The 60,948-nt window shown below is 31.7% G+C and overlaps 3 protein-coding genes and 1 pseudogene across 3 annotated transcripts; 2 read left to right on the top strand and 2 right to left on the bottom strand.

Annotated features, from left to right (window-relative positions):
- The first annotated feature begins 15,996 nt into the window (after positions 1-15,996).
- Positions 15,997-19,910, top strand: LOC120577411 (uncharacterized). Its single transcript, XM_039828750.1, has 6 exons — positions 15,997-16,262; positions 16,774-16,905; positions 17,227-17,306; positions 17,433-17,601; positions 19,566-19,645; positions 19,770-19,910. Exons 1-6 carry the CDS (start codon positions 16,259-16,261, stop codon positions 19,908-19,910), a joined length of 606 nt encoding a protein of 201 aa, XP_039684684.1. The 5' UTR covers positions 15,997-16,258.
- An 8,111-nt stretch (positions 19,911-28,021) lies between these two features.
- Positions 28,022-33,446, bottom strand: LOC11419897 (NADP-dependent malic enzyme 4, chloroplastic). Its single transcript, XM_003626990.4, has 19 exons — positions 33,031-33,446; positions 32,481-32,601; positions 32,269-32,343; positions 31,982-32,133; positions 31,745-31,850; positions 31,578-31,643; positions 30,702-30,797; positions 30,526-30,597; positions 30,335-30,418; positions 30,152-30,250; positions 29,922-29,969; positions 29,772-29,825; positions 29,583-29,681; positions 29,392-29,481; positions 29,228-29,305; positions 29,024-29,098; positions 28,846-28,936; positions 28,617-28,745; positions 28,022-28,191 (listed from the first exon to the last, which is right to left on the bottom strand). The coding sequence occupies exons 1-19, from the start codon at positions 33,171-33,173 to the stop codon at positions 28,103-28,105; spliced, it is 1,767 nt and encodes a 588-aa protein (XP_003627038.2). The 5' UTR covers positions 33,174-33,446; the 3' UTR covers positions 28,022-28,102.
- Positions 33,447-35,169: 1,723 nt separating this feature from the next.
- On the top strand, positions 35,170-36,547 carry LOC11424325 (cytosolic sulfotransferase 15-like; annotated as a pseudogene).
- Positions 36,548-38,065: 1,518 nt separating this feature from the next.
- Positions 38,066-48,767, bottom strand: LOC11434035 (ABC transporter G family member 36). The gene is made up of 22 exons (XM_003626986.4): positions 48,526-48,767; positions 47,890-48,265; positions 46,777-46,986; positions 46,423-46,507; positions 46,100-46,259; positions 45,917-45,993; positions 45,786-45,839; positions 45,307-45,397; positions 44,142-44,443; positions 42,528-43,287; positions 42,295-42,404; positions 41,949-42,105; positions 41,694-41,843; positions 41,334-41,491; positions 40,907-41,239; positions 40,483-40,773; positions 40,130-40,213; positions 39,891-40,024; positions 39,533-39,760; positions 39,262-39,433; positions 38,905-39,159; positions 38,066-38,616 (listed from the first exon to the last, which is right to left on the bottom strand). The coding sequence occupies exons 2-22, from the start codon at positions 48,246-48,248 to the stop codon at positions 38,344-38,346; spliced, it is 4,443 nt and encodes a 1,480-aa protein (XP_003627034.2). The 5' UTR covers positions 48,249-48,265; positions 48,526-48,767; the 3' UTR covers positions 38,066-38,343.
- Positions 48,768-60,948: the final 12,181 nt, after the last annotated feature.

Raw genomic sequence — 60,948 nt, 5'->3', positions numbered from 1 at the left:
CATCTTAAAACATCATATATACATATAACACTTCATCAATCATGGACAATATCGTATTCACAACATATACATTCATATACTAATTCATCAATCATATACAATTATTCACTGCGACCTACGTGCAGTAATTTGACTATAACTCTAGTTCTATAAATCATTTTGAAGTCAAGCGAACGGCATTAGAAAGCTAACATTTATACCTACAACTTTCGTGTTTACACCTAAGACCAATTCTGTACCAATCAATACCAGTTTTCATTTCAAATTCGGACAAAGTTGTGCTGAAATTCATAAAAATTCACTAAGACCTCCTTGGAGTATTTTCATCATAACTCCTAAACCAAAACTCATTTTTACGCCACACCAAAGCCATTGGAAAGCTAACAAAATTATCTACAACTTTCATTTTTACACCAAAACCCAGTTCAAAACGGAAACGTGTGAAAAAGACGCAAGAACATGAAACAGGACATGCTGTCAGAGAGCAACTCGGGAAAAAAACACACTTTTCACCCCAAAATCCCAATTTTAACTTCCCTATGCCCAAATTTGATCCCAAAAGTTTGTCTAAACATTTATATACATCAAAAGAGACTCAAAACCATATAAAACTTGACCCAAAACATTATTTTAGAAAATCATCAAATAATAACTTTTAACCCTAAATCCCAAATTATCAAAAACTAAAACCTACAACATGTTAAATCCAATTTTCAGAATCAATGACTTAAGATTATTGAATATTAGTCCCACCCTTACCTTATAGATGAAAATCGTAGCACTCCTAGGTCTTCTCCCTCCTCTCGGCTTTTTCTCCCTTTTCTCCAAAATTGATCGTACGTTATGTTTTTTTCTAAACTAGGTTTCTCCTATTTATAACCCTTTTTCTATTTTATCTTATTTCTCTTTCTCCCCCAAAACTCTCTAAAATCTCATAACAAACTCTCAACTCAATCTTATTTCTATTTTCAAATCTTAATCTATTAAATAACAACATAAGCCACTTAATAAATCACATAATCAAATAAATATATTTTAAACTCTTCTTAATAAATTTTATACTCAATTAAATAATTAAATAAATCAAATAATTTAAAGAGGGCGTTACAACTCGTAGTCTTGAACTCTATCTCTGACATCAAACCACACACAACCTTTTCTTAGGTGTATTCTTAAAAGCCCGTGCATTAAAGGCCCTGCACGTTAATCCCAGTTTAGTGAACGCTCTAGGAATTTTTCCTATAGAATTCCATAGGAAGCGGCCCCCACTTCCACATTCACAAAGGTGAGTCTATCAAGAGTACTCTTGTAGCTAGGTACTCCACTCCACATAGAGTATAGATCTCATTAAGAGTTTATATTAACTCAACCTCTTTTATGATTTATTATAGCATGTTCACCTCATATCACTTCACAACTTGTTATTACCCATTGAACCTATTTCTTGGGATCTCCAGTCATTTAGGTCGGATTACCATCATGAGTGATTACATAGGCACTAGTCCCATCTTCATCGATGTGTTATGGACTTTCTTTCTAGCTAGTCCTTTCGTCAAAGGATCGGCTAAATTTTCATCAGTGTGTACGTGATCAACTCTTACAGCCCCTATGGAGAGTAACTTTATAACAATGCTGCTTCTTCTGACAATTTTGTCATCTCTTACCGTCACATTAACGGTTCTCAATTTTTGCAATAGTTGCGGTACTATCGCTATAGATCAACACAACTGGTAATTGTTTTCCCATAAGGGAATCTTTGCTAGCAAGCATATTTACCAACTTGCTTCTTCACTAGTTTTTGCCAGTGCTATCTTCTCGAACTTCATAGTAGACCGAGCTAATATATTATGTTTCTTATATTTCCGAGAAACACCTCATTTAATGGTATATAAATATATATCCACTGGTCCTTTTGGAATCATCTAATAAGGTGTTCCAATTTGCATCTATGTATCTTTCCAAGACAACAGAAAACCTTTGATAATGTAATCCAAGGTTCATGGTTCCTTTTTTTAGAGACCCTATCAATAGCTTGTCAATGCTCATTACTAGGTCTATCGACAAACCTGCACAACATTCCCATGACATAGACAATGTTGGTTCTAGTGCAATCAATGGCATACTTAAGGTTACCAATGATGCTCTCACACTTTCACCAGTGTTCCTAAATAGTTTTTCACATGGATCATATGGTGTGCAAGTAGGTTTGCAGTCAAAGTATTTATATTTCCTCAAGATCTTCTCAATATAGCGAGATTGATCCAAGGAAATTCTCTTTCTTAGCAACTAGTTCTTTCTTACCTCTTCGAGGTTCTGTTACATCTGATTCGATGTTCTTATCACTGCTTCTGATCGTTGTGATCAGTTGCAATGCCCCCACCAGTGCCCCCACTATTTTCTTAATTTAAAGGGGAATTTAATTTCATAGAAATCATCATCGTTTGATTCTATGATCACATCAACATTTAGGTCGTAAAACCTATATGCTTTCTTATTAAATTCATACTAAATGGAATGGACATTCACAGGCTCTACTCGTGAGTTTTCCACTCTTGAGTTCTCGAATCCAAAAATAGGCCAAACAATCCCAAGTTTAAAAATAAGACAAGATAGATTGTCTTTTTTTCAAAATTTCATGAGAAATTTTGTTCTTTATTTAGGCACTCTATTTAGCACATACCAAATAGTCAATAAAATATTCCCCCCACTAATGAGATGCAGCGCCAAAATTAAGCATGATAGCTACAACTGACCCGGTAAATATTTTATTCTGCTTTACCGTTCATTTTTATGAGAGTAAGATACAGTTGTTTCATGAATAATTTCGCGTTTTATTTATTCTGAGAACTTGACTTGCCAGTTTTATTGAATGAGTTTTTCCTTCCAAACATATTTTTTCCATCAAGAATGCTCAAACCGGAGACATTGTTAAAAGAATCGGACTTTGGTTATACTCAAACCAATGCACGGTAGGTGATGAAGTATCTAATTAAATAGTTATTACTAATTTTTTGGAATTCCTTTAAAATAAAAGTAAAATATTTTTAGTTAGGAATGGAGAAGGGAAAATATTTTTATTAAATAAATTGGTCTTAATAACCATTTTACAAGACTATTCTCTATGAGTTTTGACCTCATAGAGAAAAGTAGAATTCAAAGGAACAACTCTAAATGAAATAACTATGAAATAATCCAAAATTATTATCCCTTCTAAAATCACTACTAGTAATTTATTTTTCAAGATTTAAATATTTTGTGATAATTTGAAAAACTTGAGCACTTTGTCGAAGATTTTCAAGATATGTTGTGAGTAAAGGGCTAGTTTGATGTTTATTTAAACTATCAATACAATCAAGAATGTATTTCATAATATCAGCCGACTCTTTAGCCATGGCTGGATACCTTTTGTAATACAAATCTACCTGTGCATCCCCAACCTTAGTACTGACACTACCACCATTGCTCAAAAAATCATTATCACAACGATAATAATAGTTTGCTACCGTATCATTTTCAGCACTTTGTTCCAATTTACCGATTAGGTTATATGTGTCGCTCCAATTGTGTATCGCGCAAGGTCGACAAGATCTGCACCTTTTGCTCCTCCTGGCTTTGAGTTGAGAAGATTTGAACAATATGATTGATTGGAGGCTTCTTTGCAAATGACATCAACATCAATAACTTTGGAGAAAGTTACACAGAGAACAAAAAGCACCAACAAGAGAGAGGAGTCTTGACTCATTTTGTGTTGTTTTTCTTCTTTCTTGTCTTTTCCACTTTGATTTTATGTTTATGCTTTGTTTTATACTAGTTTTCATTGACTTAAAAGTATGTCAACGAATATATTGGTTAATATTTGATATGAATTCATTATTTTAATTGCATTCTGACCGGTCAATAATGATTAAGGCAAATAATTGTTTTTAAACAAGTCAAATGGTGTTGTTCAAACGGTTCTTAGTAATTAGTATTAAGGAAAATGATATGTGGTGCGAAATTGTCATTCGATGAGAAACGACGAAAGCTAAATTTCACAATATCACACACCACCCGCCAGTATGCCACCAATAGCAGAACTTTTCCTTTGACCTTCCAATACAAACTAAACAAATCATGCTTCGTCAATTTTCGTTAGTTTCCCTCTCGCTCCAAATTGCACTTCTCTTTGTTTAGTTTGTATTGGAAGGTCAAAGGAAAACTTCAGCTTTTGGTGGCATTCATGGGGTGGTGTGATATTTTGAAATTTAGCTCTCGTCGTGTCTCATCGAATGACAATTTCGCACCACATATCATTTTCCCTAAACACATCATGCTTCGTCAATTTTCGTTAGTTTCCCTCTCGCACCAAATAACACTTCTCTAGTATTAAACATGCGATTAATATCAAGCGGTCTCCCTTTAAACTAATTAAATTAAGGGAAATGCTAACCGGTGCCTCCGGGGCACTGGTTAAGGATATAAAATAGGAAATTATATAGTAGTTAATGCATTGAAATTATGTAATTAATTGATAATAAAGTCAAAAACAGTTTCCTTTTATGGTAATAATTCCCTTTTATGGTATGCTTAACCTGTGCCCCAGAGGCACCGGTTAGCAGGACCCTTAAATTAAAAGAAAAATACATAATTTCACATTTAAGGAAGGATAATAATAAAGTGAATTTAACAAGAGTTTTGAATTAGTTGTAAAAAATAAGTCTACTCAAGCTGTCCGTCTTAATTATCATTAATTTAAAGTACTTGAAATATTAATTTATTTTATCTATGTGTACATGTTAAACTATCCACTTTATGTAAATGGTGGATTTTATCCATGAATATTCATATAAATTTTTTAGCATCCCTAATTACTATTGTTACTATTTTTTTTTTCTTCATAAGTCTATTACTACTGTTATATTAATTTGATATTTTATTTATTTATATATTTTGTGTTCTTTTTTAACAACTAATAGCCAATATTTGTCATTTTAAAAATTCTTTATTTTAAAGGCAAGTCTTAGGTGCATTCTACACATAATTAAAATTCATTTTTTGTAGTTATGACAAACTTTGAAAAATTTGTGGATTTAAGAAATGATAGTTAGTTGTGAATGTTTGATGTGAAATAACACACAAAAAACATTTAAGAAAATGCACCTAAGTTTTATCTTTATTTATTCTAGCACAAAATCTTTGATGCATTTTCGTATGGTTCATAAATAAACCCTCATAAAAAGAGTATTTTTAGCTAAGAATCATATGAAAAACACATAAAGAAATTCACATGAATTTTGTCCTTATTTCAAACTATTAACTTGTTTCTCAGTTTTCTCATTCACTAAATAGATAAGTCATTCATTTTTTAAATATTAAATTGATAGAGGAAATTTTAGAAAATTATTTGATTAAATTATGCATTTTAATCAATTATATATATATATATATATATATATATATATATATATATATATATATATGCCTACATGTGCTCATTATTTTCATTTTAAACACAATTTTTCAACTTAGATAACTATGAATTATTTATTTATTTATTTTTGAAGGGGGGATTTACTTATTTTACATTTTAAGTAGTTTTTTTTTACGACTAATTTGAAGGGTCCAATTCATCTTTCCATTTGAGGGACCCATTTAAATTCATATTTTGGGTAGATATTAATAGTTTATGTAATAAGTTTGTTTTTTGAATTTCTTTAAAAAAAATAAATTGTTTTTTCAATAAGAGTTTATTTAATAAATTACGGGATTATGTCATCATCAAAAAATTACGTGTCATAATATGATCAATATTTTTTCTTTTATTACTTTTTTTTTTATAAGGCCAAGAGAAAGGTTAGGCATCAAGGGGTCTCTGAAACATCCCAACTAAATTTGCACCCAACAGAACTCCATCCTTTACCGCCTTTCCAATACATAATATTATTAAAAAACAATTTTTTTATTACTTTTGAATTATATGGATTTTCAACAGAAAACAAGAAAAAGAAAAGAAAAACTAAGGGAAACGGTAAGATGACAACCCATTTCTATCCCTAGTAAAATCAACTGCCAAAGGGGAAGGCAAGGTATTCTTTTATTACTTTTGAATTATATGGATTTTCAATAAATATTATACATACCAGTGAAAAGACATACACTCACGTGTTCGTCTTTCTGCTCTATCTATTGCGATGATATTTGAAAATTATGAACAATGTTTTTCCTATAAATTTTGATTTTGATTAAAAGGAAAAATTAAATCTTTTTGCTTTCAAATTATAACACATCAAACTAACTATGTTTATCTATTCAATGACACCAACAATATAACAAAAAATATATATATCTAAATTCTTATTTTTTTAATGACACCGACAACAATTTTTATCATAGAAAAAGTTGTTTAAGGGTATAATTGGGATAATAAAATTAAGTATATGTATACTCATTTATTTTGTTATACTTTTTAAAGGATAAAGGAAAAAAATCTAGACATATTATACATATATTGTGTTTGTTACACTTTTATTTTAATATTTGAATTTACTCTTATCTATTTATTATATGTGTTATTTTTTTTAAATAAAAAGATTGTCAAATTAGATTGTGTAAAATTCATTGTCATCCAAGACTAAAAACCATAAGTTGAACAAAAAATAAAATAAAAAAATTAGCTAGTAAAATTTGGTACATCCTATCATTGACTCATTATTCCTACCTAGTATTCTAGCCCTTCAAATCAAATATTCCTACTTAGATCAGATTTTTTGATGAGGAGTTAACCTTGAGGGATACTTGTTGTCAAGTTTGATTTTTAAAGTCCCCTTTCTCCCTCCGTGTTTGCAAAACAATTCTCACGACGAAAGAATTCATTATAAATATCCTCAATAGAGCGAGGATTATACTTATATGCTGAAGATGGAGATTTGCGGCGAAAAGAAAGAAGAATGTCGGGGAGGGGCGGCACGACCGTATTGAATGCCCTCTTCGCCGTATTGGTTGTATATTTTCCGTTTTACTAGATTACGGAGAATATCGTAAGCTTGTGAAACGAGAATGAATATGCGTTCAACATCCATTCTTTTTTCAAGGGGTGTTTGTTTGGATGATGTATTAAAGCTAATCTTTTGTAAAATGTTATGAACTCTTCTTCCGTTGTGTATTTGTTCACTTTTAGAACGTTGTAGTAATCCATGATTGGAAGTGTAATAAAAATTCGGCTTAATACATCTCCTGGTCCCTTAATTTATTTTAATTTCTCAGTTTGGTCACTTATTATTAAACGTTTCAATTTGGTCCTTATCTTTGTTTTCGTCATCAATTTGATCCTATTTTATTAATTTGAAATCCATAAAAAAGAAGACCGTTGGATAAAGGAAGTTCATCATATCTAACCGTGTATCACCAACACCTAAGTATCCAAAATTTAATTTTTAAAAATAATAAAAATTCTTCTATATTAATTTAGAAATAAAAAATTTGAAAATTAATTTTCAAAAATAAAAAAAAAAATCTAAAAAATTCAGGATTTTTTTTTGTAGATTTTTTTAAAATAAATCTGGAAAATGGCTTTTAATTTTAAAAGAAAAGTATGAACTTTTTCGAAATATATAATTAGCCAAAATCGTAAAATCTTCATAATTTCGTAGAAAAAATTATTTTAAAAATAATCGTAATTCTGAAATAAAATTATCTGAATTTTTTCTGAATTGGTATCCAGATTTTTAAAAGTTAAAATATTTTCCAATTTTTTTTTTGTAGAAAAAAAATTAAAAACTTTTTTTCGAAAAAAAATCTGACCTTTTTTTAAAAATTTTGAATTTTTTATTTTTGTGTATTTTGAAAATTAAATTTAAGAATTTTTTAAAATCTTTTTAATTTCGAAAAAAAATATGAATTATAATTATCAAAAATAAATTTTGGCTAATTGTTAGAAAATATATTCCGAAAAAGTTCAGATTTTTCTTTCGAAATTAAAAGTAATTTTTCAGATTTAAAAAAAAAAAAAAAATCCTGAATTTTTTTAGAATTTTTTTATTTTCGAAAATTAATTTTCAATTTTTTTAATTTAATTTATTTCTAAATTAATATAAATGAATTTATATTATATTTTGAATTTTTAAAAATTAAATTTCAGATACTTAAGTGTTGGTGATACACGGTAAGATATGATGAACTTCCTTTATCCAATGGTCTACTTTTTTAGGGATTTAAAATTAATAAAATAGGACCAAATTGATGACGAAAACAAAGATAAGGACCAAATTGAAACATTTAATATTTAAAGGACCAAACTGAGAAATTAAAATAAGTTAAGGGACTGAGGGATGTATTAAGCCTAAAAATTCAATTGCGATTTGGTTTTGAATGTTTTTTTGTTATATGTATTATTTGTATTGAAAGTTGAGGGTAATTTTGGAAAAAGAAAAAATTAGCCCAAAAGAAGTAAAATATATTATTTTCTTTATATACAATATGGATAACATTTTTTAAGGAAAGATAACTCATCTCATTTCATCTAAAATAATAGAGTCAATACAATAGGGAGGATGATTGAAAATACTGGGACTAGCATGTAATATAGACGCTCGAGCAAGATTATGAGCGACTCTATTAGCTTGTCTCTTAACATAAGCTAAAGCATAAGTAGCATTAGAAAAAAGCAATTTCCTACAATTAGAGAGTAAAATTCTTAGCTCATTAACATATGGGCTATTACTAAGAACATCATTCACAACAAGCTGCCACTCAGTTTCAAAAACAACGCGATTGAGATCAAGATCGAAAGCAATTTGGAGAGTTTGTTGTAGAGCAGTAGCTTCACCCTCAGCTGCGATTGAAATAGAGGGAAAAACCATTGAGTGAGCTTGGATAAGATGTCCAAGGCTGTCTCGAAAACAGATACCAACACCAAATTTTCCTTCGACTTTGAAAAAGGCACAATCAACATTACACTTTATCCAATCTGCCTGCGGTTTAGTCCATCCTGGAGTAGCTGACTGCATAATATCATTGGGACGGTTGCACCACATGAAATCTTGAACAGTATCCAATGCTAGAACACAAGATGCGTGTGCATTGACTGGTTTTTGTTCCCATAAGCAAGCAATACGCGCACGCCAAATACTCCATAATATAGCTACAAATTCAGCACGATTTTCCACTTCAAGCGATCTAAGGATGACAAACATAATAGAGGAAAAACTACTGTTTGACATCATGTACGATGCTATCTCACCCCAAAGATTCGATGCTTTCCAACAATCTGTAGCAAATATGCATAAACATGTGCATTTCATCTTCCAGGTCACGATTGCAAACCACGCAAGTTGACTGGCAATGAATTCCACGACCTTGCAAATTAGACCTTGTAGATAAACAACCGCGAAGCAATCTCCAGCAAAAATATTTGATTTTTGGCGGGACACACAATGACCATATCAACTTTCAATACCCTGAAACATGATAATTTGACTGCTAGTCTGAAATACTCACGCAGACAATATGGATAACATAAAAACTAATATTATTGATAACTTTTTCAATTTAGAGAACTACGGAGTATAATTTATTTATTTATTTTGTAAAAAAAACTAGAATTTATTTATTTTATATTTTATGTAGATTTTTTTTAAGGAATCTACATAAAATATAAAATAAATATATTCGAGTTTTTCAATATGGATAACAATAAAACTAATATTATTGACTTTTCTCATGTTTATGTAGATTTTTCTATGGGCTATAATTTATCTAATATTTGTTTATTTAATAGTTTATTTAATAAAATATTTGTTATAATATGAGTAATCCCCTTTCTCTTTTAACTCTGGGCTATATGAACTTTTAATAAATATTATGAAATATAAAATTTAATATTTTCTATATAACCTAAGCAAGGTCGAGAAAATACACTAATACTAATACTTACATTTATTTTCTTAAAAAAAACAAACTAATACTTACATTTACATTACTAAAAATATATTTGGACCAACTTATTTTCTTTTTTATCAGATTTGATCAACTTATTATATTTTAGATTTCGTCGACTTACAGGCTTACAGCAACATTTTTTTTAACGATTAATAACAATGATTATGAATTTGAAAAATAGGAAAAACAATGTGTATACTCTACATACTAGAAATTTATGCACGACATATCATAATATAGATATAATATTAAACACAACATAAAAATGAACATCCATCTTTTTGCTGGTGTATATATATATTGAGTGATGCTCTATATAAATTTGATCGAATTCAAGAATTCTTATTTTATTTATAATTTTAAAATAAAAATAGAACAATTTTCCGCAAGTATATATATTGAGTGATGCTATATGCGAACAAATTTGATTGAATTAAAGAATCCTGGTTTTATTTATAATTTTAAAATAAAAATAGAACAAACATTTAGTAATATTACCTCCACCCTCTCATGACGGTAGAATTACAATGGATAAAACTTAGATGACATTGTAGTTGGTGATATTGACCAACCACAATGTCACAAGTATACAAGAAAATAAAAAATCTTTATGAAAGAGAATGAAGAAAGTCACTTGTGACATTGTCACCAATGTCCCAACCACAATGTCACCTAAAGAAGAAGTTTGTCTTCTCCACCTATTGTATGAACTGATTTTCTCATGAAACCACAAATATTTTGTTTGTTATTCAAGTAAAAAAAATGAAAAAGAAAAAATCAGAACCATCATTCAATTTTATAGTTTGAGAAAAATCTCAAATCGATAAAAACAGTTTCAACAAAGTGTTTATTAGTAAACTCATTACTGATACAAAAATGAATCCTCTAAGGATTTGTGACAAAGTGCTTATATCGATATCCCAATAGCTTAATTCATACATCGGATAAAAAATGATATTTAAAAATGTTGGATTACAAAAAGAAACCTTTAAAAATTCTACATATACAAATAAAATTTGCATCCAAAAATAGTATAACTCCATCTACGCCTTCATCTAGTCCAACTCTCTCCATCTCCAATGTTCCTTCTATGTCATTCTATTGTAATTTTTTTTTGTCAAGATTATTTCAAAAGTTTTAATCACATACTTTGTCTCTTAATTTTAAGTTTAGGGATAAAGAAAATATAGTTCGAGTTTAACCGGTAGTGTGTTGATCATTCAAAAACAACTTTGCACACACATTCAATTAAAATATTTTGAATTGCCACGACCCACCACCATTAAAATCATATACTTTTTTATTAGAAAACACGTTTTATGTCTAGAAGTCCTAGCTCAATTGGCAAATGCCGAAATTGCAAGGCTGGACGTCATGACCCGGGTTCGAACCCGGGACCTCACAGCTGTGTGTGAGTTTAATTTCAGTGGTTTACCACTTCATCTAAGACCAAAAAAAAAAAGAAAACACGTTTTATTTGAGCAAATCCGTTTTTGAATTGGTCTTTTAGTGGAACCGGATTGCTTTTAGGAACTTATTTTTCTTTCTTTAAAATCTCTAAAACTCACGTATTTTAAAAAGTAGAGAATGCAATATGCGACCATTCTTCTTCACTATCACAACACAACCATTTTCTTAATTAAAGCAAAAATTACATTATATTTCTTACTTCGTGTTTTACGGAAAAAATTTCATGTTCATAAAGAGTATTAACACAAACTTCACCCATTGTATTTTGGGGAAGTTGCACAATCTTACGGACAGTCTTTATTAGTTTCCAGTCATCCACAATAACACATTCATCTTGTCAAACTTTTTCCATCTTCCATTTATGCAGCTCTTCTAAACCTAAAACAAGAAACAACTAATAAAAATTTAAGTCAGAAATATGAACACAAGGATGTCAAAATAAGTATAAACTACATTATGGAAGGTTGATTTATTTATTTATTTATTTTTACCGAAACTATGGAGTTTTTTTTAGGAAAGTTGCTTAACGTGATTACTTTTATCCTAAACCAACTACCAATACAAATTTTGTTTAAGTAGAAAAGATAAATAAATTGAATTTAAACCAATTGCCTGGGGTATTTGAAAACAAGTGTGTCCTTGTCCATGCAAATGAGAAATGAGAGCATAATATGAAAGCAAGAAAATTTATAAGCATATATTTTTCTTTTCTTTTTTCTTTTTGCTAATTATATATATGCATCTTTGATATATAGATCTTTGATACATGTATCTTTGACGCTTGCCCTTATCATATACGTGCATCTTTGATATATAGATCTTCTTCACTTGTAGGGCCCAACTTGCCTCGCCAACTACTCCATCCGTTTCAAAATGAGTGTCGTTTTAGCCAATTGCACACAGATTAAGAAATAGAATAATGTTGTCCAAAGATATAATACTTTTACTAAAATAGTCTCGTTAGTTATTGGTGCATTTGTCATCATTATAAATTAAAGTACAAAATGATACGTTGAAAGTTGTGTGGATAATAATAATTAAGGGTCCTATTGAAAAAAAGTAATTAATAGTACATTGAAAAGTGAGAATGACATTCATTTTAAAACAAATTATTTTTGCTAAACTCATTTTGAAACGGAGGGAGTACATACATAGAAGGAGAAAATAAGCTTGAATTGGATTTAAACATAATTCCCAAGATACCAACAAATTTGCAAAACATAATTAATTTTTAATATTTAATTATAAATAGAATAAATAATCATATTAATTGCAACAATAATGAGATGGAAATTATTTTTCCAATTCACTAATGCCACGTAGACTTTACATCATTAGTGTGTATGCCACATCATTAAAAGTAGAGGGGGAAAAAAAAATTGTTGACTTTCAAAATAGAGGGATAAAAATATGGTTTTGAAAAAAGGGGATCAAAAGTGTATCCAAGTTGTTGAAATGCAACAGGTTCCTCTCCTTGCATATGGTGTAAGCACAAAATATTGAATGAAGTTTGATGATATGGTACAATATCAAAAGAAATCATGAGAAATAGAAAGAATGGTGAAATCAATAATTACTTTCACGGTGCTCTATGCTTGGAGAATTGCTGTTGACACATATGTATTGATTGTGTCACACTAGTAATTTATTGAAATGTTCTTCGGTAGTTAACTGCCGAATTATGGAATTGGTTGCAGTTAACTACCGAAGAAAACTTCGGCAGTTAACTGTCGAGGAAACTTTAAACCTTTTTTTTTTTTTTTTTTTTTACAAAAACCATAAATTGTCATTAATAATATTTATTGATTTTGAATGTTTCAATTATTATTTTGTACGTTTCAAACAATCGTAGTATTATACTTATGTGTGTGTGTGTGTGTATATATATATATATATCTTAATAAGAATATAATTTAAATCTTGACAAAAAAAATAAGGTTTAAATGTGTCATTGGTCCCTGCACTTTCATCAGATTTTGACATTGGTCCCTGCACTTTTTTTTTGTTTGACATTGGTCCCTGCACTTTGTAAAAATATTAGTATTGGTCCCTCTGTTAACTTTCTGTTAAAAAAAAAAACACAAAACCAACGGAGTGCCACGTGGCCCAATCATTTCACGCCACGTGGCACCAATATCAATATTTTTACTAAGTGCAGGGACCAATACCAATAGTTTTGTGTATTTTTTTTAACAGAAAGTTAATAGAGGGACCAATACCAATATTTTTACAAAGGGCAGAGACCAATTCCAAACAAAAAAAAGTGTAGGGACCAATGCCAAAATCTGATGAAAGTGCAAGGACTAAAGACATATTTAAACCAAAAAATAAAGAGCATTTAAGTCCTCAAAAAATATTTCAATAAGTGTAAAAATTAAGCATTTGAATATTGTTTTGCAAATTACTTAAATAAAAAAAAATATTTGCACAATTATTTTAATGTAGAAAATACAACAACATGTTATACCTTAAAAAAATCGTTGTGCACAATTATTTTAACGATTTTTTATTATTATTTGTATTTAAGTAATGTGCAAAACAATATTCAAATACTTAATTTTTACATTGATTTAAATGCTATTCTTATTAAGATATATACGCATAAGTATAATACTGCAATTGTTTGATACGTACCAAAATAATAATTGAAACATTCAAAATCAATAAATATTATTAATTCGACAGTTAACTGCCGAAGGACATTTTGATAAATTACTAGTGTGACACAACTTTATGCAATGTGTCAAGAACAATTCCTATGCTTGAGATAAAGCGTAATGAATCACGGCAGTAAAGAGTGACCATTTTCTCAACAAAAATTAGGACAGGCATCATCCTATTACAATTCATGCATTAATTTATAAGCATTCATGCTAAGTCTCTATTTACAGTTCAAATTTGGTGGATAAAATCATAGCCAACAATCATCCCATCCACTACGGTGGCACCCACTTGCCAAACATGAATAAAAAACTCACAACATTAACCGGAATCTTAATAGTAGCAAAAATCTTCATAAAACCATCATCAACATCTTCTTCAACTTTCATATCCCATACATTAATTAAACACCAACTTTCCAGCAACTAGAAAAAACGACAAGATGTAAGCCTCAACATCTTGATAGCCATAATTGTGTTATTTCAAAATGTCACAGTTACTTGCACCCCATCATTCTTAGGTCGGACGGCTAATGGTGGAGGAACAAATAATTATGGCGTTTAAAAATAATACATAGATGGTTATGAAAACGTTGAAATCTAAATCTTATCGTTGTCGTTTGACATTTGGGATTTAAGAGCCGAAGAAGATGTTAGCGGTGGTTTTACAAGAATTTATGCCGATATGAGGGAGTAGAAAAATAATAAAAATATTGCAAATAAATATGAAAGTAACAAATGACATAAAAAACCTTCCTTTATATATATATATATATATATATATATATATATATATATACACAGTGATGCTATATGGTGCGAGAACAAACCCCACGAATTGCACGAACACTCTCTTTGTGCCCCACCCAATTTCCTTTTTTAATTTTTATAGGTTTTTAATATTAAAACTAAAATAAATAAATAACATACGTGGAAGAGAAAATCACGCTTGCCGACAACGAACATCTCACCACCGTTTTCAACAGTAAAGCTCATTGCAGCCGTCCACTTGTTTTTTGATTGTCACTGTTGTTGTCTCCGTTGTAGCATTCGTCATCGTTGTTCCTCGTTGTGTTCCCGTTGTGGTTCTCCAACACAACTACCACTACAAATCAACGCTGCTATCACAGTACTACTACCTCCCGCAAAACAATAAATTCTTCACTCCAAATCTAGCAAATGATTATTATTCTTCATCCTACATTAAGTGCTTCAGTACAACTTAACAAAAGTTGAGCAAGTTATAAAAAGGAAAACAATTTTCACAAAACAAAACCAAACAGAGAGAGGGAGAAAGCTGCTCAGCATAGTAATGGTGTGGGACTGTGACAAGAGAAACCAGATAAATAGGGTGTGTCGAATTCATCATCGAAAAATAAAAAATTGATTGGTTAGGATGACCGGACACGGCGGCGTAATTGCAATAAGGGAGGAAGGTGGTTCGGTGATAGTGTGTTTGCTCACGCATTGTACTGAGTCGAGTTCCTTCACAGTTGTGGTAACTGGTAAGAGTAAGATAAAAAAGTCTAAAGTTAATTTTGGCATTTTGTATCACTGATATATAGCATCACTGATATATACTATTGATTGATTGCAACTTCTCCTATTTTTGGGTTCACAAGGGTTGCCGTTTTTTCACTCACCCATCCCTTTGTTGTAGTCTTGTTTTCATTCGTTCTTCAGGTTTTGCAATCTCTATCTACTTTGCTCAAGGTATTTTCATTCCTTTTCAATCCTACTTCATTCATAATAATTTTCTTGCTTTAACCACTCTCTTCTGTGAATTGGGGTTTAGGGTTTACAACAACTTAGGTTTTCTTTTTATAGATATTTATAGAAATTGAGCGTGTTTTTATGAATGTAAATCCTCAATCATAATAATTTGTAGTTTATAAGCGCTTGTGTATAGGCTTACATAAACTATTTCTATAGCAAAATAAAATAAAGTTAAATTGTTTTTTATACTATGTTGTAAGCTGCTTTCACAAGTTTATTCAAACAATCTCCCAAAACTTATGTTAGTAGATATGCTCAATTGCAAGTCAATCCAATCGGATATTAAATCAAATTATAGTTAAATTAAATTTGTCTTTTATCGGTTTTAAGAATTTGTTATTTCTTATAGTTGTGCTCTCTGTTGGAACTTAAAGGAAGTTGCCAACAACAGTCGATTGTCTCTCCTTAATAGTCATAATCCCACAATCACAACTTAAATGGGTAAACTCAAACACCTCCTTTTCATTTCATCAATCTATTTTGCGTTTTTTTATTTATTTATTTATTTTGGATTGGGAAAGTTAAAGTTATTGCTCAATGTTGTAATGTTGAATTACTATATTTTTTGCAAGATACAATTTGTTTTTCCTTTCATGTTATGAAAATGCATGCTCTTGATTGAGTGTAAGATGCATATAAGTTTGTCATGTTTATCTTGCTATTGTTGCCAAACTTGGTTAATTGAGCCATTTCATTCTCTATTATTTTCAATGTTGTTTTGTCTGTCTTTTTTTTTTTTTTGGTAAGGTTTTGTCTGTCTTCTATTTTGGTCGTCGCAGCGAATTGGTAAGTTTGTTGATCAATGTTGTAATCTTGTATTAATATGTTCTTTAAAAAAAAAGGGTCGGTCTTCTATTTGGCTGTTTTGCCTTTTCTTTTTCTTTATTTAACTTGCAGCCATATTAAAACAACCTCACCCTTTCATTTCTTATTTGATAAAAACATTAAACAGAATTAGCTCAGAAGCGCCGTCCAAAAAACAAAAATAACAAAGTTGCTAAGAAGCAAAAAGTAGGGAACACAGAGGGAGATCCTCATGCGACGATCAAAAAACCGTTTCTTCCTAAGAAGCAAAAAGTACAAAGTAAGTTTTACTCAATGCTTTAATGTTGTAGTATTAAAATGCACTTCATCCATCTGTTATGATCTAGGTTTTGACTTTAAAACCATGTGAAGACAATTCTTTTTGCTTTCTTGTTTTATGAAAAATCAAGCTCTTGATTGAGTGTTAATATGCACATAAGCTAGTTATGTTTATCTCACTATTGTTGCCAAACTTGATTAATTGAGCCATTTCGTTTTGTCAGTCTTCTATTTTGGCTGTCGTGCTTTGTCTTTTTCAGCTTTCATCCTTATTAAAATAATCTCACTCTTTTGTTTCTTATCTGATCAAAAAATTAAGCAGAAACTGCTGAGAAGTGCCGATCAAAAAAAAGAAAAGTGAAGTTCTATCCCATTAAGTTTTATGACAAACCATTCCCTAAGGTGAGTTTTTCTATAAGTCTCAACAAAGTTTATCGTGCTTTTAGCAAATGCCCTAATCACAAGTTTCACAAATTTAGTTTCTTTATGCATATATGAATTATTTAATATCATTCTCTAAACCAACAGGAGCCTCTCAGGATAGATTGGGATGCTGCCTCTGAAGCAAGACGCAAAGGGATTAATTTGTTAGGGGAAATTATATCGAAATTTAAGATTCAGAGGGCCCGAGAGTTAGAGGAATGGAAAGAAAAGAAGAGGGCCCGAGAGGAAGAGGAAAAGAAAGAAAAGAAGAGCCGTAAGCATTGTTATTAATATATATAGGAGCAGTTACTGAAGTACTTTCAATTATAGGTTGGAATCATGTGTGTTAGTGAGTTGTTATATTTTGCGTAGTTTATGTTGCTGGCCAGAGAAATGCATTGTCGCTTTTTTAGGAGCTTGACTTTATGCCGCAGAAAGACAATACTTTCTGCATATGTTTTGTAATATGAACTAGATTATGATTTGCATCTCCAATTATTCTGATCTTCTTGAACCCATTGGTGTCGGTCTGCAATCAACAATATCAAGACAGTCATTTTTACACAATGAGCCTCTAGTAGAAGCTTGAGAGATATTTTGGCTTGATGATCTTTCAAAACTTGAAATATATCTGGATGTTGAGATAAAAAATTAAGTGTTCATTTTTTTTTAATTGCTCTTTAGGCTTTTAATATTTCTCAAAGCCACCCAAAATTTACCTAAATACTCTCAATGATAGTTAACTGTTGTTTATACTGATTTGAAACTTGATTAAACCGCTCTAAAAAAATACCGAATGACACATATGTGCCGTTGGAGAGTTGAACGGTACTTAAGTGCTGCTCGGGAAAGTTTTTAAGAAATTTGAGAAGCCTAAAGACAAATTTCCATTTTGGAAAAAACATTTACATTGATTATCATTATTTTTGACCAAATTATTATTATTATTATTGTTCAAAGTGTCGAGATCAGAAATTAAGTGTTGTTTATTTATTTTTGGAAAGAAACATTTACATTGAATATTAATTATTTTATTATTATTTTTTACAAGAAAACTTATATTCATACATCTGGTGTTGAATTAAATCGAAGGCTACAAGTGCATCAAATACAAAAAGGTGTTTATTCAATCCAAACAACAACAAAAAAATAAAAATTGCATATTTTGCAAAATAGTGAGCAGCTTGATTAGCTTCTCTTCTAACATGAAAAAAATAATAAAATTGTTCATAATATTTTGGCACTCAGCAACAATTGCACCTAAGTAACTAACTATTGTCCAAAGTATCCCCCTTTTTTTAAGAAACTTGTTAACGTGGTCAATGATATTGCTATTTCAAAAATTCTTTTGAAAACCTATAATGGATCTGAAAGTGGCCTAAAATTTGTAATTTTTTTTCCAAAAGAAATTGTACTTAAATGTTATTGATTTCAGTACAAATGTTTTGAAACTCATTAGGCTGCATATATTAAGAAGTAGTAAATAATTTATCATTCAGTTTTATGTTTATACTCCATCCGTCCCAAATTATATGACGTTTTGGACATTTCACATGTATGAGAAATAAATATTTTGAGTTGATTTACAAAATTATTCTTAATAAATGGTATGAATAAGACAAATTAAAAAAATTTAAAGAAAAGAGAGTAATAAATAATTTTTCTTTTCTAAAGCGCACTTATACTTTGGGACAAGGGGAGTATTTAAATGTGCTTGTAGCACGTATTGCTAGATTTAGTTGGTATATTTTTTGGTTCACAAGGGTTTGCCTTTGCCGTTATTCACTCAATTTCGTTCTGCTTGTTCTTCTGTCTCTCGTGGTTGAGAAATTGAGTCTGTAACTCAAATAACCTTTTCATTTTATCAAACAATTCTATGTGTCTTTTTTACTCAATGCGACGATAAAAAACCCGCTTCTTCCTAAGAAGCGAAAAGTGCAAAGTAAGTTTTACTCAATGCTTTAATGTTGTAGCATTAATATGTTCTTTGCTGTTCATTCATCTGTTATGATTTAGATTTTGACTTTAAAACCATGTGAAGACACAATTCTTTTTGCTTTCCTGTTTTATGAAAATTCAAGCTCTTGATTGAGTGTTAAAATGCACATAAGCTGGTTATGTTTATCTTGCTATTGTTGCCAAAACTTGGTTAATTCGAGTTTTTTTTTCTTTTCAACTTTCATCCATATTAAAATGATCTCACCCTTTTGTTTCTTATTTGATCAAAATATTAAACAGAATTTGCCAAGACGTGCCTTTCAAAAGACAAAAAAATAGTGTTGGAGTACGTTCCGATGGATTACAATAGATGTAAAAAGGCAAGTATTTCCAGAAGTCTCAACAAAGTTTAGTGGCTTTTAGCATTGCTTTTTATACAGGTTTCACAAATTTAATTTTTTTATGCATGTATGAATTCTTTTATATCAATCTCTAAACTTGCAGTTGAGTAGTTTTGATATGGATCATTATCTAGCTGTCATTGAAGAACGTCGCAAGGCTATTGAGAAGGCTTTACAGGAGGACAAGGAAAAGTTGGAGGTTGATATTGATAGGGCCAATGCTACTGATATGGAAGAAGAATGAGAGGGCCGAGAGGAAGAGAAAGAAGACCAGTAAGCCTAGTTATTAATATTGGAGCAGTTTTTAAGTACTTCTAAATTCTAATTATAGGTTGCATTCATGTGTTAGTGGGTTGTTATGTTAGCTTATGTTGCTGGCCAGAGAAATGCATTGTCTCTATGGTATGGTTTGTAAAGACCGATTTTCTTTAACATATATATATCAAGAATATAAAGACAATACAAATACCTCTTTAGCCTTGCTTATATATTTGGTGATCCCATTGATATTTTCCTTATCTGTGCCTTTCAACGACAAAAGTACATGTCTCGGCAGAACATATTTCCGCTCATCTGCACTTAGATCATACCTCACAAATGTGTGACCAAATTATTTTTCAAGGGGTTAGGCCATATAATGTAAGGGCTCAAAGTCCTGTGTTCAAAGTCAACTATACCAATCTCTCAAACAACTTCCTTCCTTTTCATTTTCCTGTCATTATTTTGAGTCTGTTTGGATTGACTTTGAGCTTATCTACTGGTATGATAACTTATGAGACTTTGAAATAACTTATGACATGTGTATAAGCAATTTTTAATGTATTTCTATACGCTCTATAGGATAGCTTACGATAACTTATTGTACATGAAGACAATTTGACATTTTTTAATCCTTTGTTTACAACATAGCTTATACATAAGCAATTGCATGATAAGCACTTACTCAAATTGTGTATTTAAATAGGGTCAAATTATCTTATTTGAGGGTGGGCGCTATACATGTGGATATGTTGGGAGATAAAACCTGCAATTCAAATTTCAGTACTTTTTTTAAAACAAAAGTAAGAAACCGTATGTAACACCCCGTTACCCATAAGCAGTAAAATAACATAAATACATCAGAGTAATTTCACAACGGGCATGCTACACGTCATTTTAAAATTCTTAAATAGAAAATAAAACTATTTAATCAAACCACTTGATAAAATATGAAAACATAGTAGCGGAATAGTTTTCAAAATCCAACAACATCCTACGGCATTAAAGGCCTTAGCATAATTCATCAACATTGTTCAAAAGACAATAAAAGGCTCCACACCACAAGTTCCAAAATTTGATACATGGAAAGGAAAAGCAACAATAACAAAAATGATAATTCCCATCCCACGTATCAGAGCCCTAGACACGACTTTGAGCCACCACCTACTACTCAGGATCACCTGCAAGTTACCCATAGGAAGGGCAACGTTTTCAAGCAGAAGGGGTGAGATTCACAACAGTAAATATAGATATTAAAATCATCAAATGAATCTAACACCCTATTACTTCAAACATATTAATCTTGTAATTATCAATATTTAATTCACAAGCCACAACAACATCACCATAATAATCCATTTAGCAAGTATGTATACAATGTACATATTATCAATAACATCAACAACACATCAAGATCACAATGAATATATATGAATAAATGTATATTCAACATCAACATCAACATAAGATAAAACCGAACAACAACCAAGACTCATGCAGATGACATGACCACTGCTAAGACACCATCTTAGACTTCTTAATGAAATGCATTATGCATGTGGTACCAATCAGGACCGGAGCCCTCACCGCTTTTGAATGGTTAAAGCATTCATCAGGACCGAAGCCCTCACCGCTGTTGAGCAACTAGTACTCCAGGACCGAAGCCCTCACCGCTGTTTTTATGCATATGCAATGGACCTACTTGTGTATATCTACATACAACTGACCATGCAATGCAACTCCATGTGACTCCAATTAATACAACATGTATGATCAATAGTTAAAACATACAATGCATTCCTCATCAACAATCAACATCCAACAGAAATTCAACCATTCAGAATGATGCACAATTAAATAAAATTATGCTTAAACAACAACACTTAAACCTTATCAATCAAGCAAGCAAAACTGCACTCAAAACTGCGCTAGCTCGCCTCGCGAGCACATCAGCTCGCCATGGTGAGTTCACAAAAACACTAGCTCGCCATGGCGAGTTCAAGGCGAACTCGAGGCGAGTGAAAATCAGGTACTCTCGGGAAAAAGTGACATTTCCTCACTCAAACTCCAATTCTAAGTTCCCTATTCATCTTTTTAACCTAAGACTTCCACCATTCATCATTAAAATCATCTAGGTACCTTAAACCATCCCCAAAACATCTTATAACAACTTTTCAAAAATCAAGTTTTAATCTGGGCTACTCGCCATGGCGAGTTGGATTGCTCGCGAGGCGAGCTATGAAGTTGCTCACTCGCCATGGCGAGCACAGCTACTCGCGAGGCGAGCGATGAACTTCTGTACGGGCAGAAACCTGGTTTTTCCCAAAAATCCCATTTTTCTTCCAATCACTCCCCAAATCAGTTTACAGATGCAAATTAACTTTCTGTATGCACTTAGAACCTATTTCTAACATCAAATTCATGCTTACAACTTCAAAACTACAATTTCATCATAAAACCCAATTTCCCAAATTCTCACCAAAACTCTGTTAAACACAAAATCAGAAATCAATAACTATATTACTGAAGAAAACCTCACCCTTACCTTAATTTTGCAGAAGAAATGCAGCACAAATTCACTCTTGGCTCTAACTTGGTCTTCTCCTCTTTTTCTCCCAACTTGTCAGTTTTACGTACAAAGCTTTTTAACCTCTCTTTTCCTAACTTCCCATTACTTGTAACTCCCTTCTATTTTCATTAACTCCCCATAACTTCTAATAACTCCTATTATTTCCCCAAACACCAAAATAATTACCATCTCATTCTTATTTTAATTATTATTAACTAAACCATATAATAAAATAATACACTACATAAATCACCCAAAAATCACATATACACAAATATATGCATATACTCCACATAAATCACCCAACATCATATATAATAATATATATATATACTCCACATAATAAAATAATTAAATAAATAACTAGGGCGTTACACCGTAAATGTGCAACTCTAAGTTTGTGACAGATGTAATAGGCGAAAAGTACTTATGGAAGAAGGGCGAACTCCACCGAGTACAAGTGTATAAAGAAAGTTTTCCTACCGGCAACACATAACAAACTAAAAGCATTACAATCTAATCGCAAAAGTTTGCAAATCAAATCATGAAGAAACATACCTTAATACTTTTGCTTATGATAAAGAAGTACATTGACATGTACTTTTGCAATTGAACTTGATACTGTTTTAGGTTTTAGATTATTTTCTTCACCTATACTAGTAGGTAGTAATAAAAAGGCTAAACTTCACTTTTCGTCCTCTAAGTTTCAAAATGTTGCGATTTTGGCTCCCTATTAAAAAAAATGGCAAAAGTGACCCCCTATGTTTAGGGAAATATGCTCTTTTGATCTCCTAACATAAGGGAAATATGTTTTTTGACCCCTTATCTTTACAAAAAGTTGCGATTATGGCCCCTTTTTTGGGACACGTGGCGTCTTCTCAACAATTTTGAGATGAAGGGGCCAAAATTGCCATTTTTTTAATAGGGGGCCAAAATCGCAATATTTTAAAATATAGGGGGCGAAAAGTGCACTTTAGCCTAATAAAAACTACAACTTGATATAGTGTGGCTCATAATCATACACAATCAAAAGAGGTGCGTTGAGTTGAGGGGAATCAAAAGTGTAAGTTGATTTCGAAAACATAGTAAGGATGACGAATATTGCAAAAACCCTATCCGTGATCCCACTCATGCCAACTTCTTGCTCAGCGGACTTCAAACATATCGCGTCCAAAACAATCTCTTAGATATAAGCCTAGAGGTTTTGCAAACAATGATCTTTTTATATTATCAATACTACTCCATCTTTTTGTATCATGACCCCACGTGGATGAGATAAATTGAAATTGAACATGCTTCAATTTCTGCAAGAATCTAGCATCATTGTGAATGAGCATTCAACGTGAACCTTTTCCATAAGTGTCTAAGATTTGAATGTGCAATACAATTGGATATATCATAATAGACAGCGGGACTAGCTAAAGACGTGGTCTCTCGTGCAAGAGCATGAGCCACCGCGTTAGCTTGTCGCCTAACAAACTCCACCCTATAATTGGAAAATAAATTACGATAAAAAGAACGACAAGAAGAAATAATAGAACCAAATTCAGATAGGTCGTTTCGTGTAGAAAGGAAGGCATCAACTGTGACTTTGGAATCTGTCACAAAATCCACATTATCAAGCTGCATATCACCCAACCATTGCAAAGCAGAGTGCAACCCTAACGCTTCTCCAACATCCACCGAAACCAGACAAGGGTAAGTACCGGTCTTAGCCAGAACAAAACTACCCTCCCAGTCGCGAATACAAATACCAATACCTGTGCGATTATGATGAGATGAGAACGCTGCGTCGATATTGCATTTATATCTACCTGATGTGGGGGGTTGCCACAATACTTGATTGTGGTGATGTGAGGAGGAAACCCCCATATGCGCAGGCATGGCATGCAGAGGAGACGAAGTGGATGCAAGAACATCCGGAGAATTCGCCAATTGCCAATCCGTAACCATATTTCGAGCTCGATCTACAACCACCGCACTTGTTTCTGTAACATCGTCCCAAACTTGAAGATTGCGATGTTTCCATAAACTCGAAGACTAGAGCATTCTTCTTTAACATAAATTTAGAGCATTTGGTTAAATAATACATTTGAATTCAGAACATTTGGTTGAACAATAGAATTGAATAAATACGGTATTCAGTGAAATTCCTTTCATATGAATATAATAATACATTGAAGGGTTAATTAAGTTTTTGGTCCCTATAAATATCTGCAATTTTGTTTTTAGTCCCTAAAAAATTTTTTGTTAGTGGTTTTAGTCCCTGTTAAATTAAAATTTGTTTAATTATGCTTAAACTTCTAAATTTTTGAAAGATTTTTTACATACATGTTCATAACATCATAAGACGCTCTTTTGTAAATTTTTTTTATTTTTTTTAACATGTAATGAATTAAATATGAATTTTTCTAAAAGCTAAATTTTCAAGATTATATTAATGAAAATTTGGACCTAATAATAAAATTTTAAGTTACTTTTTTGCAGAGGAACTTTGTATAATATTCTAAGTAAGTATGTGAAAAATATGTTACAAATTTAAAAGTTTAAGCACAATTAAGAAAATTTTAATCTTATAAGGACTAAAAGTATGTGTTGATCCCTGTTAAATTGAAATTTGTTTAATTATACTTAAACTTTTATATTTTTAAATGATTTTTAACAGACATGCTAAGAACATTATAATAATCTCTTTTATAAAAAATTAGAATTTTTTAACATGTAATGAATTAAATATAATTTTTTTAAAACGCTAAAAATTTAAGATAAAACTAACGAAAATTTGGACTTAAAAATAAAATTTTGAGCTAATTTATTGTGGCGGAACCTTTTATAATGTTTTAAACAAGTATGTAAAATATCATTAAAAAATTTAAAATTTTAAGTATAATTAAACAAATTTTAATTTAACAGGGACTAAAAACACTAACGGAAAATTTTGTAGGGACTAAAAAGTGTGATTTATTTTTATAGGGACTAAAAACAAAACTGCAGATATTTATAGGGACCAAAAACTTAATTAACCCTACATTGAATAAAAATAAGGATAAAAAAAACAACGTTAAATGGTTTTAATAACCATAACTTAAAGGTTAACCCATTCACACAAGATCATGAATATAAAAATATATTAGATTACTTATTTGGATCATATACCACATGTAACTCCATGATTCTTATACAACGTTTTATTTGGATCCCTTTAAAAGATATATTAGATTACTTATTTAAACTCGTTAATATGAAATAAATTGCTGGTATGTCAATAGACAAATATTTCTTATTTTCCTTCAATATAATTTTGTATGTAACTGGATTAAAAATTTTATTTTGTAGGTAATGAAAATTTTCTAGTAGAAAACTGAAACATGCATATGCATGTATAATATATAATATGATTTAATATAAAGGAATGAAGAAAATACAAAATAGTATATAGAAACAATGAGTGAATAAATAGACAATTAATGTTATAGATGTTACTCGTCTATTATTAAAATAGTAAATGATGTAATTCATAATTTGTTCATAAAATTATAGACCGTTCCAACATTTTATGCAGCTATTTATAAAAACAAATAATTTTCTTGATAGATAAAATATACATAAAACATAAATTTAATAGAGGTTAAACTTTACAATCACTTCCAATTTTTAACATATATGTTATTTATTCTCACATAGGATTCATGATTCAAAGAGACATATTTAATACGTGAAAAATGAGGGAGATGTGTATTCTTTGCAGGATAATCAATGATTCATGTATGTTATTGGTGTTGCTGTTTGAAATTGAAATGCATGATTCAAGAGTAATGTTTAATACATGAAGAATGAGTAAGATATAAATTCTATAAAAGATATAATGGTGATTTATGTATGTAGTTGGTGTTGTTGTTTGTTTGTGATCGAAACACACGATTAAAAACTTATGTTTAATTCATGTGAATGTGAGAAATTTAATTATGTGTGATTCATATAATATTTTAAAAAATAATATTTTTAAAAGGTTAACTTTTGAAAATACACATTTGCAAATAAAAAATTACGGTAAAATATAAATTTTAATTCCATTTATAGGGATAGACATAAAACATATAGAGTAAGTCCCACCACTAAGTGAAAAAGAGGTTTTGAAAATCCAAAGTTTGACAAGAGGGCAGTAAAGTCTACCAACACCCGGGAATAAATAAGTAATTCTCTAAACAATATCACAACTGTTTGTGACGTATGACAAGATATTTATAAGCGATTAACATTAATTATTTTATAATTTTTAATTTTTTTTTATTTATATCTTTAAATGGAATAACGTATGGTCCTATTAGTTTCACGAGATTAATTTATATCGTCGCAGTTGTGTGGCATGTTCAATTTACGCCAAAATGAATTTTACGCCTTATGACGATAAAAAAACTAAACTTAAATAAATAGGTTATGGAAATTGACATAATACAATAAAAGTTGAAATAAATGTCATAATTTTTTTTTAAAACTAGAATAGAAGCAACGATGAACTTTGGACATGATGCTGCTAATTGTAACGCTAGTTACGATGATGATCATAGATCGGTCTGATAGAGTTATGCGACACATTATGCAATAAATACACACACATCAAGATTAACTGATATAATTTTATTTTATGTAAAAGTTATTATTAATTTCTTAACTTTGATAGGATCAATAGATTTTCGGATACATATCTAACTCATATCCGATATTGCAATAGTTTTACACACAATTCAAACTAATTTCAATCTTTCTGATGGATTTCAAAATCCATTATCACCATAAGGTAACTTTGATTTTGATTTCCTTTTTTCTCCTCCTTTGATGGTACATTTATCCAGGAGAGTTGCATCGTTTCAAAACTTTCATCAGACAAATTTGTAAGGATACATTTATTAGTCTTTTTCAAATAAAAAAATCATTTTCAAAAATAGTTTTAATATACATAATAATATAGATCATTGAAACTAGTCAGATTTATAATTATATTATAACAAATCATATGTTAAATATTCTCATACATCAGTTAATATTACAATATTCAGAGTTGTTTAAAAACTTAAAACTTTGTTCACATAGAACATAATATCATAAAGTCTTTTCCAATCTCTATTTTTTCTCCTAAGAATGTCTAGTGAATAACTTTCTCAAGATATCATAAAAAAATTATTTAAGAAGAAGTAATGTTTTTGAAAAACAAACAAAAGTTTGTTGGAACCAAATATTATTTTGATTAAGCCAATCCATGTTTTTAAAGAAAAGTAAACAATCTTGACATATAAATCAATAAAGGGAAGAAAAAAAGGAAACTAGAAATACATAATACATACATTATTTTTTTTTTCTTTCAAATGTACAAGCATTATTTATGCTTGCAGAAGCTTTCAACTGCTTCATTTTCTATTTTATTTGCTGTAACCTATTATTTATCACAGAATAAAAATATATTTCAAACTATACTAAGTCCAGTTACCACTCTCCTAATTCCACCAAATGGAATAGAAAAACTTACAGGAGCAGAAAAGGTACATTAAAAAGGAGATAATCCTCATGATAAAATCCTAAAAATTTGAAAGAAAAAAAGGACTAATGTTATTTCACCGGTAGCTTCTGTAATTTGGGCTATACATACAGCTCTCAGCAAATTTCACCAAATCTTTTGGTTGAGGAAGGCGAGTGGCTAAGCCTGAACAATTTGTTAGATAAATTTATTAAATAATCTAAAATTCGAGAAGGAAAACCATTAAGGTTTAAATATGATTCGTCATCCAAATCCAAAATATGATAATTTTCTCTTTTGGTCGTTATTTATGGATTTGGATATGCTGCACTCACAAATTCCATGCAATCTAGTGGTCACTGATGTGCTGACTCTACGAATGCGTGAATTTGTTATTGCAGCAAATCCAAATCTGTTGTCTCATAGGTTGTCTGACCAGCAGAAATAATTGTAAAGAGAAATGTCGATGCATTTTAAGAAATGAAGTGACAAGACGAGTAAAAAAAATGGGGGGCCAAAAGCAAAAATTACCACAGTTTAAGGACTAAAAACATATTTAGCCAAACATAAAAAAAATGAAATTTTTAACCAAAACGAAAACTAACGCTCACCAAGCTCATAAGCCTTAGTTGCCACTTTGGCGGCAATGTGTGCCGAAATCTTTCTGATGTTAGTGAAAGGCGGGTATATGAGTCCCCTGTCATAATGCTCTTGAGTAACCTGTGAAGCCAAAGCTTCAGCTGTTCCATTGAATGGAAATTTAAGTCAGAGCTCAGAGGTAGTTATATGTCAATCAAGCATCATTATTGAAGTGAATGTTTGAATCTCTGAAGCACTTACAAGCTGCCAGAAGCAAGCCATCGTGCATTCGGATTGTACCAGACATTATTAAACCGAGACCAAATCCAGGAAAAATGTATGCGTTATTGGCCTGATTAACAAAAAAAATTAAATTAGAATTCATTTGATACGGATTTTTTTTCTTCTGACATTTATAAACTTTCCATTGAGTTCAGACCTGGCCAGGTACAAACACTTTTCCTTCATATTCAACTGGGGAAAATGGACTACCGCTAGCAAAAATGGCATGTCCCTGACAGAAACACAAACGGACAATGAATAAAAAACGAATGAGAAGAGTCATTCTTCGTTATCATCCATATGAAGTGATAAGGAAGCCGAAATTTTCAACATAAAGCTACTAGCCGTGTTTTCACATTACCTGAGTCCACGTATAAGCTTCTTCTGCAGTACATTCTGACTGAGATGTTGGGTTGGAAAGAGCAAGAATAATAGGTTTCTGCGAGCATTACCATATGGCACATGGATTCAGATAACATAAGCATCAAATTGCATATTGGGATGATGAATAGGTTGACAAAGTACCTTATTTAAAGAGGCCATCGCTTCAACAACATCCTGAGTAAAAGTTCTCCCTTGCCCTGATGTTCCAATCAACACTGTTGGCTTAATTTGCTGAAAAAGAAAACATTGAAATGTGAAAAATTTGAAACTTCTTTTCTCTCCGAGTGTGTGTGCTTGTGTGTGAGTGGACGAATAGGAGACAGAGATTGTACTTTAACAGCATCTACAAGTTTCTCAACAGGTTCGTGTTCATGAGCCCATGGCTTCTTGAAATGTTGAAGTGATTCTTTGCGAGAACTCACAATCAAACCCTGCAGAGATAGAAGAATTATAAGAGTAATCTAGACAGAAAATGAGAATTTAGTTTCTACATGTACGAGCTAAGTTGGATTATTTACTACCTTTGAGTCCACCAACCAAATGTTCTTGCTCACTTCATCCAGCGGGGAATTTGTCTGCACAGTAGTTTTCCGAATAAATATACACCGTTCATGAAATGCTCACATCATTAATCCCTATACATCACTCTGAAAGATAACAGAAAAAGGTACCCGTTTTGATATTTCGAGTGCAATGAGTTCCGCTATTCCAGTGCCTGCCTGCCAAAACAAACAATACAAGTCATTGATAAGGACATAGACAATTTACTAGTTTGTTGTTAGGGAACAATTCAAAGTGATATCATAATGTTCAATACTAAAAATTTCTGATTTATTCCTTGTTGTAAAACTATTAAACTCTCGAATGTAGGGGATATGATACTCAAATTGTAAGGACTTGCCTCTCCAGCACCAAGGAACAAGAACCGGTGGTCGCCCAAGCTTCCTCCAACCAAATTTAGAGCTGAAACTATTCCTGCAAGGACCACTGCTGCAGTTCCCTGAAACAAAGTCCATAGCATATAAGAGATAAATATTGGTCACAATAGTAACTAAATTCATATTTTAAGACATGAATTCCTTACCTGAATATCATCATTAAAAACAAGATGCGTTGACCTATATCTTTCAAGTAGATCAAAAGCATTGTGGTTTGCAAAGTCTTCAAACTAAATAAAAGGGTAAAACTGATTCAGAAAACGGAAAACATGAAAACTAGTGTTTCATTTGTGAGCTAATAAACTAATAAATGATGTCTTTGCACACTTCTTAGTACCTGGATGAGGACTTTTTCTCCGTAATTTTGCTTGCATGCCGTCATGAATTCTTCGAGAAGTTCAGCATATTCCTGGAATCAAAGAGTTTAAACAAATTGAGTATTCTTTAGTTTAAAATGAGCTGGATGCCAAGAAATAAAAAGGATGTCCAGGAAAAAAAACAAAAAAAGAGAACCTTCCCAGTTGCTCGTCTATGTTTAAGCCCTATGTATAATTCTTCATTCAACAACTTCTCATTATTTGTACCGACATCAATGGTAATAGGCAAGCACTGAAACATATAATATCAGGGTTGTGCTAAGAAATTAAAGCCACATCAAATAAATTAGGGAAAGAAGTATTGAAATTAGGACCAGTCTAAACTAACTTACATAACTTGCATAAATAAACCTAACTTAGAAGTAAGAACACTATAAACACTATTTCAACAGTCTATAAAATATGAATTGAAAAGTGTTTTTACTTTTCTTTACATATAATCATAATTCACAACAACAATTACTGCAAATTGTATTTCTATGTCCATTGTCAAAAACCCATTTATTTTACAAGGGATTAGGCCATATAACATAAGAGCAACTATACGAATATCTCAAACAACTTCCTTATTTTTCATTTTCTTGTCATTATTTTGGGTCAGTTTGGACCGACTTGTTTTAGCTTATCTACTGGTATAAGCACTTGTGAGACTATTCGAAAGAACTTATGAAAACAACTTAAGACATGCCCGTAAGCTATTTTCATTTTATTTCCATAATCTTAGTAGGATCGCTTATGAAAACAGCTTATAACTTATATGAGAAAAATTTGACTTTTTTTAATCTTTTGTTTACAAAATAGCTTATAAATAAGCAATTGCATGATAAGCGCTTAATTAATTGTTTATTTAAACAGGGCCAAATTATCTTATTTGGGGGTGGACGCAATACTTGCGGATATGTTAGGGGACAAAATCTGCAGCATAAATTTCAATACTTTTTCAAAATAAAGTAAGAAATCATAAATCCGCAACTCAAGTTTGTGACAGACATGGTAGGCCAAAAACACTTACCGAAGAAGGACGAACTCCACCAAGTGCTGTATATAGAGAAAGTTTTCCTATTGGAATTCCCATCCCCTGAAAATACAACATGCATTATTACCAAAGGAGATATTACAGTGTCAGATCATATGAATATAATGATCATAATATTTGCAATCAAATATAAGAGAAATTACTTGACAACCAAGATCCCCAAGTCCCAAGATCCGCTCTCCGTCAGTTACAACAATGACTTGAATGTTCTTCTCAGGCCAATTCCTAAGTACTTCAAGAATCCTTCCTCTTTATACCTCAGCCAAGAGAAATCGAACAATTATTTTGCGATGAATAATAGACACGGTATATAAAAATTCAATCATAAGTGCATATCAAAAATTAAAAGAGGATAAAGGAACAATTGAAATGAAACTTACTTCTCTTTCAAGCTTATATAAAGTCCCTGAGGATGCATGAAGATGGACCCATATTTCTGGCAAGCTTCACCAACAGTCGGAGTATAAACAACCGGGAGTAACTCCTCAACATGATCAATAAGAAGCTTGTAAAACAGCCCTTCATTTCTCTCCTACAACAATATAACAAAATGGAAAACATTACATTCCAATCTCAATGTTTGCAAATCAATTGGGGCGAACGTTCATTAATATCCGACATTATTTAATAACTATCCTATAAAGCTAGGGATTTTTCACAAGGCTACCTGAAGATCCATCATTGCCATGTACTTCTGCAATGGAACTTGATACTGTCTTATGTTTTGGATCATTTTCTTTACCTATAAAAATGAAGAAAGATTTTTCATTGATCGTGGACTCATTCATGGTCATACACAATCCAACAACATGGAAACATTTTTCATATAAACGATAGAAAAAGATTACTATGAGAATTTAATACAATGAGATGATGAACCTGAATTTCTTGAGAAATAACTGTTGGGGGAAGAAGACCACGCAAGTAGTGTGCATCCCTCTCTTTCTCGGTGAAGGCCAGTCCTTTATTGAAATGTGGATCTCTCAACAAAGTATATCCACTAAAAAAACCAAACAATTCATCACAAAAAGAAATTACACAAAAATTGAATCATCACTTTAGTCTTTTGGAATGAGACAATTCGTTCCATGAAATTAACAAAATTTTAAAATAATCTACTCGAAACGAAATTAATAATCTCGAAAAGACTAATATGATCAACCACTACGAAACACTCACATAGACACTAGAGACGTAACTGGCACGTAGACACTTGAAATTTCTTCAATGTGAAGTATAGGGTTTCATAGGCCAATGATTTTCATTTTTCAGTTTCATGAATCATTTTTGAATTGAAATTTCGTTAATTACACAAACGAAAGAGAAAGCTACAATTTGAGGACTAATTAGTGATTCACTTTAAAGAGAAAGCTACGTTACAATATGAATATGATGATTATGATTACAAATTACAAGTCACATAACACACCTAGCAACAGTAACACTCCAAGGAGTAACAAACTGATCCTCAGTGGCTCTATCCTCACCATAAACATCCCGAACACCGCCGGCAATGGTGGGATTATCATCAATGTCAGCCACCGTGGAACTAGAAACATTACTTGTCTCCATGCAATGCTGATGGGTCTGTGATCACCTGATCTCCTGGTAGGAATTGAACAATGCAACCTCAAAAAACCAAAATGCTTTCTCTGGTTACTACAAGAAGACCACTCACCTATGCATTCATTGCACTTTGATCAAATTTACCACAAAAATGGAAATATGTGTTAAAACATTTTTTTTTTTGTTATTACCATGAAAGTGGATGTGTTTTAGGAGATCATGATTGTGAGACAAATGTATGAAGCAGAGAGAGTTGCGGTTGTCTACAAGAAATGATGATCAGAGGGAGAGTCTTTAGGAGAAGCTTTTCACTTTCCCATTTTATGTTTTCCTCTCTTTTGATTTTATTTATTATTTATTTTCTCTCTCTTGATCTTTTCTCTAAAATTTAAGACACAAAATAAAAAACGGGGGAAAGGAGATGATCTAAATCTCATTTCTTAATATATTTTGGTTGTATCATAAGTTGTTTTAAAAAAATAGTTGTTCAAATAACGAGTTTTATATTTAAAAGATAAATATTTAAGCTTTTAAGATATTGATTACACAATTTTTGAAAATATATTTTTATATTTAATTTTTTAAAATTTGTTGCAAATGTGATGCTATTTAACGCAAAAAAAATAAAATAAAAAACTCTCTTCTCTCTTAAGAGAAGCTTGAATTACATTTCTTATGGTAAGTGTAGATTTTAACATAAAAGAAGAGAGAAATGTAATCCAAACTTCTCTTAGACGAGAGAGTGTAATTTTTTCTGATATATGTTGCATGAGAGAGAAGAGAAGTGTATATTTTAACATAAGAGAGAGGATGTTTTAATTTAAGCATCTCTCGGTAGAGTGGAATCTAATTTACTCAAAGTGAATTCCATGTGCTACATTATCGATTAAACGGTTTGTTTATATTATTATTATTTTGGTGAAAAAATTAGGGTGAAGGGTTGGTGCCTCCAATTCAAGGTAGAGAAGACCTTAGGATTTAAAGAGCACTTACAACCCTTCAATGATATTAGTGAGACTTAAATCCAAGATATTTAAACATTTTCGAGTCTAACATCTATCTTTTTACTACTCGACCAAACATTTAATTTTTGTTGAAAGGAAACATTTGAAGTTATTTAATGATTAGTCTTGCTAACGAGTGTCCTAAGGGCACTCTTTAAGGATAGTCAATTAAGAAACTATTTATTGAAAAAACATCATATTTCAATTTCTGATGCATTAAATGCGTAAGTTTCCATAAAAACTTACCATCTAAAGTTCTTAAAAAGTGTCCTTAGGGCATTCATTAGCATTTTCTTTAAGGATTAATATAAAAAAATATAAGACTTTTTTTAGATTACCATGATATTAGCACCAAATTTCTAATAATGACTAATTTCTTTTGGAAAATATGTGGGCTACAAGGTGCGTTCTCCCCTTTTAATCGGATTTTTTCATATGTAAAGAGTCTGAAGTCGAATCTCTGATCATATTATTCTTAAGGGACTAAGAAGAGGTCTACAATGAAATAATATTATAAAATTGGTTTAGATCTGGAACGTTTGCAATGAATATTTTATCTTATTTTAAAGGTTCAGTTCTGCATAGACAAAATATTAACAAATTTACATATACAATATTCACACAAGGTCGTCGCGAAATACAAAACAAAAGGGTATTGTTTATTTCAAATTGTCTGCTACATATGAATTATTGTATAAAATATTAAATTAAATTAAAGTCAAACATGAAATTATTGAATGAATTTCGTGCTACAAAATTTGTTTGCAATGGATATTACAGAAAATGTTAACAAATGTTTTTAGGTATTGTTTAATGAGTCAAAAGAAATAACTTTTGTATAGAAGATTATGTGTTTGTGACTTAGACAAATGTTTGACCGGTATTTCTAAGACAATTTTTTTATATGGATTCTTTAAACAAAATCCTTAAGACACTTATTAACAGGACCCTATAAATATTATAGTTTGTTGTTAACAATTTTTTTACACAAATGACTACTATAGCAAGTTAGCATTTTTGTTTTCCTCCAATGGCTTCAAGCAATCTCACACATCTCATGAGAGACCAATCAAGGGATGGACAAGAAGCATGCCAACAAGACAAGGTAAACCATGAATTTAAGCAGTTAATCCTCTCACTTCCTAGAGTAAAAGGGTGGGGGGCATCCCAAATTTTTTATTTTTTTCAAGGTTTTTGGTGTCCATCAAATTTAATCCAACCTATAAACTCTTTTCAAAATCATTTTCAAGCCAAAGACAATGATATTGTTGTTGCTAGCTTACCAAAATCCGGCACAACTTGGTTGAAAGCACTCACATTTGCCATTGTTAATCGTCATCATTTCTCTTCCTTAGAAGATCATCCATTACTTAAATTCAATTCACATGAACTAGTGCCTTTCTTTGAATACAATGTTTATGGTGGTAGTGATAGCCAGAGTTTTCAAATTAACCTATCAAACATGAATGAACCAAGGCTTTTTGGACTCATGTTCCATTCTTTTCACTAGCCAAGTCAATTAAAGAGTCCAATTGTAAAATAATTTATATATGTAGAAATCCTTTTGACACTTTTGTGTCTGCTTGGTTTTATGCTAATAAAATAAGGTCAAATCAATCTTTACCAACTTTAAGCATAGATGAAATTTTTGAAAGTTATTGTGATGGGATAAGTCCATTTGGTTCATTTTGGGATCATAAGTTGGGTTACTTGAAGGAAAGCATGGCTAGATCACACAAAGTTCTATTCTTGAAATATGAAGATGTTAAAGAGAATGCAATTTTTCAAGTCAATAGAATTGCAAATTTTTTGGGCTACCCTTTTACTAGAGAAGAGGAGAGTAATAAGAGATAGAAAACATAATAGATTTATGTGGCTTTGAAAAGATGAAGGAATTGGAGGTAAATAAATCTGGATCTGTTGGACTAAACTTTGAGAACAAGTTCTTCTTTAGAAAGGCAGAAGTAGGAGATTGGATAAATTATCTTTCTCCTTGAATGGAAGAAAAACTATCCAAAATCATAGAAGAAAAGTTAAGTGGACCTATCAACAACATAAAGCGATCCTTTCACACTATTGTCAAATGGTCAGTGGATGTTTTATTACTACATGTAAGAAACATGCATGGCACAAATGTTTTTTCTTCTCTTGTGCTGAATAAAGAGGTACTACATGTTTAGTACACCATATGTGGTTGTCTCAATTGTTATGTGAGTGTATGTTTCAAAGGTTGATTAATGTTTTCTTTTGAGTTATTTGTTTTAGAGGCTCTTTTGAGTTATTATGTAAAATAAATTATTTACTTCTTATTGCAAAATTATGAGTCCGACCTCATCATTACCATTGAGGATACCTAAAGCCGTGTATATACTTCCTTCTTTAAGTTCCAAAATTTCTGATAAAAAATACCATTAGGTTTCATGTTTTTTATGTCTTGATTGATTTTTTCCTCTGGAAACTCCATCCCTAATAAATTCTTCAAATTATCAATGATTCTCCCTTGAACAACTTGAGTAGACTCCTTAGTATTATTTGGATTACTTGAAGTGAAGATGTCTTGAAAATGTCTGATCAGTATGTTCCTAATTTCCACAACATTAGTAGCAACACCATTAGCATCATTGTGAATCTTAATTTTACTTTTATTATGTCTTTGCATGACTTTGATGAGTATTTTTAACACCATTTTTAAGCCAAGATGATTTTGCTCTTTGACTCCATCAGTTTCGTGATCCAAAATATTATCCATACGGGTTTTGAAATCTTCGGCTCTATCAATTACCTCTTCAGTTTGGATTTTAGTGTGAAGATTACTAAGTTGCTTTGAGTCTTTCTGATTTTACTTGGGATGTTACCAAAAGTCCTGAGACCCCAATTGTGAAGAGTATCCATGCAGAATTAAGCTTTGAACTTGACAGAACCATAGTGCTTGTTGATAGAGTCATTAAGTACCTTTATACAATTCTCATTCTATTCCTTAGCTAAATTTGTTCAAATCTTTTAGGTCTCTTGTTGTAGATTGGACTATAAGTATGGTGATCAATGTCCAAGAGGATCGACATATGGTCAGAGGCGTATATATTAAGATGAAAGACTTTAGCTAAGGGGAACTGTGTTTGAGTGGAAATTAGGATTACACCAGCAGCTCACCATTGTTGGAGATTAGGATTATTACTGTAATTTAAATTCAAATCAATGTAGTTTGAGTTTACACCTTGGATGTTAATCGGAATATGTCACTGATCCATCAGCAAGCCAACCACCAGTACTGGAGTTATTCAGAGTATCACAACAGACAACTCTAAGTTTATCAAGCCTATCAATGTTTCTAAGGTTACACGTTTTGGACTCCAGCCTTTTGGTTTCCATATGGAATGTGACACGACGAGTTTCTTGGCGTGTATTTGTGATTATGTTTATGTGATATTGCTCCGGTTGAGATGTTTGAGCAAAGGGAATTAAGTATATAATCTTAGAATGTGATTCAAATCACATATGAGTGAGAAAACCAAGTTTAGCCACAAATTTTGTGATGTCTCAATGTGCGAGGACATCTGATCTCCGTGCAAGTTAGGTTGATAAATTCAACAATTCAAATATGTTTTGTCTCGCCTAGTGACGCTGAAGGATACATCTCGCCAGTGCGAAAAACAAGTCTAAAGTAAGTGAGAAACACATAAATTAATTGATATTTATGTATACAATATTTTTAAACTGATTATAATCTAGTATTTTACACCAACAACAAAATCACAACATGTCAGACATCAAAATATTGTATAACTGCTTTTTCAATTTTTTATTTTAAAAATGTATATCATGTTGTGGCAAATTGAAGAATAAGTGTATAATAACTTTACCTCGATTGTACATACCCTTTAATCTAAAAATATCTTAAGGCAAAAGAATAAGTTTTTTATTTATGATAATAAACATTTATACAAGAAAGTAGCAAACCAAACTAAGAAAGTAGCATGATCAATTTACACTTAATCAACACAATCCTCTAGTAACAAAATTATCGGTAGTCATCTATGAGTAATATGAAATATGTTGCATAAATCACTAAGTTATATACATACACAAGTCACATGGACTGTAATGTAACCATTTTGCAGCAACATAGCTTAATTTTTCCACCAATGTAGATAGCTAGGAAGGTAATTATTCATTTATCTTGATTGGAAGTTCAGTGCCTTGATGCAGAAGGCAAATATAAAGGCAAAGAAGCAAGTGAAACCAACCAAAACTCCTGCAACTGGACCCATGAAATCAGGTTTGAAACCATAATGGTGTTCAATATATCCTTTGACAGTGAAGTTTTGAGTAGCTCCGAGCACATTGATGGGATCATCTATATCGTGATATTGAGACACAATCAATCCATACACTGTCCATGCTACTGGACAGATCCAATAATACCATACCCACCATCCTGGAATTTTCTGAAAATGCCAAAATTGGTAAATAAAATGTCAGTAAAACATTATAGGATTTTATATCGTGTTGGTATCTAGACTTTAGTCCTTTTTATTGGTATGGCATCAAATCTGCTGATGTGGAATTAACTAGATGAATTTATAGTATACGTGTTTTATGCAGTGTCGGTAAAAAAACCTACTAATGCAGTGAAATTGAATGATTGTGATTTTTTTCAAGTATTGTGCAAGGTTTATTCGTACGCTAATGTGTTGTAATATACTATAAAATAACCAAACTAGAATGGTACTCACAGGTCTTGGGATAAAGAAACCAGAGAAGAGGTTGAAGAGTCCATAGAACGCTGCTGCAAAGATTGACGCAACTTGATGGTTTGGTGTGATGGAAACAGTCATCATTCCATAGTAAGTGAAGTACAAGAAGGAGAAGAAGCTGACGAAGACGAACCAAAAGAACTTTTCTAACTTCCATTCAAAACTCACCATAGCATACACTATGAGTGAGTAATAACATGCTTGAAATAGCACAAATGGTACTTCAATGAGAACCTGTAATTGAAAATTCAGGAACATATAAGGTAATATTCACAAGGCAATGGAAATGATAGAAAGTAACTTGCACCAGAAGTTATCTATATATCAGCCTCTTACCTGTGCTAAGGCATAAGGCAAAGGAGCATACATTCCAGCAGCTCTTTCTCTATAGAACACTGTTCTTTCAATGGCTACAACTGGTTGAACTGTTTGACAATTGTTAATTCCCACAAAAATAACTGCAGCATACATTGCTCCTATAACCAGTGTCAGATCGGTTGAGCTCTCCCTAAACAAAGATAATAAGAAAGAAATTAGCTTAAATCAATAAGTAATAATTTTTGAAATTTACTTAAGTTGATTTTAATTCAAATGAAGAAGTTCTCACTTGTTTTCGCCAACTTTCCAAAATACTGTCCCTATCATGAGAGCACAAGCCAAGGAGAAAAAATATCTGACTAGATTGTAATCTGGACTCCTCCAATATGTCAACCACTGCTTCCAAAGACAAGATGTGAATTGTCCAAATGTTGATTGAGAGTACTTCGTAGCGAAAAACAAATCACTACTTCCTGGTGGTGGTGTACTTAACTCCTTTACAAGAGCTTTGCTTCTCCTGCTCAATAAGCATATGTGTTAGCAAAAACAAAGTAACAAACTCGAGGACGGAGTCCAAATCCCCTCGGAGGCAGTTGTATAATGATCATTAATGTCACTTTAATTAATGGCATTGTATGTTTGCTTACTGAAACAAAGCTGATGACTTGTAGTATTCAGCAAAATCCATTCCAAGACGGACTTCAGCGGCTACGGAGCTAACTTCTAGCATCCATGTTGCAGGATTGTACATTTCCTTGATTTTTGGGACACCAGGAATTTCCTGTTAAAAAAAAAGAGTTAACCTGAAACTTGATATTATACATAAACTTGAACCACATCTTAAAGCACGTGATAAAAAAAAAATATAATCAATCAGTTTTAATACCTCAAAGTATTCAATAATCTTGTGTGAATTCCGACCTAAAGGTCCTCCATAGATAAGTTGCCCTCCTCTTTTCATCAATATGAGCTGGCACAAAAGGAGTTTGTTAGAACAGGAACCCTGATTAAAAATAAAAAAGATCGAAAAAAAGCGAAGGACACACGAGATTTGATCGCGAAGTTCGGCCAATTCTGCCTACGTTTTCGACTGTATAGTGCCTACATTACTTCTCTATTATTCAAGGTTAGGTTTTACAGATTACAACTTGTGGTTAACCAGTGCTTAAATTCCAAAGAAAACGGGATATACAAAGAGAAACACATGAGAAGATGGTTTATATAGGTAGGGTAGTATACCTCATCAAAGGCTTCAAAGATATCAATGCTAGGTTGATGAATTGTGCACACAACTGTTCTTCCAGTATCAACAGTGTTTCTTACAGTCCTCATAACAATAGCAGCTGCTCTTGCATCTAGACCAGAAGTTGGCTCATCCATGAATATGATTGAAGGATTAGCAACAAGCTCGACCGCAATTGTCAGCCTCTTTCTTTGTTCAGTTGACAACCCTGTGACTCCTGGTAGCCCCACAATAGCATCCTTGAGACTTTGCAGCTCTACCAAATCCATCACTTGCTCCACAAATTGCTGAAAACATCAATCAATTCAAAAGTTTTATTTTTTCACCCTTCTATGTATGAAAAATGCTTAATTCTTATCATACGTCAATGTAAAACTAGTTTACACAAAAGTATTAAAAGATATAGTTCTGAAGACTTACAATCTTTTCCTCATTACCAACTTCTTTAGGCAACCGAAGGAAAGCAGAGTACATCAAAGATTCTCTGATAGTAACTTGAGGTGAATGAATATCAGTTTGTTCACAATAACCAGAAACTCTTGCAAAGGTTTCTTGGTTCTTAGGGTATCCAGAGATTCTAACATCTCCTTCAATGTAGCCACCAGTCTTTCTTCCTGCTAAAACATCCATTAAAGTTGTCTTCCCGGCACCACTAACTCCCATTAGTGCAGTAAGAACTCCAGGCCTAAAGGAACCGGTTACTTCCCTTAGCAATTGTAACCTATCTTCTGTCACTCCCTGCTCTTTCATTTCCTGTCAAAAATTTATATCGATGTTAGAATCGCCTTCATAAGTACCTCTCGAATCATTGATCATGTTAATTATAAAGTTGTAATAGTATCCTTACTGCAGGCATGTCCACAAAGTAATTAACACTCTCAAAGGACATTGCAAGTGGTTGGAAAGGTAGAATCATTCCTCTTCTTGGTGCATTTCCAGTGTCTGCATCAGCATTTCTTAATCCGTTTGGATTTTGGCTACTCATTCTTTGCATTGCCACTTCCCCTAAAGTGATTCATGCATAAGACAAGAACATCAATAAATCAACAAGGACATACATTTATCTAAACCATCAATAAATTTAATATGTTTGCGTTGATGAAGTGCATGCTCGGTGGTAAGAGCTTTGCCTTGCAACTTCAAGGACAAAGTTCAAATTTTCTCAAGAGAGGTTGTAAAATCAACAATGGTCATTACTAACACTTACTTGAATTGTTTCCATCAGCTTTGGATAGTGATCGAAGCATTGATTCTCGGTTGGAAGGCGGCCTCACGAGTCTTGGTTCGTTTACATCTCCTTCACCCTCCAATTCAGTTGCATCTTCCTCAGATATAATTGCTTGTTTGTTTCCAAAAGCTAGTACACAAAATAAAAAGTTTTATTAAGACAGAAAGTGAAAGAAGAAACTCACCAGAAAGAAAGAAAGAAAATAAAAAGATTGATGAGAATGCGAGGTCTTACGACTTAGGTACATAAGTGTAAGGGTGAAGAGAACATTGTAAAAAACAATTAAAACAGCAAGAGCTCCAGCACCAATCCAATACCAATTTTCATTAGCATAAACATCAAAGTTCTTCAATACAGCCAGACCCAATGTGGTAGTTTTATCTCCAGAAGTCTGCAATAGAATACAAGTTTAAGTCAAAAATTAACTCATAAGTAAATGATTAACATTGGAATTGATTCTTATAATATGTAAAATATTTGACTTTAGTCCTTCCAATACCGACTACATACATAAGGATTAAGGACTAAAATATGTTTAAATTTTTTTCTTAATTAAAAGCTTATGCTGATATTTACTTACATTTGGATGCATCCATCTTGGAGCATACATTTCATTCACAACCAAGGCATGGTAAGCATAGGTCAATGGTGAAACCCAATTAGCCCAAACCCACCAGTCAGGAATTGAACCTGGAAACAAATAAATAATCATCCAATGTGAACACATTTTTTGAACAAATAATAATGTAACTTTAGAATTTAGATTTAGAGTCACTTTTCAAATGCTTTTTTACTTAGATTATCAATACTCACGTTTAGGAAGGATGAAACCACCAAGTAGAAAAACAACAAGAAGCATGAGTGCTCCACCAGTATTTGCAATAATCATTGTCCTACATGTTCCAGCAATGAACCTAAACATCCCAGCTGCCATTTGTTGGATAAGGAACACCAACAAAAATTGCTTAAAGAACCTGCTGGCTTCGGGAGCGAATCCAATGGTGTAGTAGGTAACAACCATCCAAGCAAGAGACTCAAACATAGAAATCGGAAGACGCAACAGAAAATTTGGAACTGTGTAAGTCCAAGCAGGATGGAAAAGGTGATCTCTTTGTTTATAAAACACAGGAAGCCTTTGAATTGTTAGTGCAAGTTCAGCAAAACCATTGAACATGTTCATAATCATAGCGAACAAAATCGCACCAACGTAAAGTGCAGCATCATCTTCAGTATCTCTTTTCATTTCAGTCCTTAAAAACACAGTTGCTGCGATGATAGCAATGATGCAAATTTGAGCTGTCTTGAAAATGTAGACAAAGGAGTTTCTTTTGATAAGTAGCCATTCTTTGTCCCAACATGCTTTAAAAATGTCCCCTGTTGGAACTGAGTTTTTGCTGTAAACAAGAGCTGCTTTGTGTGCACTTGACTTGTCAAATGGAACAGATAATTCTTGTTCAAGACGTACTCCAACATGGAATCTTTTGAATTTGTTTGCAAACTCTGACACAGAAACATATCTGTATGGTCTGTTTTTGTCTGCCCAATATTGTTCTTGGTCCTTTCTTGATGTAACCTGTTCAAAATTTACAAATCATATTTGAGTTTCCCCTTCTTTTTTTTTTGCCTTCAAAATAACATCATCAACTTATAAATCAAAGATTGTATTTCATTTACAATATAGTTTGCATTTCATTAATGATAGAAATTTTAAGACGCATTTTCATCATAGTCATACGGTAGGTGATACGGATTCGAGTAGTCCGCTACTCTCAAAAAATTCAATAGTGGGGATGTAGATAGTCGGTACGCGACTTATGTAGAGAATAATAGAAAAGTGGACCTTGGAAATTAGAAAAGTGAAAATAAGAAATTAAAGTAGAAATTATTTTCAAAATAATACATACCTTAGTTTTTAATTTTTTTTTAATTAGTAGTTTGTCAAAAAGAAAAATTACTAATTAGCATGTGTCATGTTATGTGTGGTAGGGTGCCTTAATGCCAATGCAATGATTGGTATCTGTGAGGAAAAATATCACTATTTTTCTATAAAAAGTCAAACAAATGGTTTTATACTTGTTGATATGCATTGGACTTAACAAAAAAAGAGACAAAACCTAACCAGTATTATGGTCCCATGAACCCAAATTAGAAAATGACAGACATTATTTATGCATTGTTTAATAATAAGGTGTGCGAGGGTGCACAACTAAGAAGCACGGACACTCCTCTGATTAGGTGTGTTTCGGTGTCGGATACATGTTATATTCGACACCGACACTTATAATTAACTAAAAATATGTGATTTTTTTCTTCAAATTATTAGCAGTGTCAGAGTAACCGTATCCGAATCGTGTCGAGTGTCTGTGTTCGTATTTGTGCTTCATAAGTGTACAATTAATAAGAAGGTAGATGTTATGATAATCATACCTCTTGCAAGAAATCAGCGGTTCCCTTTCTTTCAGGGCAACGGAACCCACAAGATTCAAAGAATTCAACAATGTGTTCACGTGGACCTTGGTACACAACTTGACCCTCAGATATAAGAATAATGTCATCAAAAAGATCGAATGTCTCAGGAGCTGGTTGAAGAAGTGACATTAAGATTGTTCCTTCAGTTAGGTGCACAATTTGTTGCAAACATTTCACAATTTGAAATGTTGTTGAACTATCAAGACCAGTTGATATTTCATCCATGAATAGTGTTTTTGTAGGACCAACAATCATTTCACCTGTTTTAGAAATCAAATTGTAACAATTAATTTCAGTTATGCATTTTACTAGTTGCTTTGTCATAGTTACCTACAAAATTTCACATATTTAATGCATTTTAGGTATAAGTTGAGTTTCTCAAAAGTAACACGATTTTGTAAAAGTTATCGAAGGTAGTTTCAACAAAACTATGATGGCTTAGGCAAATTTATGATCATTACTACTAACTCGCATTCAATTGAATATATTATGTGAAAATAATGTATAATATAAAGAAGGTATTATAGAATTTGTATTGTTTTGGAATTTAATAACTATGAATTAATATTAATAGAAAAATGTATACATATATTATATTTATCACAATGTTACTATATTATATTATTTTTAAAAAATCTAATCAATGATTTGATTTAGATTACTTTAAATTTTTTACATGTTATCTTTGCATATTTATTAAAGTCATTTTACTTAAAGCAAGTTATTTTTCAAAAAGCAAATAAGAAAAGGGGAACTCTTTGACAATTTATTGGAGGAAGAAGGTGGCAGGTGATGAAGAAGGACGAATTCCAATTCCAAAAAGATTGAGTTTAGTGGACTAAATTACATGGGGCCCATGTGGCCAGATTTTCAAAATCTTTAGAAAAATGTAAATATATATTTTATATCATGATTGAGTAAAAGGGTGTCTTGTCTACAACTTGCAGCCACGTCCAAATATGTTTATCAATTTAATTCAAACATGTATGCAAGTGTCAAGTTTGAAAAATATTGCAGCAGAAAAATATGAATATGACTTTAGGTGGAAATGTTCAACCAAATAACATGTTCTAGATAATTTGAATAGAGGAGGAGAAAATTATTTTGACTTTTTAGTCCTAACCTGTGGTCACACGTTTCTTTTGACCTCCAGATACACCTCTATTCATTTCATCACCAACTATAGTGTCCTTACAAATATCAAGCCCTAATATCTGTTTCATAAAACACAAGAAATTAATTAACAATGTGATTTGTTGGAACATAATCAATCAAACCGTTAAACACAGTAATTAACAATAATTGTGTTTCTTGTAGATGAACTTAAATTTCCATATAGAACAATTGATCCACAAGTGGGACCTACTTTAACCATAATATCTTCAAAGAAGTCACAATGTAGGGTAGGTGAGTGGAAATTTTATGAAAGGTAATAAACTTTTCTCTCGGTGGCTAAGTATAATAAGGTAAAGCTTGGTGGCTGGTGGGAGTAGTTAAAAAGTCTAATTTTATAGGAAAAGTCATAAATAGTAATTTTTGTTTTATTCCCACTCATTTTAATGTGAAAAAGAAATGTTGGGAGAAAAACAAAAATATACTTACTTTGAGAGTATAGTCTGTAATGAGACTGCTTTCTGTTCCTTTCACTGCAGTAGCCTACAATAATTGAGATAATTAATAAGTATTTACTCTCTTCAATAATAATAATAAAATTCAAAAAATAATGAAAATACCTTCATGAACAGGTCAAGTTCTGCTTCTGGAAATATACCAGCTTCCTTTTCCCTTCTAGCAAGCTCACTTAGTAGATCTTTAGTAACATTATTTAAAAATCAAAATAAATTATTTATAGAAAAAATAATTAAAAAAGAAAAATGGATTTTATTTTAGTCTTGAGAGAGGTTGATTTTAATTACCATATCTAGTTCCAACTCCTTGGCATCTAGCTGAAAAATCTAAGGTTTCTTTTACAGTCATTTCTCCAACATGAACATCATTTTGACTAATATATGCTGAAGTCTTTCTTGGTACAAACTCATTAAGTCTATGTCCATTGTATGTAATATCTCCTTGTACCTGTTTAATAAAAAATAAATTAAGTATATTATCAATCATGTATACAATTCAACTCTTTTCATGTTTTCGTCATCATAATTATTATATTATTCCTTAAATTGGCATTAATTATTATATAAAGTTCAAATTAGTAATTAACTAAAATTAAGGGGTTGGAATGTACCCTCAATTCAGAGTCCAATTTTCCAGCCAATGCCAGCAATAGGGTCGTTTTCCCTGAAGAAGGGGGACCTAACAATAGGGCCATCCTGTACATAACCAAAAAGATTATTATAAAATCAAAAACTATATAATAAATTCACCTAGTATAGCCTATAAAAACTTTGGGAATAAATTACAATGCATTATTAAAGTAAAATTATTTTACTCCGACAATCAATATAACAAACAATTACATAATTTTAATGTGACAAATTGAAGAGTTGTGATTGAATATCAGTGTAAGATTCCTTAATCTAAAAAACTTAAGGTAAATATTGTTCCAATCAAACTATGAACAAAAGCCTGATTATATTACCTTGATGGTTTAACAATGCCAGAAGCATTTTTAAGAATTGTGAGTTTTGTTCTCTTAGTTGTATTAAATCCAAACAGGCCAATAAGTGATTCAAGAATGTTTAGTGCAGTATTTGGTAAAGTTGGCAAAGCTCTGCTGCCAACAAAGGAATCAGCTTCAACAGTCAAATTCTTAAACCTCACTTCTACTGTTGGAAGTCTTATTCCAACCCTGCAAAATTAAATTGGATAATAATAATTATTAGTGAATATATTTTGAACAGTATTGTCACGTTTTTAAAGAAAAATGTTTAGACACTTTTGTAAGTAACATTACTTTCAACATTGAGTCATTTAATAGCATTAATACATACTCCATGCCCCTTTGTTAAGGAAAGTTCACTATCTATTATGTTTGGCGAAGCTAAGTCTAAAATTTAACCTTTGATTATCGAAGGAATAGAAAAGTATAGCCTATAAAATTCTGCTAATTTGTAATAATAGAAGAAAAAAAAATCTGCTAATTTAATTGATGTAATATATGTAATAAATATCCATACGTAGGATGTGTGGGACAAGTGATGGCCCATGTTATGTATGGTCCCCCCCCTCTATTGCTATTTGCAAACATGTTTTGTCTTCAAATGGCAGAGTCAAATGGATATAATAATGGGAGGATAAAATTATTGAAAACCAAAAAATCTTGCATAATTTCAAATCAATTTTTGCACATAGATACCTACAAGGCTACAACCTTAGATTGTAAGGTAATGTAATAAAATACTAATTTTTGTTGAGAAATTTCAACAAACTAAAAATGTTCCAAACTGGAATTATAGGAGAAAGCAAGGGCATCTAAAGGGATGAATTTTGTAGACTTTATAATAGATTGAGGCTAAAAAGCTTATTTATCATTGTTTGGTGCAAGTTAATATCAAAAGTCTTTTCAATTGTGTTTTTCAAAAGTGAATAATCTTAGTGAAATGATTTTGATGCAAACCCCATATAGTTACTTAAATATGAGTCGTCTGATCTCTATTCAACAACTAAGATCAACAGATAACATGATCTACTCAAATTATTGGTGTCCAAGGAACAAACAACCCATATGTAAAATGAAATTTATGAAACTCACTTGTCAATTCTGTTTCTGAATTTCCTAAGGTACTTTTCATTATCTTCTTCAGCAACCTTGAAAATTTTGTCAATAATTTGTTGTCTTTCATTCATATCCAATTTGGTAACATCAACTTCCTTGTGTTGCTGCCTGTTTCCTGGCTGAGGTTGATCACCCTCAGTAAAAGTTTGCATAATACTTGTTCTTAACCTATCATAGGTTGGTAGTTTCTCAATTGCAGCCCATTTAAGAGCTTCTTCATCTTCATCAACTTGAGAAGTTCTTCTTGAATATCTTCCACTAGCAAACACTTCTTCCATTTTCCAACTTGACCTACTCAAGCTTCTACTTATACTTCTACTTAAATTACTATCCATTTTTGCTTCTCCTTGTTCTGAAAAAACAAATAAGTGAATTGAAACCAAATTAGGAGAAAATTAAAACATGAGGTGAACAAATTAACTATATGGTAGTTTTTAATTGCTTCTAATATCACATAAGCTTGAAGAAAACCAAAAGTTTCATTTATTTTGATTTCTTATCTACCAAACAAAGAACATAACTTCGCTGGTACGATCCACTGAGATGCAACCCTTATCACTTCGATTCGTTCAAACAAACAAAAATGGAGATGAAAAAAGTGTATATACTTACATGAATATACTTGATTATTTTCTGGGTCTATCAAAACATAAATAGCACAAAGAAAAACCAATCAAAAAGGGGAAGATTGGTTTCAAAGTACACTTCTTCCCCTCTTGTTTACTTTTTTGACTTTTTGTTCTTTATATCTCAACTCATCCAAGAGTTTTTGAACTATATGGAACTGGCCCTGAGCTGAGTCTTAAGTTGAAGCAATGAATGGTTTTGTTGTAAGATATGAAAATATGTTATCAAGATTAATATTTATATGTACTATATATAAGAGTGTGACAAAGTAGTTTGTGCTGGAAGAATTGTCGTACATGATTATTTTAATTTTCCAATTAGATAATTTTGCAAAACCCCTTTATTTTATAATTAATAATGAAACTAATAATAAAGAATATTTTCCTTCCCGTTGAATGCAACTTGAGTCTGTAGAAACATAAAAGTCCATTCAAACATGACCGCTAGGTTTTGCAGCCTTCTCACCAGCTTCCTTCAAACACCCAGTTTTGAAAAATACCAATCATATGTATATGTAATAGACACAACAGTTCTTCATTGTATCAAAATTCTAAAATAATTCTTGATAGTGCTCTTTGTTAGTCAAAATAGTTTATAACGTTAAAATAATCTTTCAATCCACACAATAACTCTTTTCATATAGAGACTGAAATGACAATAAGCAAGTACATATAAAAAGTGATATAATAATAAATAAATATATTGAAGGACTAATAAAGCAATATTAACAAAGTATTTTAATGTCAATGACTATTTTGATTAATAAAATTGACAATCAGAGACTATTTTGATATTTTGAGGGACTATTGTGGCTACTCATTACTTAATGAGGAACCAAAATGATTATTACCCCTTAAAATTTTCTTGGTCATTTTTTTATGAACAAAATATCTTGGTTTGCTACAGCCATGATCAATCCTTATCCTGCCATGTGAAGTTCATTTGGGATGCGGCATTCTCTTCATTGTATTATAATTTGATATTTAACTTGGTATTAAAAAATGTTATTTTAATTTCCAACTAGAGAAAATATCCCAACTATTAGAAAGAAAAAAAAAATGGAAAAATAATAGCCAGGGAACTATTTGGTTAGTATTCATCTTCATCATCATCATTCGATATTATCATTATTTATTATAATTTAAAATAGAGTACCTTGTCATGAAGAAAAAAAATGAAGGTAAGACTTTTAATAGTTTTGTCATACTTTTTTTTTGTTGAATAAATATAGTTTTGTCCTGTTTGATATTTTTTTGGCAGATGGAAAATGTCTCGATCTTTTAGACCAATTCATTTGCAAAATAAATAACGGAACATAACATAAATTCAGTAACTTGTATGAATGAATCATCTTTGTCACACTTTCAATTTTTGTTATGCTTGGATTTGGTCAATTAGTCTGCATTTGTGATTAATGGTACTCACCAAGAGCCAGAGAAAATTGACATGTAAACTGTATTTAAGAGAAAATATTCATCTAGATGTTTAGAGCATGACCAAGTAATATCCACCATAGACCCAAGTGATAATTGGTGAAAGAGGAAGAAAAAACCGTCATTATAGTACTATGTAATAAGGAGAATAAAAAATCCTTAAAAAAATAATAATAAGGAGAAGAAAAAGTCCATTTTGGCAACTTTCCCCACTCTTATCTTGCACCTACATCACTATTTTACCAACTTGTATATATGGATTTGCTAAAGTTGCTCCTTCACACGATTTTTTATCTCCACCTTCCATTCTGAAAATAACGGTCGAGATCATTTTGAATTGATTTTAGTATTGTATAACATAGATTGTTTGATCTCACAGTAACGATCATGATAAAAAAAGATCGGGGGTAACTACGTTATTGTTTCACTGTAGCCAAGGCCGTCCCTGTGAAACTGGAGGTCCGGCTCTCTTAGTAAAATTAGGTCTCTAAAAAAAATTTAAAAGAGGAAAAAAACTATAATTATAATGTTTGGCTTTTTTATATTTTTTTTTTAGAGAATAATTATATTGATTGTTGTTAGAACTTTACGATTTTATACGACAAGTATATGCCAAAAATTACGAGTGTTCTAAAAAAAAAGAAAAAAATAAATTAGGCCCAAAAAGATCTTATCATTCTAGAAAAAATAAAATTTTAAAACATATGAAGAACTGCCATTAATGAGAGTTGAACCAATGGCACCTTTAATAACAACACCAAGAAATACCACTGGGGCCATTATCCATTATGTTAGTATTTGTAATGCTACCTGTATATATTATAGATTTAGTGCATTGTACATTAAAAAAAAATATTTTGGACCCCCAAAATTGGGGAGGTCCAACTCAATAGAGCTGTTTGCACCTCCCCATAGACGGCCCTGACTGTAGCATATCAATGGTCATGTCTAAGTATGTCATGAATACAATTTTTTTAATTTATAAATTTCAACCATTCAATTTATTCGAAATCTTTATATCTTATATCTTGGCCATGTCTACGTTATTGCCTTACGGATACCCTCTTTATGATTGTATGTGAAGATCCTTGGGGTACAATGCTATTGTGTTATTCTAGGATTTAAACACTCACTCGTGGCTCAAAATATGTCTACATCTCTCGGATCATTTGATTTTTGCGGCAGGTATTTGGTGTATTTGGAAAGTGTGGAACACAGTGTGCCTTGATAATGAGCAGGGTAGCGATCATCAATTGTGGCACAATGTTGGGAGCTATCTTAGATGTCTCTCGACTCCCTTGGGTGGAGGACTTGTCTCTCGCACGTAGCAACGTTGAACTTCTTGGCACCCCTCCTGAATGCAGACTACAATTCCTAATGTTGATGGGAGCAGTTTCAGAAACCTGGTTTTTCAGGCTTTGGTGGTGTTCTTCGCAATCCAGACGATACTTGGTTTTCTGGATTTTCAAGATTTATTGGAATTTCAAATAACTTGCATTTGAAACTTTTTTGTGATCATGGTTTGAAGTTGACGCGGGAGAGAGGACACTGAAATGTGATTTGTTACTCTGATTCCCAGCATGCTATAAATTTAATTCAAGTCCCTCTCAATACTTCACATGTTTATTCAACCATCATTAGAAATGTTAAGGATCTCCTTAATCTCCCATGGAATGTGTAGCTGAACCACACTCTTCGAGAGGTAAACAAGTGTGCAGATTGCTTAGCTAAGCCTAGTGCTATTCATGATTCTTCTTGGTGCAGCTTGGTGAACCTCATCTTATGCTTGGAAGATTTACTTATTGTTGATGCTTCTAGAGTGCAGTTCTTAAGGTTATAACCTAGTTTCTTTTTCTTCCTGCAACTAGTAATAAAAGATAAATAGTAACAAAAGATTAATCGAAAGCAAAAGTAAAATACAATGGCGCACAACCTTTGCTAACACGGTTCGGTCAATGGGTCTACCTCTGCGACTATAGAGCAGTTATAGTCTTGTTTGTATTATTATGATGAATTAAGGTTTCAGTGTTGCATGCAATATATATAGTAATACAATTATGATTCAGTTTACAATAATATCCCTAAACCGTACTTCCTCCTCCCTTCTTCAGTGTCTTATATTTTGAGCTATACTTTAACGCGTGTGTGTCTATGTATATGTTGGGTTACCATAATATTTGTATGAAGTTTATGTCGCCTTAGCAGCGACTTATCTCCATTTAAGAACCTGTGGAGCACACAAGATGGATTCTCCAATTTCCATCGAATTTTTTTCATATGCAAAAGTTAAGAATTGAACTCATGACTATCTGCTTATGGGTCCAAGTTCCTTTCATTTGGATCAATCAATTGTTGGTAAAATTATCTTTATATTTTAAAATGTCTTATTTATACTAATTAAAAAGATTAATTTCATTCTTATCCACCAAACCAAGCTACAATAATACAAATTTTGTGAAGTTTGTCTCATTTACTTTGTGAAAATATTATTATTATTATTATTATTACTATGATCATCATCATCATCATCTAAAATACATCTGAGTTGAGGAGTGTCTTAATGACTTGTGTCGGGAGTCTAGTGGGGCAATCGTTTTTTATTCAAGGTCGGAGTTAGTTTGTAACTCGGATCCTTTTAGGCTTTTGTGATGTCTCCTCCGATAGACTGGAACTTGAGTGGTGGTAGAAGCTAAACGTTTGAAGCAAAATCATTATCGAGTGCTTAATTTAACACTATTGGTGGTGTTGGTTCTTTGAGGATGTTGTTGGGGCTTTCAGCATGTTTGATGGTGTTGGAGGTTTTTCTTTGGGTTTTTTTTGGTGTTTTTATCTTTTCTTTTTGGTGTAGTGTGTGTGTGTGTGTATATATATATATTATATTATATTTTTCCATTAAAAAAAAATGTGTTCGTTTTAACTGATTAATAAAAAATGCAGGGCACATTAAACGAACTATTATAATTGAGTGAAGATTTTTTTTTTGAAGGAATTATAATTGAGTGAAGATGAAACGCTAGATAGAGAATATGCATTTAAAGAAATAATGAAAACTATTCTTTTGACATTTTATTGTTTCAAAATAACATAAATTTTAGAAAATAAAAAAAATATTTTTACATAGTAAAAAAGATTTAAGGGTTCATTTACTATTGATGTTTCCTATTTTTATTTTATTTTTACTAAGATGTTTCCTAGCTATTTTCATTTTCACTTCAACTAATAATTAATATAGGAGAATAAAAATCTAATATATTTCTTACCGTTTTCTTTTACAATTTTTTTTAGAACAAATCTATAATTTTCAAAAGTAATAAAATGTCAAAACATTATTTTAATCGTTTTTGAAAATGCATTCTTTCGAGCTTTATGAACATGTCTATCACAATCGTTACTATATGAGTCTTCCATCTCATGAGTAAATAGTCAATTTCTCCTCTAAAATTGTAGGTTTTGTTAATTACCCTCTTGAAATTAACAAAACTTGAATTACCCCCCTGAAATTGCATAACGTTAATCAATTTACCCCCTCCGTCAAATTTTTCTGTTAACTGTTTACGGTTATGATCAAATACCCCCCTGAAATTTTGCACTTATGTGCAAAACGCCCCCTAAATTTGAAAATTTATATTTATTTTTTATCCTTGACTCAAAAGATATTAAAGGCAAACAATTAATAATTATTGATCATATAAATCTTTATGGAATGTATGTTTATGCAGCTATTGGTCATATAAATCTTTATGGAAGGTATGTTACTCTCATGTGTTTTAAATATATATATATATATATATATATATATATATATATATATATTGTTATACCCTGTTTTTGGACCTAAAAATACTGGGCCCAATTTCATTTTAAACTTTGTCAATTATCAAATTTCAACTGCACAGTTCAAATTGTCTCTGCCTCGCAGTATTTTCAATCACAATTTTACCTATGTTTTTCTTGCATAAAACCTTTCGAAATGTCTTTACTTGTCTTGTAAGTCATTCAAAAGTGTCTCTGAATCATTACATTGCTTTTTCTACAGTTTATTTTAAAATTTACAAGAAAGTCATACAGAAGGGTATTTTGGTCATTTCCTGCAGTGGGACCCATTTTCATCCTTGTGACTGTCTCTGAGTCTTCAGATTGTTTTTTTGCATTTCATCAGTAAACCTTGTTAAAATTCATTTCAAATTTGCGTCTGAGTCAGTGTCAGGTCAATTTGAATCTGTTTAGGTCGTTTTTAGCCCTAGGGGCATTTTGGTCATTTCACATAAAATTTTGGCATGGGGAGGTTACTTTGAAGTACCTCATTTAGGCCATTGGTTCGTTTTAGTCCGTTCTGTCAATTTTATTTTGTTTCGCTTTACGTTTGGTCAAATTACGTTTTTTATTCAATTTTATTTTTAATTGCATTTTGGTCCCTCAATTTGAGGTACCAAAATTGCATTTCAGTCCTTTTTTCTTTCCAATTTACATTTCAGTCCTTTTTGGTTAATTACAGTTTAGTCCTTAAGTTTTTGTTTTTGCAGAAAGGTCCCAAATTCATTTCAAGTCCAAGCCGTGCCATTTTCATACAAATCCAGGTGTCACCTTTTCATTGGATATCAAGTACACATGTCAGATTATAAATAGTGCACAGTGCCACTCAAAGCCATTGATCACACGCCAACTCAACAAACACAATCAGATTTTCTCTCTCCATTCAGTTAGATCAGAAACAGAAAAATCATCAAATTCATCAAGAACACAAGAACCCTAGAAATTTCCAGAACCAAAATTCATACACAAATTCATTGATTTTTGCATCAAACTCTCAGAGATTCAATGGCGAATCTTCATCACTGAGTTGATCCCTCTGCAATTCAAGGTGAGAATTCTTCTCCAGAGGCGAAGAACTCCAACACCGATCACAGAGGCGTTGAAAAAGAAGAAGAAAAGGGAAAGAAGCAAAGTTTTAAACCGGCGAAGAAGATGAAGAAGCAGAATCAGTGAGAAAAGAAGAATCACCGATTTATTTTCGGTTTCAAAGCCAGAAATCAACAAGCAAAAGCCAAATCCAAGTGTTTCCGAAGAAACCTAACAGAATCTCCATAAAAAACTCAGGTAAAACTCAGAATCTCTCTTCAAAAATAATATCATAGTTTAAACCTGCAAAATCACGTGAATAAACAGAAAAAAAATTTCCAGAATCACAAAGAAAACCATAACCGTAAACACAAAACCTAGATCCATAAGGATCTAAGTGTTGAAAGCAAGAACAAGCACCAGAGAAGTAACAAACGACGAAACGATGTAGATCTTTAAAGATCTAAACGTTTTCTTTCAAAGATCAAAAATCATTTCAAAACCGCACAAAGTTTTTCCAGATCTACGTCGTTTCAAGCTGTGTTTGAGAAAATCTTTGCTGGATTCGTGTTTAGGGCTAAAGGACGAAGCAAAAGATGTAAAAATCTTTGAATTCTGGAAAGTTAGGTCACCGGAGGTTCATAGGTCTCGCCGGAGAAGATGAAGTTTCCGGCGGACCTTCAAGGTCTCCGCCGTAGCTTCATCCTCACCGGCGGTGAGTTTAGAGAGAGGTGAGAGATGAGAGAAGAGAGAAGAGTTAGAGAGAGAAAGGTGTGTGACAAATGAAAAAACCGGCGCGTTAGGGTTTTATATAGGGCGCTAGACCGGACCGGTTCAAGACCGGTCCAATTCCCTGCGTTGTGAGCCCTTAGATCTAGGGTTTGGGACCTTGGATCAATCCAACGGTCCCTGAGTATCCCTGTGAGATCCGTTTCCTCTGGTTTTGGGCTGGGCCTTCTTTTGTACGTTTTTTTGTTATTTTCTTGCTATTTGCACTGCCTTTCTTGCTATCTGAACCTGTTACTTGCCTACATTTTTTATAAAAATTCCTAAAAAATTCTTAGTTGTTTCTTGGTATATTTTTGGCATTTTTATGGTGTTTACTTGCATGTAAAAAATGTTAAAATGGCATGAACAAATTTCCATGTGTTTTTACACTTTTGGTATACTTTTTTGCTATGTTTTTGTTCTTGATACTTTGATATGTGTTATGAATAAATGATACCACATCTTATGATGAATATGCCTCTGGACATGTGCTTCTTTTTGCTGTTTTGAATATGATCTTATGAATTTCTTGTTTTGCAAGCAACAAGTTCAGTTTTAAGGAATAAAGTGGCAAGTTTCTCTATGAACTTGGTGTGATATTTTGCATGCATATGCCTCCATTAATTGCATGTCATGGCTTGAAACAAAATTTCTTTCTAAATTGCCATGATGTGATGATTATGGGCCACTAGCATCTTTAGGTATCATATCAAATGTCTTTTAGGTTTATTACCACTTTATTACTTTTTCTTTGCCATCTTTATGCATTTCCTTTTGATTATTTCCTACTATTTTGTGCTTTATGACTACTAACCATTTCTTCTCATGTGCCATACATTTCATAGCATTCCACCACTCTCTCCACTTTCTTTAGCTTAGCATTTATTTTTTTTGCAAGTTTTAATTCATTTGGTAATGTAATTTGTTATCATTGGTTTGTAGCTTGGCAAAGGGGCCATAGAATGTATTTAGGTAATTTTTGTAATATGGACTATGGACACTATGACGCACCGACACGCACACACTCACCTTAGATGTATGCATAGGATTGTATGGTTAAATAAGCGTTTAGGTTTTAAACACTTAGAGAAAATCCATCTTTTTTTTTAAAAAAAAAACAATTGAACTTCACTTCAAAAATTTTCATAATAAATATGAAGTCAACACTTCATTTTTCCTTTCTTTTTTTTTTTTTCTTTTCTTAAGAAAAATTCAATTCATCTTAATCATTTAGACTTTCTTTTTAATCACTAATCAAACCTCACTTTTTTTTGCTAAATCTAATGCTCATGAAGCCTCCCAATCTCCTTCTTCAAATCATTTTCAAAATTTAAAATCAAACAACTAAAACAAAAAAAAACAACAAGTCTTTTAGCAAGAACTACGCCGGTTTTGATCCCGTAAAACGGTACGTAGGCAATGAGTCAAAACTCATCCAAGCCGAAATAAAATTAAATTCTACTTCTTCTCACCCCCATTCTTCACTAATCATACCTTCGTTTTTTTTACAAAAAATAGGCAATAAAAATAAAGCGTAGAAATCAACTTAGGAGAGCGGTTCTTATGGAATACCATAATCGCTCCGGGTGCCTAACACCTTCCCGTAGCGAAAACGACCCCCGAACTTAGAATCTAAGGGTTTTTTTCTCAATTTTGCCCTTCCCAAGAAAAAATAGAGATATCAACGGTCGAAAGGTTCAAGTCCAATTAATGGCTTGGCACCCAAAAACCATGATAACATATATATATATATCAAATACTTTTTTTACACAAGTTGGTAATTATGTTAGAGTATGCAGTCATAAAGTACACAAGTGTTTGATAATTGTGTGTCCATAAAGAAAATTCACAGGTTAATATCTGCAGAAGGAAGAAGAAACAAGGCTTAGGTTTGTGAATTTGCAACTTAATTAATGATATAATTTTTATAATGCAGGAAATGACATATTTATTAGCTGCAGCATGTTAAATAGATTATGTCATAGACCTTCTGCATGATTTTTGGTAAGAAAAAAAAATCTAAATTTTTAAGTTTAGGGGGCATTTTGCACTTAAGTGCAAAATTTCAGGGGGGTATTTGATCATAACCGTAAACAGTTAACATAAAAATTTGATGGAGGGGTAAATTGATTAACGTTATGCAATATCAGGGGGTAATTGAAGTTTTTTTAATTTCAGGGGGTAATTTGTAACGCCCTCTTTGAATTATTAGATTTATTTAATTATTTAATTGAGTCTAAAATTTATTAAGAAGAGTTTAAAATATATTTATTTGATTATGTGATTTATTAAGTGGCTTATGTTGTTATTTAATAGATTAAGATTTGAAAATAGAAATAAGATTGAGTTGAGAGTTTGTTATGAGATTTTAGAGAGTTTTGGGGGAGAAAGAGAAATAAGATAAAATAGAAAAAGGGTTATAAATAGGAGAAACCTAGTTTAGAAAAAACATAACGTACGATCAATTTTGGAGAAAAGGGAGAAAAAGCCGAGAGGAGGGAGAAGACCTAGGAGTGCTGCGATTTTCATCTATAAGGTAAGGGTGGGACTAACATTCAATAATCTTAAGTCATTGATTCTGAAAATTGGATTTAACATGTTGTAGGTTTTAGTTTTTGAGAATTTGGGAATTAGGGTTAAAAGTGATCATTTGATGATTTTCTAAAATAATGTTTTGGGTCAAGTTTTATATGGTTTTGAGTCTTTTTTGATGTATATAAATGTTTAGACAAACTTTGAGATCAAATTTGGGCATAGGGAAGTTAAAATTGGGATTTTGGGGTGAAAAGTGTGTTTTTCCCGAGTTGCTCTCTGACAGCATGTCCTGTTTCATGTTCTTGCGTCTTTTTCACACGTTTCTGTTTTGAATTAGTCTTTAGTGTAAACATGAAAGTTGTAGATAATTGTGTTAGCTTTCCAGTGGTGTCAGTTTCACTTGAAAATGATTTTCGGTTTATGAGTTATGGTCAAATTACTGCATGTAGGTCACAGTGAATTTTTATGAATTTCAGCACAACTTTGTCCGAATTGAAATGAAAACTGGTATTTATTGGTACATAATTGGTCTTAGGTATAAACACGAAAGTTGTAGGTATGGATGTTAGCTTTCTAGTGCCGTTGGTTTGACTTCAAAAGGATTTATAGAACTTGAGTTATGGTCAAATTACTGAACGTAGGTCACACTGAATAATTGATTATGATTGATGAATTAGTATATGTATGTGTATGTTTGTGAATATGATATTGTCCATGATTGATGAAGTGTTATATGTATATATGATGTTTTAAGATGTTGATTATTATTTGATGTTGTTATACTGTGATATAATTGTATATGCATTACTTGAATTATATGTGAATAATTGAGACGTTGTTGACTTGCATTTGATATTATTATGTCATGCTGTTTTTGTATACTGTTGTGTTGCTGTTGTTATTAACTAAGCTGCATGAGTCGGTCTAAGTTGATTAAGATGATGAAGTTCCAAATTATTGGATTATATAAGAGGTTGTCGATTAAGATGTTTAAGAGGTCGAGTCCATGCATTAGCATTCAGCGATTGGGGCTTGATGCTCCGGAAGTATAATAATACTCAAATAGCGATTGGGGCTTGATGCTCCGATAGTATAATAATACTCAAATAGCGATTGGGACTTGATGCCCCGTATTGGTACCACATGCATGATTAGAAGATTAAGTTGCATAGTCAAGAGGTTAAGTTGTCAAGTTGTCGAGTTGTTAAGTTGTTAAATCATGAAATTGTTTAAAGCTGTGATTCTTTATATGAACTATTAAAGAAGTGAATTATGATATATTATTATCTATGATGAATATTATGATGATTACATGATGTTGTCTATGAGTTGTTAAATATGATTGATGATGCTTATGTTGTTAAATGTAATTGATGAATTATATGCTTAATATTATTGTTTGTGAAATCTCACCCCTTCTGTTTGCCCACCATGAGTAACTAACAGGTAACCAAGAATAGTTGATGTCGTGTGAGCTTTCTTTCTCGTGTGTCTTAGGTGCTCTGATACGTAACGGGACGGGAACTTTGTTATTGCTTTTCTATTCCTTATGTATTGTTTTTGAAGATTTATGACTATATTTTAGATTGGATTTTTATGAGACATTTATGAAGAGGCCTTCGTGCCAAGGACTGTTTTAGTTATTGAATAAATTCCGCTGCGAAGTATTAAAGATCTTGTATTTGAATTTTAAAGGATAAATAGTTATTTATTCAGTTTATGATTTTAAGAAAAGAATGTGACATTCCGTTTATGTTGAAAAACTCTGATTATTTATGCGAAATTTTTATGTTGGGAAAACGGGGTGTTACATAATTGACGAAACTTACAATTTCAGGGGGGAAATTGACTATTTACTCTCCATCTCATTATTGGTTATTTAAAATAGGGTTAATAGGTTTTTAACCCCCTGTAATATAAGTCATTTTCGGTTTTCCTCCCTGTAAAATATTTTTTTTTATTTACCTCCCTGTAAAATTTTATTGTTTTGATTTACCCCCCTAATAAGCCAAACAAAAACGAAAATTTCTTGAAAAAAAAAAACAAAATTGGTTTTTGTTTGACCTATTAAGGGAGTAAATTAAAACAATAAAATTTTACAAGGGGGTAAATAAAATAAAAAATTTACAAGGGGAAAACCGGAAATGACATATATTACAGGGGGTAAAAACCTATTAACCCTTTAAAATAAACAAAAATTTTAGAAAATAAAACCTATAAACGTTTTTAGCAAATAAGATCTTGGAGTGGCAAAACACTTTCTTGAGTGGGCTGGGAAGCGTTCATAAAGTCAATCTTGCAATCAGTTACGTTTCCAGTCTTACCCCAGTCCCTTGGAGATTAAATTCAGACGATGATGAACTCATTCTGATGGGTTTTAAAAGGCAATGGAAATCATGGTATTCATTGGTTGTTATGAGACAAATTGTCAATGGCTAACAAAGTTGGAGGTTTGAGTTGTGGTGATTGATCTATAGTGTGGAACTTTGAAGTCTCGCGTGGTGATTAAGGACTAAAAAGGTACTTTGTCCTTGTTGATATTTCAAGTGTGACAACATATATACTAATGTCTTACGATTTTAGGTTAAGATGTGATGTTTAATTCACTTATGTGATTTTTCAAAAACTAATGTGATGGTATTAATGGTATTAAAGTTGATGGTTGAACTAAATTCTTATGTCAAAATCCTTCTAGTTCAAGCAATGTATCCCGTTGAGGGCTATCGGTGACACTACGAGTAGATATAGATCAAAAATATTTCGTTTTAGGGCGTCATACCCATAAAAATTGATGAACTCACGCTTAAGGAGGACAACTATTTCAGGTGAGTAA

This window comes from Medicago truncatula, chromosome 8, assembly GCF_003473485.1.
Source record: "Medicago truncatula cultivar Jemalong A17 chromosome 8, MtrunA17r5.0-ANR, whole genome shotgun sequence".
NCBI classification, from domain to species: Eukaryota; Viridiplantae; Streptophyta; class Magnoliopsida; order Fabales; family Fabaceae; genus Medicago; species Medicago truncatula.
The sequence above is the reverse complement of the archived record's forward strand: the minus strand, read 5'-3'. Positions and strand labels throughout refer to the sequence as shown.

Excerpts from the sequence above, each read along its gene's own strand:
- LOC120577411 (XM_039828750.1), top strand. Across the intron at positions 17,307-17,432 it reads ATGACAAACCATTCCCTAAG|GAGCCTCTCAGGATAGATTG; the intron begins GTGAGTTTTTCT and ends CTAAACCAACAG. Across the intron at positions 19,646-19,769 it reads ATTACAATAGATGTAAAAAG|TTGAGTAGTTTTGATATGGA; the intron begins GCAAGTATTTCC and ends CTAAACTTGCAG.
- LOC11434035 (XM_003626986.4), bottom strand. The coding sequence starts at position 48,248 with ATGGATAGTAATTTAAGTAGAAGTATAAGTAGAAGCTTGAGTAGGTCA. Across the intron at positions 42,405-42,527 it reads TGGTTTCATCCTTCCTAAAC|GTTCAATTCCTGACTGGTGG; the intron begins GTGAGTATTGAT and ends ATTTGTTTCCAG. Across the intron at positions 40,214-40,482 it reads TCTTTGAAGCCTTTGATGAG|CTCATATTGATGAAAAGAGG; the intron begins GTATACTACCCT and ends CTTTTGTGCCAG.
- LOC11419897 (XM_003626990.4), bottom strand. The coding sequence starts at position 33,173 with ATGGAGACAAGTAATGTTTCTAGTTCCACGGTGGCTGACATTGATGAT. Across the intron at positions 30,598-30,701 it reads ATAGACGAGCAACTGGGAAG|GAATATGCTGAACTTCTCGA; the intron begins GTTCTCTTTTTT and ends CTTTGATTCCAG. Across the intron at positions 30,419-30,525 it reads GAGAAAAAGTCCTCATCCAG|TTTGAAGACTTTGCAAACCA; the intron begins GTACTAAGAAGT and ends CCTTTTATTTAG.